Raw genomic sequence first — 72,089 nt, 5'->3', positions numbered from 1 at the left:
AGTAAAGCAACTTGATGTCAAAGTCAAGTGAGTCAATGAGTCCATACTGAGTATCTGTGAGGTCTTCAGCCTGGTGATACAAACTGTAGCTTTCATCCCTACACCAAAGCCCATTAAGCCAGAGACAAAAGAATTCCAGAAATTCATGTCATGGAGCATTTGTGCCGGGAGGATAGCATGGGAGTCAAGAATTCATGAGAACCTTAGCAACTCTCCAGACGACCACTGTACCATACACAGCAACGTACAGGGCACATCAGCCAGTACATCCCAGCATCTGTCAATGGAAGTTAGAGGTTTCTCACCACTGCCTGTAGCTTCACGTCCATAAACTGCGCCAAAGTCTGTCTTATACCCCCTCCCCCTCAGCTATTGCTGCACCTGCATTTAGGGCTATATAAATAGCCATGAGTTCCACGCACTCAGATCATATATAATCTCATGTAACCCTCATAATAACCCTATAAATTAGGTTTTATTTAACCTTGATTAAGGTAAGGAAATTGAGGCTCAGAACAGTTAAGTACTTTGTCTATGGTAACTCCTTGGCTGGTGAGTGGCAGAGCTGGAATTCAAACTTAGGTCTGTTAGATTTTAAAGTATTCCCATCCAGGGGCACCTGGGTGGCTCAGTTGGTTAAGCGTTTGCCTTTGGCTGGGGTCATGATTCTACGGTTCTGGAATCAAGCCCTGTGTCGGGCTCCCTGATCAGTGGGGAGCCTGCTACTCCCTCTCTCTCTTCCTCCGCCACTCACCCTGCTCGTGTTCTCTCGCTCTCTCTGTCAAATAAATAAATAAAATCTTTTTTATAAATAAAGTATTCCCATCCAGACCTTCCGGGGAAGAATCATTGCTATTCATAATGCTAACTCAATCATTGTCACTACCTAATTCAGAAATGTCCAGATTCAATATTGCCTAATACATTTTTATTCTTTAGGAATAAAAGCTATTTACAGCTTTCCCGAGCATTTCCTGCCCCCCCTTTCAAGCCATTCTTGTCATTTCGTTAATATCGCTTATTCTGTCTCTCCATAGTGCTGTTGACTGTAGGTTTGATCTGGGCACAAGGGCTTTTAGGAAAGGGCAGATAATTATGTCCACTTGAATCTGCTAGCAATAAGTACGCCTTCTGATTACTACGCGGCATCTCAGGATGATTGGTTTTGTCTCCAGGGTGACCTAGTTGTCTTGCCCTTTTGCAAAACTCAGGATCTGGAGTCCCAGCCATTTCAGTCTGAATTTGTTTAATGCAGGAACTTCACCAACTCCAGGCTCACGCAAAGGACAATGACAAGATGGGTCCTAGCATCCAGGGGGTGTATGGATCTAGCTGCCACACTGTTTCTGCTTTCTTTTACTTTCCGTTATAATATTTAAGTCAACTGTGTTGACACTCATTCTAGCAGCTTAATTAATGGCTGATTGTGTCCATGTCCTAATATATGAATGTTACCTTGTATGGCAAAGGGGACTTTGTAGTTGTGATTAAATTAAGGATTTTGAGATAGAGAGATTATCCTGGATTGTATGGGTGGGCCCAAAATGTAATTACAAATGTCCTTAGAAGAGGAGGAATGGGGAGATTTGACGGCAGAGGAAAGGGGATGTGACAGAACCAGACAGATTTGAAGATACGATGCTGTCGCCCTTGAAGGTGGAGCAAAGGACCATGAGCCAAGGAATGCAGGGAGTGCCGCTTTAGAAGCTGGAGAAAGCGAGGCAAGGGGTTTTCCCTAAGAGCCTCCAAGAGGGGTGCGGCCTTGTCAACACCCTAACTTCAGTCCGCTTTCAGACTTCTGACCTCCAGAATTGTAAGAAAATGAATGTAAGTGCCGAGTTGTTGATAACAGCCATAGGGAATGAACGCACGCATATTTTGATTTTTAAATAGAATGGGCCCCACGTATTAGAAATGTTATCATTTTTTTTTATCAAGAACTTTTGGCTTCAGAGGGGAGGGGGTGGAGGAATGGGATAGGCCGGTGATGGGTAGTAAGGAGGGCATGTATTGCATGGTGCACTGGGTGTTACACGCAACTAATGAATCATCGAACTTTACATCAAAAACCAGGATGTACTGTATGGTGACTAACATAATAAAAAAATATTAAAAAAAAGATACACATTAAAAAGAAAATAATGTCTATAGAGTACTCCTTTGTGTTGGCATGCCATAATTTAACTTCTGTGTATCAACATTTTGGTTGTTACCTGATTTATTTTGTTGCAAACTATGCTGTAATAAACATCTTTCAACATAAAAGAAAAAAAAAGAACTTTTCAGAAAACAATAACTCCTTTAGAACATTCCATTCAGTTTTGCTAATAAGAGGCTGGAAGCCCAGGAATGGAACTTAAAAAAATATGTGATGCCTCTTTCCAGGAAATGTGTTAGTTAATGTGGGTCACAAACTTGGCTTTTTACAAATTCTTTGCTCATTGGGCATAATATAGCTTGGTTTTGTTTGGCTTTGTTTACAAGAAATAGTAGGGAGAATTCCTGAGTGTCCTTGACTAGATCCCCCCACCGACCTTTTAGCGCTGAGGGTCAGGCAGCAAAATGCAAGTTTATTCCTTTTGCAGATTTCACCTTTTTCTCTTCAGTATACCAGGGTTGCACTAGCTGCTTGTTTCTGGTATCTGTGTGAAATCCTAGGTCTGGCAAAATGCCACGTTGCCCTGCACAAAGGTGAAACCGATGAAAGGTTATCAAAGAATGCCAGATCAGTCTGCAGACTCACCAGAGTCATTTTTGTGTTTACCATGTAAAACAGAATATTAGTGCTCTCTTCCCAGCATCTTCCCTATAGGAATTTATATTCAAAACCTCTTATTTCAATTAGACTTCACAAAAGACGTTTGGGTTCAGCTATTTTCCTTTTCAAATTTCACTCTCAAGAGAGTGCAGCTAATGACAGTGGATTGGTGTGGTGAATATTTGAGAGAGGTTCTTAGGCTCACGACCCACTTCCGCTGCAGCTCGGATTTCTGAATGCTGCTTGGATCTCTGCCAAAGCCCCTTGAAGACACTTCCCACTTAGCTGTGGTGCTTTGAGGGCCCCATGGCACGGGCTCATCTCAGCAAGGCTAATAACTTACCAAAGAATATGCTCAGAAAAAGAGAAACATGAAGATGTTTTCTGGCTTTATGGAAAATGACTTAGAACAAGATGCCACTTTGTTCTCTGGGGCAAGTGTCCCTGGTTGAAAAACACTATTCAGGCAGTCTTCCAGTTTTGACCAGGATCTGCTTCTTGCAAATCAGAAATTAAGGATTGAAAATCCTTTAAAGCTTTTTTCTCAGTAACGACTCGGGGAAGATGTGCTGTTATCTGAAAACTTTCTAACAGAAACAATTGAGTCAAATGGAATTTTGGTCATATTTAGAAGTAAGGATGCTGCTTTAGGGTTCTTATACACTTGGATGCTGTTTTTATTCTGCAAATTGAAAAACAATTACTGACTGTAGAGAGGAAGTTGCATGCCCTAGGTGGCCAGTGAGTCCTTGTCATAATTCATCGTATACACTTCAAATCTCACTGGAAATCTTGGAAACACTACCTAATAACAGGAAGATAAGAGGCTTGGATAGTGGGCAGTGTTTGGAAAAACTTAGGTTACAGGGGCACATGCTTGTGGTTTAGAGGGAAAGATACAACTCAGAGAAGAGACTGAAAAAAGCAAAAGAAAGGGGATAGAAGCATAAGGTCAGAAGAGGCACGAGGGCTCAGGAGAGGCTAACCCCGTGACAGAGGAGGGGCGGTCATGGACTTAGAAGAGAGAAAGGAGAGGTGAGAATAAGTATTGTTTTGTTAAATTTGGGGATGGAAGTTGAGGGATGTCACAATGATTTCAGTGACTAAGGTACATGTTAGAACAGAGTTTGAAGGGCAGAAATGTTCATAAAAATACTTGTGAATAATGTGATAGAAAGTCAACTAAATGAGTGAAAAAACTGTCGAGTAGGATGAAGGCTGGGGTAGAGTTGCCTGTCACAAGTCTAGAACAGAACAATCAGCGAGGCTCTGCTTTCTGAATTCAGGTATCTGTACCCTTGGGTTTGTCAGCAGTGTGCCTGGGACGCACAACACACAGAATACAGCATGTCTTCCTCCAGCGTCAATTTTACTCGAAACATTTGGAATGAAATTTTAATTGCTTAACTATTTTAAAAATAGTTTTAATATAGATTAAATGAAAATCAGGGTAAATAGTTTTGAGGTAAATGAGAAATTCCAAATTAAATGCTTGTGGTAAGCAGCTCTGGATTGCAACCCCCAGCCCTCCCAGGACTCTGCAGGCGGCTGTTCATTTTCTTCCACTGTTAGAGCAATGTCTTCGGAGAAGTTTGAGATGTGAGGGTGCTGACCTATCAGACAGTGTAGACAACAGGAGCAGGAGCAAAGAAAGTAGAGGATAGTTTTCTCCCGGGGATTGGCAAGGGCTGTAGGCTGACAGGGGTAGGGAATCCAAGGTGTTTGTGCAAGGTGCTATGGGCGGCCTTTCACTGCAGAAGATAAAGTGATTCTCATGACCCTCTAGCCTACATGTTCTGTTATCCCTGTTTTAGAGATTTAGAAATTGAACCTCAGAGCGGTAAACAATTTGCCTAAGACACACAGTTGATCAGGAGCAAGGTGAGCTTGGAAAGGCTCTGATGGTTTATGAGACCGTGAGGCAGTGGAGGGATTGCAGATCTTGATGAAGGCAAAGGCAAGGCCAGCGGGGGTAGGGCCTCGGCAACAGAGAGATAGCAGAGGGAGGCACTGTGATTTATTGGTTATGTGATAGCACAGTCATGGCTTAGGATAACAAGATTCTGTAAGCAGCATTCATAAATGTCAAATTGGCCTTATACCTCCATCCAGCTGTTCACAGTAGTTTAACCTCTGCCTCGCATTCTTCTCTCCCAATGACAGAAGCCACGATGAGGCCAAGATTCCCATCCTCTTTCGCCAAGGGATCACAAATTCTACGATTCAAGGAAGTGGAGGAAGCTACTTTGGATTAGTTCTAAGGAGCTCATTTTTTTCCCCCACACTATCTATTTGGAGAAAAGAACAAACTCTAATAAATTGTATCTTCCTGCTTCTCCTTAAATGACATACATACAGTGTGCCGAAGATCCAGGGACTGATAAGAGCTTCTCTTCCTCCCAGTTACACATCATTGAGCTTAGGCTTCTTTGCTACTTTAAAAGACTTTTTCCATGTAAATGTTAAGAGCAAACTTTTCAGTCTCTTGGGGATTTAAAATTATTGTTCTTGTTCATTTAATACTTATTTCTTGATTATTTCCAATATTGGGCTTTCTTTTTTTTTTTTTTTTTGAAAGGCACCAAGAAACTTATTTACAACCCAGGGGTCGTCTTTAGCGGCTACCTGACTTACCTATGCTCATTCCTGAACCCATTTGTTTTCTGATAGATGAGAATTCTAAACTGCTAAGGTCAAATATAGGAGGTGCTTGAAGTAAGCAGGGTTGGTATAGTTTGGAACCTGGTGTTTTGCGAGAAGCATGATCCAGGAGAGTGTACGAGTCAGGCAGAGCTTCTGGGGCTCTAGGTACGAGGTGAAATCGTTATGTACAGCAGAGCTGGGGGGCCACAAGAAAACCCACAAACTAAGAAGGTCAAAGATACGATTGGCGGGCTGTAAAATACATTCATGAGCTGCGTGCCAGATAGGTAGGAATCGGCCAGGGCAACCCCATCCTTACCCAGGATTCCCTTCCTCAGTCCAACCTGTCAGCAGGAGCAGCTGTAGATTGAAAACAGCCATAATAGCCTTGAGCCTCCTAATCCTACCCTCACCCCCCAGCCCCAAAAGGCCACTGTGTCTATGTGTTGAATGATTTTGTCAACAATGTAAAGGACAAGGAGAATGCTAGTTGGTATACATACTTGTCTTTCGTGAGGTTGGGAGATTTCTTTATTAAGAACAAGGTGCAATCTTGATGCTTTGTCTGGGAACAAATATTTCCAGATTCTTTTGACATATTTTGTTCAAACAGCAGAAGCTGATTAGAGTAATGATACTGATTTTTCAGATTAGGCAAGTTAATTGTTAACCGAATACAGAATTGACTAACCCAATACACGTGCATCTGAGTTGACCAAGAGAATCCTACCCCACACAAATCTGTTTCCAAATCAAAAGAATTTTTGATAGCATATCATTTTGTTAAAGGCACATGGACAAGCTTTTAATGGACAAACCTGAAAGCATAAATAAGGCTAAGACACATGAACAATCCATGACTGTATTTTGAATGTCAAGTCAGTAAAAATCTGAATATTATTTAGTCATTCAAAAGCAATAATGCAGAATGTCATGAAAAACATAAATGTTGAATTGATAAAGTACCATCTGACAGACATTTCAGGGGAATGGTAGCAGTATGATTTCAACAACAGAAGCAATAATAAAACCTACAGGGTCCTCCTGTCTTTTCCATTAGACATCTACATGACAAGTCTGACAATGTCGTAACAGGGAATTTGGAGGTTTTATCAGAATGGCTTTCTCCTTCATGGATTCTAAGGAACGAGACAGGTACAAGTGTGTGATTAAGGTAATTACTGAGATTGAATGTCCTCCATAAAGGTATGCAACATTTCAGTGCATGAACTGTGTTTCAAGCACTGGACCAACTCTGAAAAATCTACTTATGCTATTTTTTAATCATTAAATGGAAAGACGGGGTAGGAGGAGAGAGGCAGGGTGAAAATAGCACAAAAAGGCGTATGCGGAGAACAAAGTAGAAAATCAAAAGGTTTCCTAATGCCGGGGCAAATATAAGTATGTTTAGGAGAGGCAATTTAGAAATCATGAATGTAATATGGCCTGGAAATTAGAAATCAGAATTCGCTTTTAAAGCTTTTAACAGAGACCTAAGTGGAATTTAATATTTGAACTTGGGTTCGTACTTTTTCCTAAGCCGAATCAAGAACATCATGTTTTTATTAAAAGAAGAAAACGCCGAGAATGATTTTCACTCGTTGAGGGAGACTTGTTTGAGGAATTATTTTCCTTTATTCCCACACTGTTTTAATGATGGCTGTGTTGCAAATGCTTTTTTAAAAGGTGAATTCACATGGCCTTCGATTTTCTCTGTTCCTTTTGGAGAGAACCACATAGTGGACTACTTAGGGAAAGCAACACTCGATTGAAAGGCAATGGGTAACTGCAAGTCAGGGGTAAGGGAAGCATCCCTGAACCCTTGCAGACCCACCCTGACGGCCTCTGGTGCAGCCTGGTGAAAAGCACAGGCACCAAGAATCGTGGCCGTAGGGTGCCTCTTCAATCAGTCCCTCTTCGGCTCCTGCCCCACTTTAAAGCACAAAGCAATGTATCCCTTGTCCTCACTGAGGAACTGACCTTTACTGTAACAATTTACTCTAAATTTAGACTTCTGCCAACTTTACACTGGAGACCAGGGATTGTGTTATAATAGCAACTATTTAATTTGTGTTAATCTCTGGCCATTCAAAAAGAGAGGTCACCTCCCTCGAGCAATTTGCCATCTGAAAGGAAAAGGGGAAATTTAAAAGGGAAGGGCATTTCAACATTTCTACTAAAGAAATATTTTGAAATGAATTGCATTTACTTGTAATGATAATGAGGAGGAGGAGGAGGAAAAGAAGGAGGTGCTGACCCTGCATTCTTGCTGTGAGCCAGATGCTAGAGAAGGTACTTTCAGGGGTCACGATTTTTAATCTTAAAATAAACCTCATGAGGTTTGTCCTATTGTTTTAATTTGTAGATGGGGAACCTGAGATTTAGGGTTAAATCCGTGCTCAAAGTCACACAGCAGGGGTCAGACTCAGGCCCATGTGCACTTCACCGTTTGTTCCTGCTTCTCACCCTCTGCGGGCTAACAGAAAAGGGAAGCAAGAGTGCTATTGTGATAAATATATCACGGTGTCTAGAAACAGGAAAAAAGTATCTAGAAACAGGAAAAGAGAAAAGAGATGACAGGAAGAAAGGCAGATTGAAGAAAAAATAGAGTTCCCAGAGGAAAAAGAGGACGGGTGTATTGCCAGAAGGGGAAACTGAGGCCACTAGCCTTTGGGCAGTGTGTATATTCTGGGGTGCTGCTGGAACAACAGGGAGGTTGGGGTTCAGATCCTAGTCCCTGTCTTACACGTGTCTCTTCGGTTTGTTTCCTCCTGGGCAGGGAGAGGGGTCTAACGTATGAGCTGAGGGAGGCTCTGGTGGCCATCTGGGGCCGCAAACCCCAGCTTTGTAGCAAGTTCCTTCACCTTCCTCACTAGCGCAGTTTTCTCATTCGTAAGATGGGCATAAAATTCGTGCTTAGTTCACAAGGCCACATGTAAAATGCCCAGAACACACATGGTGTGTGTTCAATAAACATTCACACTAATATATGAAAAATCAGAGCCTCATTAACACTGATCACCACTGAGGAGGATTAGATACTAAGTATAGAGTATCGGTAAGGACTCAATCAACGGTTGTCATTTCTATGCTGAGGTTTAAATCATTTCTTTTCTTTCTGTCTCTCTTTCCTCTGTTTCCTTCCTTCCTTCCTTCCTTCCTTCCTTCCTTCCTTCCTTCCTTCCTTCCTTCCTTCCTTTCTCTCTTATTTTAAGATTTTATTTATTTGACAGAGAGAGAGAGCACAAGCAGGGGGAGTGGCAGGCAGAGGGAGAGGGAGAAGCAGACTCACCACTGAGCAGGGACCCGATTCCAGGACCCTGGGATCATGACCAGAGCCCAAGGCAGACGCTTAACCAACTGGGCCACCCAGTTGCCCTTCTTTTTTCTTTTCTTTTCTTCTCGTTTCCCTTTTCTCTTCTCTTCTTTATTTTTTCTCTCTTTCTCCCTCCCTCCTCTCCTTTCTTCTTTCTTGCTTTTGAGAGCTTTCTATTTCCAACCCTAAATCAATGTTTGCAGCCTTTCTAAATTGAATACTTTTAAAATCTGGCTTTATCAGCATTAATTCTAATCTCCGGACATGTTCTTTCCAAGGCCCTAGCCCTCAGTAAACCAGTTTGACAATTTAGTCTCAAAAATTCAGATCAACACAACTAGCTTGCTCCTACTATAGAACAAATATTGAGGGAAGCAGATTGAAGATCTGAGTTGATTTCTGTAAACCTGTGGTGAATCTAACCACATCTCACACTCGATATTGTATTTGTATTTTATATGCAGTATGTCATAGAAGGGGGCAACTGAGAAAGAGCTCTAACCAAAAGCAGGAAGCAAAATTAGAGAAGAGGGAAGAAGACTCAGAGAGCTGTAAAATGGGTACGCAAGCCAGGATAGGAGTAAATAGGCACATAAGGGAAATAAAAAAGCTATCCTTTGTAAGTCTTATAAATGTGAATATTGGCACGTGATGGCTTGCTTACAGCTGGGTGAGAGCAAACTGTAGTAAGCTCTTGAGATATTTCCAAACATCCAATGTTTGACTTGTAAGAACAAAGTGCTAAGATTTTTCGCTGAGTCATTACTTCTAGAACAGGGCAGGTGAGAATACAAAGACTATGGTAGCGGGCTGCTCTGCTTCTTGGACGGTAATTGCAGTGGGCCATTCTAGTTGCCTGGCACTGAAGGCAGCTTGTTACTATATTTGGGGAAGGTGTGGGGAATGAAATAGTATTAATTACAATTTAGAATAACCATTCTGGTCCTTCAGTCTTTTATAGACACTATTTAATAGGTGTGACAAAATGTGGGATCCTACCACGAAATTTGTATTATAAAAATAAAACTCTTCTGTGTGCATCTAGACTAAGTTAGGCAGAAGTAGAGGGTAGAGGACTAGAGTAATGAGCGGCTCTCCTTCCCTTTAAACCCAAGAGCTACTCCTAGAATTTTCCAGATTCAGCTAAAATATCACTCATTCTTTTTAGTTAAAGGTCAGTGCTATGCTTAGAATAGGAAAACTAGAACTGTTTTATCTTTTATCCGATGAGACAGTTCTGTTTATTAAAATGGAAAATGGTTAGCCCATTAAGATACCACTCCTAATCTAATGACTGAAGAAGTATCTGTCAAAAAATTTAAATCAAAACACAGGGTATGTACAGGGACAGCACTGAGTTTTCAGGGCCTACCTCAGTGGGAAGTTTTTATCTTAGGATTAAATGAATTTGTAGGTCCTTTTGGAGGATTCCCTATGTTCTGAATGCTTTTTAAAGTTACTTCATTCTTAATGTTAACTGTATTTCTGATACTTTGGGGCATAACTCCTACAGATAGTCCAAACAATATAACACTGTAGTACTGAATATAACCACAGGGTGGCAGGATGCTAACACTTTTGACTCAGTATTTCACCAACCCTTGCTTTATCTTTGGAAGTTCTCTTCGCAATCTTTTGTGGAGGATGCGGTGGAAGAGTGTTTAAAAGACTAGCGTGTTCGCTCTGTGTGTGTGTGTGTGTGTGTGTGTATAATTTTACTTAATGTGTGTGTGTGATAAGTGGATAAGTGTGATGTCAATCAAATATTTCATTTGCGGGGTCAACATAAACAATAATTATATTTTTCATAAAATATTTATGCATTTCTGGATCAAATAGACCATCATTCTAAAACTATAACTACTGGCTTATTGCAAATCATTAGTGTGTCAGTTAATTAGTGGAGGATATAACTCATTTCTCAGGTAAGCTAGAAGAAACAATAAACCTATTTCTGGATCCTCAATTTTAGTGCTTCCCTAAGGAAGAGAGTGAGGGTTTGCACTACTTTCATTTCCAAGAGGTGTACAGAAAAAATATGACTGATTCTATGCTCCTGAGTGATTGAGAATCACCATATTGATTTCAGAAATAAGTATCTCAACTGGGCTTTTCAAAGTTCAGGATGAAAAAGCTTAGATAAACTTAAACAGGACATTAGAATATCCGGGGTAAGACTAGCATTAAGTTCGATCAGTTTTTGGAACCATCTCTTTTATACTGAGTTAGAGTTTTTGTATTTTTTTTGTTTTTATACTTAGCACAATCAAATACTTTTGTAATCCTAATTATGATTAAGTACTAGAAAAAAAAAGGTTTAGTTTAGGAAAAAAATTGGAATGAAATGTTAGAGTTGCTTAAATAACCTGGACATGGTAACATTAAAAGACTTTCTTTTTGTCACTGAATTTTCCTAAAGTGAACTTTGAAGTTTTATTTTGAATTTGATTGCTTCCATTTAGTGGTCTTTCTTTACATAAATAAATGTCAGCTTTTAGCTATTTAAATAATTTGCTTTCTCTCTGAAAGACACATTAACTACCTACCATGAATCTAACTTCTTTATTTGTAGGCTTTTAAGTCAGGGAAATTAAGGTGTATTATTACGTCGTAACTCTTCCCAAAAATATTCTCCAAAGCTACCAGAGACAAAACAAAACAAAACAAAATAAGCTTATTAAATTCATGTGAATGAATGAAATCTTGAATTAGTTAACAGGTGTATATTTTTACACTTACTGTACATTTATATTTATGTAATTAAAGTAAAGATTTGATGGTGTCATATATGTGTTATAATATACATATTGAGGGTTGGAAATTTATCATTTATAGTGAATCTAGAGGTTTCTGGTTATGTCTTTTCATATAACAAAGATGACATATATTTCACTCATTTATTCATTTTAAAAAGAAAGTGTCTAAAGGGGAAAAAGACTTCTGGAAATGTTATGTAGCATTTTGAAGACATTACTCTTTAAAAATGAAATGCTCTTCCTTTTGTAATAACTAATAATGAGCTTTGAGCTATGGAGTAAGTTTCATTCTCGTTCCCTTATCACATGACTGGCATGTGCAATGATTTGAAAATATGAAAAGCTTTTTATATTTCCTAATTCTCTCTCTTTAGTTTTGAGTATTTCCTGTGTCTATCCTAGGATACAGAACTACTTCATCAAAGTGGGGAAGAGAGAATGTATCTACCTGTTATACACCCTCAGATACCCTACAATTGTTTCATCAGTCACTCCATACTATGTAATAATATTTTTGCCTGTGTGGTCCGTCTGTCTCCCTTACTTAATTGTAAGTTCCACGAGGCCAAGATTGTATCTGTTTTGGTCACCACCATATCCTCAGTGCCTAGAACAGCACCTGGAATGTAATAAACATCCTGATGCTATCAGTTTGCGACCAGTTAGTATTGCAAGAGACTGATGTAACACAATCAGGACCTAGAGATCTAGGCAGTCTGCATTGTCTGTTCCCTACTTCACTGACTCCATTCAAAAATCTCTTCCAGGTACATCCCTCCATTAGAAGAATAAAGTAGGTTATTGGTCTTTTCATTGGGCAGGAAAGTATTCTCCGGGAAATGAAAATCACTTGATCAGTCCAACTCAGTGCCCATGGTTTGATAACAGCTTGAGGTCATCAGCCTGCTCTGGGACACTTTTCCTTGGAGGAGGCGTAAGGGATATTAGGAAAGTGGAAGGAGAAAAAAAGGAGAAGGTATATGCTTCTGCTTTCATCTTATCTATTCCATTTCCCTTCTCAGTGGATCTCTGGACACTGCCCCTATGAATACCTGACCGTGCACACCCTTGAGCCCTCTCTTTGTTTCACATCCCACATTCAATCCATCAGCAAATTCTGTGGGCACTTCCATTGCTACAATCCTGGTTGAAGCCACCACCATCTCTCGCTTAAATTACTGTAATAACCTCTGATTGATCCTCCTGATTCTGTCATTGGTCTTTTCACTCTATTCTCAACGCACTGGTCAGAGTGATACTTTATTTATTTTTTATTTTAATTTTAAAAAATTTTTTTGTTATGATATGTTAGTCACCATACAGTACATCCTTAGTTTTTGATGTAGTGTTCCATGATTCATTGTTTGTGTATAACACCCAGTGCTCCATGCAATACATAGCCTATCCATCACTGGCCTATACCAATCCCCCACCCCCCTCCCTTCTGAAGCCCTCAGTTTGTTTCCCAGAGTCCATAGTCTCTCGTGGTTCGTTCCCCCTTCTGTTTACCCCCCCTTCATTCTTCCCTTCCTTCTCCTACTGATCTCCCTGCTTATGATCCATAAATGAGTGAAACTGTATGATAATTGTCTTTCTCTGCTTGACTTATTTCACTTAGCGTAACAGAGTGATACTTTAAAACCAAAAACAGATCATGTCAGTTCTCTGCTCAAAAACTTCCGCTGGCTTCCCATTTTACATGAAAAACCAAAATCTTTACAACCGCCTGTAAGACCTGGTCCCGTGCTTCTCTGTCCTCATTGTCTATTGCTCTTCCCCTCAGATAATTCACTTCAGCTAACGGGCCTTCCTGCCACTCCTGAATCCACAAGACTCACTCTTGTCTCAGGGCCTTTGCACTACCTAGGCCTTCAGCCAGGAATAATTTTCTCCCAAGATATCTTCACTCCCTTACCTCGTTTAAGTCCTTGCCTACATATTTCACTCCAGTGAGAGCTTTTCTGAGCACGGGGCTTAAAATCACCACCCTCTGCCCCTCCCGCCCCCAACAGTCCCTATCTTCTTCCCATGCTAATTTCTCCCTAAAGCGTGTAATACCATGCGGTGGCTTATTTGTTTGTTCAGTATCTGCTCTGGAATCTTAACAAGTGAATCCATTCACCAGCCAAGTACTACAGGTGCTTGCCAAGGTCCCTGGGGTAAGAGATTTTGTTTGCCTACGTCATGGCCGGATCTCCACTATCTATTAGAGTACATGGCACATTTAGGTACTAAGTAAACATTGTTGAATAAATTACCCACTGAAGGACAAATTAAAATCGTCTGGTAAAGCTTCATGTATCACTGACTCTGTAGCAGCCGTGGTAGGAAGTCTTCAATTTCTGCTGTGGTCAATGTTTTGAAGGTCAAAAGAAAGATGCTTGTTGCATGAACTTTACCCTCCCCTTGGCTCCAGAAACACCCCCCGCCAAAGCTCTGTGGGGTGGGGTTCCACAGGTCGTGAAGGTGAGAGCATCACCTGGGAATTTGTACCAGGATTTCAGAAGGGAGATCGGGGAGTCATGTGCTTTATAGCAAATGACAAGTAACAGTGTAAGACAGAATGAGTGTATACCTTGGGCATCAGAGGAGAGACAGCATTTCTGGCTGGCGTGGGAACATTAACTCTGGGGGAATGGGACAATTTTGATAGCAGAGAACAGGAAAAGAGAGTTCTCATGAATGTGTGTGCTGGGAGTGAATGGTGTGAGTCACAGGTGGAGTCAGAAAAGTGCATGGTATTTTGAGGGGTAGAGAGCAAACATTTGTTGTCAAGTAACCCTACAAGCATAGTGCAGAGAAAAGGGTTCCAGTCCTAGTTTTGCTAAGTGTCCCAAGTAGCATCTTAACTTGTGTAGAACCCTCGGAATTCTCATTTGGGAACCAGGAGAGGCAAGTGCGCCTTCTAGTCCTTAAAGAGACACAGAAGACACCAGGATCAGATCCTGGAGAATTTCTTTTTTTTTTTTTTTAAAGGTTTTATTTATTTATTCATTCGACAGAGATAGAGACAGCCAGCGAGAGAGGGAACACAGGCAGAGGGAGTGGGAGAGGAAGAAGCAGGCTCATAGCGGAGGAGCCTGATGTGGGGCTCGATCCCACAACGCCGGGATCACGCCCTGAGCCGAAGGCAGACGCTTAACCGCTGTGCCACCCAGGCGCCCCTGATCCTGGAGAATTTCTGACTCTTTCAAATGTTCACGTTCAAGTTCTTCTCCAAATTAGCTTGACTTGGAACCTCAAGAAAGGAACCCACTTGCTAACTAACTACTATACATGAAAGTGATTCAGACAGGAAATCTAAGTGAAAAAGGTAAATAAGTCATCAAGGAAGTGACCCAGGCCTGCGCTGACAGTTGCTGCCCTTCGCTAACAGGGTCATGTGTGGCCGGGGATTAACAGAGAGCCCACGACGCCATGATGCCTGTGACTGGAAGATTTACCTTCAGGAGAAACACACTTATGTTTCTTGCTAAGACAGAAAGCATAATGGCTAGTTCAGGCCCAGGGAAATCAAAGGGGTATTCGGGAGGAAGGAAAAGGTGGCAACATCACCAACTGACCCTTCTAAGCACCACCTATAGTCCTATAGTTACTATAGTTTGTCATGAGAAACAGGTGAAGCCTTTCTTACTTGATGGGGGATGACCTAGAGGGCAAAGGAAAGACCTGGACACCCAGGTGTGCATGACATGTGCAGAAGAAGGTAAGACTGCCAGGGACCAGGAAAGAAAAGACAAACTTAAACCCAACTTCACGACTTAACCACACTGGGTCCCGCTGTTTATAACAGGGATTAGATCATCAGGTCCACACGGGCTTCATTAATTTTTTATAGCTTCCTGGAACACAGTCGGGAAGAAATAAAGATCTTAGCCATGTGGGTGGGAAAGCGCACAGACCACTTGTAGCGTCTGCCTGGAAAGAGGCGAGAGGGAATGTCGATACCTTGCCAGCCCTTGATGGAGCTTTGTTGTCATAAATGAATTTGAAGCCCGATTTTCAAAGTTGGTTTTTTTTTAAACTATTGTACATGGACAACTTATTTTTTCCCTCAGAGATCTCACTGCTCATTGAATCCTAAAGACTCAGCAAAGTAAATACAACGTGCTTGCTTTTGCCCTCTGAATTGATAAGGTCAAAGAAGTAGGAAAGCCTGTAAAAACATCCTGGGTAAAAGAGGGGGGTTTGTGCATAGAGCTGAGTGATGTAATGAGTGAGTTTTTCTTTCAGCACACAAGGGAAACCCACTATTTGGGGGGAATTGCGGTGAGCACATGCCTGGAACCTGAGATGCGCCAATGGGCCAACGCAGGTGAGAACCTTCAGCACCAGCGGTGAATGTGCTGATCCTCTCGTTTCCCTGTGAAGGTCCCCGAATGGAGCCTTCTCTCAAGCCCTCCTGCTCTAGTTTAGAAGTTTCTGCTCAGGCCCCACTCTCCTTTTCGTGGTGCCCCTTCACTTCCTCACTCCACACTCCAGGTCCCAGCACTCTCGGGGGGCCTCTAGGTTACCTAAATGTACTAAATGTTCCATCACCTCCCTCTTCGCTTCCCCAGTGTGCCTTGTCCAATCTGCTCCCCTTCTTGTCAGTACCCTCTTTCTGAGCTACCCACCCAGAGACATCTGATACACATACTCATTCCAAGGCATTAGTAACTGAAAACAGCTAGAAGTGATGTCCCTTCATCCTAACAGGTAAACCAAGAGTTAGTGCCTGGCCCAATGTCCAGTGAAGGAAAGAGGGATATTTGGCTGAGAGAGTGCTGACAAGGCCTCTATTGATGCATAAAACCAGCCCTTCCTACAGTTTGTACTCATGGTTCAGGATCATAAGTTCTTACAGCCCAACATTGATGAGCAAAATGTTCTGTTTTTTTGTTTTTTTGTTTTTTCTTAGAACGATGTGTCAATATAAGGTGGAAGCAGAAACCAAATCTCTTTAATGTTTTTTATTTTCCTTTTTTATATTTTCCTTTGCGGTACAACAGGAAACTTTTGGAAACTACTGGAACATAAATTTTAAAGCTTTTCCTTATGTCTTGGTTCCCTTACTACAGAAAAATTTCAAAACATTTTAGAAAAAAGGCAACTTGCCTGTGAAGAAAGAATTTTAAAAAACTAAAGAAACCACGTTTGAAGGATGAGAAGAGACTACCAGTGGAAGAAATGTGAAGATTTGACTTGGAAAGCAAAGCAAAAAATAGATGTGAACAACTAGAAAATATAAGAATAAAGAAGTTGAACATTAAGGTCCCTCTTTTGTAGAGCTGAAATAAAGTGCTAATCTGGATGTTGGGAAAAGAAGTGAAAGGAAGAAAGGAAAGAAAAGGAAGTTAGAAAAGTCTTAAGGGAAAAAAGACATCAAAATGAAAGTAAGCTATGAATATTCTGAATTTTTATTTTCTTCAAAATTTGTTTTAATATATGATGTCATACTGAGACTTCACTTATTCTATTGCATCATTTTAAATTTCTGTTGAAAATTCAAGCCAGTACGTGCTTAAAACACCCTTCACGAAGAGAAAGCAGCCCTAGGAGAGAAGATGACTAGAAGGGAGACAAATAGAAAATGGGCAATAAAAAAAAGAAAAAAAGATCACAATACCACAATTACAAAGGCTGGTTTGCAAACTCTGAGAGGAAGCCCTGGGTAGTGGCTAATATGTTTGTAGGTACCTAGATCTGGATTTAAATTCTGACTCTGGAGCTTTGATGGTGGACAGACCTTGGCCAGTTTTTTGTATGTATGTATGTATGTATGTATGTATTTAGATATGCTAGTCACCATACAGTACATCATTAGCTTTTGACGTAGTGTTTGGCCAGTTTTGTTAATCACGTCTGGCTGATTCAGCCCCAAACCCTTGCGCCTGCAACAGGGCCTGGCACACAGAAGGAATACACTTAGTGTCTGTTGAATGAATAGTTAAAAGACTCCTCCAACATGAATAATAGTTCTTATCTAACGGAGTTGTGGCAAGATTCAAGTTAGATTGTATCTATTAGCTTATTATTAGAATATTGTCTGTATTGAAAGTGCACTGTATTCTGGATAATGTGGACTTACACACGCAAGGGCCTGCTTTTCACAAGCTCTTGACACATCCTTTGGGATCCAGATTTCTACTTAGGTATATGTGGCCCCAGAGCTTCTGCTGTGCCATCACATTATAGATGGCTCATCTGTGCCCCACAACCTCCACATCCCTGTGCTATACCTTATTATATACTTGCTCCAGAAGACAGTATATAGATAAAGAGTATATAGTTCTACACACAGTGCATGTATTAGGTGAACATATGAGGTATTTGGTAATGATTACTAAATGAATAAATGAGAGGAAGTTAGGCACCATTGCCAAGAATCCCCTTGCGACTCATACCGTCGTCACTGCCACATCATTTTGTTGCCAGATCCGCACAGTGGAGGCAGGTTGCCAGTCACTGGGTTCCTCACTATGCCCCTCCACACTCAAAACACACTTCAATTAATGTCTAAGACCCCAGTTCCCTAGTATCTAGTTATCAGCTCCTGAGATAAAACCAAAGATGGGGAGAATGTGGGGTATGGATAAGGAAAGCTACCTGAATTCAAACAAGTTTGTGGTTAAGGGAAAAGAAGTGAATCACATAAGGAGTAAAATCCTTATAGTTGGAGTGGACATGGAGTTAGCATTGCAACTACAAATCCTCAATCTTCTCTTGATGATCATGGAGGTAACATGGTGGACAGAGACGATGTGGATATCAGCAGCCCACTCCTCTGCCCTTCCCAGGTTATCTATAAAGAGATACTGGATAAAATATGTATAAAAATATTATATCTTAGATAAATTGAAAAGAAAGACTAGGAACTAGTTAGGAGTCTGATACAAAGCAAAAGCTCAGAACCATTAAGATGAACAGAGCTGAAGCCATGTGGTCCTTGGTGGAAAGTGTTCTAGGCTGTTTTTCCATCACCTACAAGGTGATAGGAAGTTGGACTCCTTGAACAGTGGAACCATGACGGAGTTGTCTAATCTATGAATTATGAGCATATTAGCTCTATTCATCATTGGCAGTACTTGGGCACAATTGGATGCCAGATTACTTCACTGGGCTATAATAGATAAGCACCCACCAAAAATATGAACATCAGGTTTATGGCTGGGATGTGAATACCTTCACATGATAGAAACCTCGATGAGACGCTAAAGTTAAAACTGGTATGGAACCAAGGAGACTCATAAAACTTTGGTAGAGACAAATGCCAAACTGCCCTAGGCAGAAAGTCCCTCCACCCCTGTAGCAGCGTAGGAAGCATTTCCACAACTCCCACCAGAAATGAGCTCAAATATAAAAAACACAAGAAATCCCATCATAAATCTAGCACAAAATACCTATGACAATTCACAGAACCTACAGATGGAAGAATTACATGAAAGGGAATTTTCACGTAAATGTTTAAAATAATCAAAGAGATTAAAAATGAATAAAATCTATAAGATAAATTCAGAGCATTGGAGAAAAAGAAATTGGATTTTTAAAAAACAAAATAGTAATTCTAGAAATGGCAAATGTGACAACCGGAATTTAAAATAATAATTAAACAGTAGGCTAGATCCAGTTGAAGGAAGAATTTGTGAATTAGCAATTAGATCTGAGGAAATCACCCAGAATGAAACATAGTGGGGAAAAGGAATGGAAAATATGAAAGTCATAAGCTACAGAGAAAATAATTAAAAGCTTCACCATAAGCATTAGTAGGATTTCCAAAGGTGAATATAAAGAGAATAGGATTTAGGAAATAAAGTGATAATGACTAAAAGCATTCCAAAACTGAAGAAAAATAGATGGGGGTAGAGAAAAGGGGAAAAGGATTCACCCAGGGCTTATTTATTTGAGAGAATCTTGCCTGATTCCATAGAGTGGTTTGGCTGTCCTTGATCTGTGCTCTAATTTCATGTGTGTTTATCATTGCCCCTAATACATTGTATACAATTTGGACTCAGGAATGATGCCTTATTCATTATGTTTATCTACTGCTCAATATTCTTGGCACACAAAAAGTACTTGATGAACATTAATGGAGGAAGTAAAGAAGAAAGAAAGGAAGAAAGGAGGCAAGGCAAAGGAGGGAGTAAGGGACAGAGAGAGGGAAGGAGAGGGAGAGAAAAATTGATCAGCATTAAATACTAAAGAACTCCTTGAAAAGATGTGTGTCAGTGTGTGTGTTCAACACCAGGTGTTGAATAATAAAACTGATTACTTTACATATAAGGCTATTAAGTTTTATAAACATATGTTATTTTTTATTTAAATTCAATTCAGGTAACATATACTGTATTACTAGTTTCAGGGGTAGAATGAGTGGTTCATCAGTTGTATACAACACCCAGTGCTCATTACATCAAGTGCCCTCCTTAATGCCCATCACCCAACTATCCCATCCCCACCCATCTCCCCTCCAGCAACCCTCATTCTGTTTCCTAGAGTTAAGAGTCTCTTATGGTTTGCTCCCCCTCTGTTTTTAATCTTATTTTATTTTTCCTTCCCTTCCCCTATGTTCATCTGCTTTGTCTCTTAAATTCCACATGAGTGAAATCATATGGTATTTGTCTTCTGACTGATTTATTTTGCTTAGCATAATCCCCTCTAGTTTCATCCATGTCGTTGCAAACCACCAGATTTCATTCTTTTTGATGGCTGAGTGATATTCCATTGTATATAAAATATATATATACCACAACTTCTTTATCTATTCACCTGTTAGTGGACATCTGGGCTCTTTCCATATTTTGGCTACTGTGGACATTGCTGCTATAAACATTGGGGGGCAGGTGCTCCTTCAGATCACTACGTTTGTATCCTTCAAATAAATACTTAGTAGTGTAATTGCCGGGTCATAGGGTAGCTCTATTTTTAATATTGTTATATTAAAAACTTCCTTTATTTCCAGAGAAGTGGGAAAACAATTTTCAAAGTTGAAAGTTCATCTTTTCAAGGTTTATCCATGATGAATAGCTATGAGTAACCAGTTGTAAAAAAACAAGTACAAAAGATAACAAGTACAGTGAATGTTTAAGGCTGACTTGGCAACTGACATCTTGCCTGATGTTTGAATGTATCTTACAGATTCAGAGGATTGAAATAGTTTTACTTCCTACCTAAAATTGAGCTGAGCAATATCTGTTTAAAATGTACATATTCTACTCAGAGACGCCTTTTCAGCAGTGGTCGACATAAAAAAATACCAATGTTTGGTTTTAAAAAATTATTTTTAAAACAATTAAAATTCGAAGTTATAAAAATTATGAGAAAATGTGCAAGAATTTCAGTATATTTTATTGGACAAATCTTATCCTCTCAAAATAAATTTTAATAGACTTTCATAGAAGTATTTGAGGAATAAACTTCCACCTACTGAAGACTTCTGTGGTGTGATCTGTAGTGGGCACTTCACACACATTGTCTGCTTTCCTCTTTCCCCCAAATCCTCACTTAGGGGTGAAGAAAATAGGGCAACATAAGCTGTGTCTATTGAGTAAGGTCACACGGTAGAAAAAAACCAAAGTTGACAATGGGCCCAGCTGTCTCCAAATCCCTTACTCTTTCTTCTATCAAGTATAGATGGTTTTGTGGATTACTTGGCTTGTTTATTAACTCTTTATCAAATATATGGTTTGCAAATATTTTTTCACTTTCCATAGATTGTCTTTTCATTTTGTTGATTGTTTCTTCTGCTGTGCAGAAGCTTTTTAGTCTGATATAGTTCCACATGTTTATTTTTATTTTATAGCTCGTGCTTTAAGTGTCACATCCAAAAAATCATTACCAAGACCCATGTCAAGGAGATTTATTCCTATGTTTTCTTCTAGGATTTGTATGATTTTAGGTCTCGCATTTAAGTCTTTAATCCATTTTGAGTTAATTTTTGTGCGTGGTGTAAGATATGGGTTCAGTTTCATTCTTTTATATGTGAATATCCAATTATCTCAGCACTATTTCTTGAAGAGACTGTCTTTTCTTCAGTGAATAGTCTTGGATCGCTTGTCAAATATTAGTTGAGCATATATGCTTGGGTTTATTTCTGGGCTTTCTATTTTATTCCATTGGTTTATTTATCTGCTTTTATGACAATATCATACTGTTTTGATGACTTTTGCTTTAAAATATAGCTTGAAATCAGGAAATGTGATGCATCTTGCTTTGTTCTTCTTTCTCAGGATTTCTTTGGCTATTTGGTGTAATTTGTAGTTCCATATAAATCTTAGGAGTGTTTTTCTGCTTCGGTAAAAAAATGCTATTGGAATTTTGATAGTGATTGCATTGAATATATAGATGTCTTTTGGTAGTATGGACATCTTAATATTAATTCTTCTAATCCATGCATACAGGATACTTTCTATTTATTTGTATCTTCTTGAACTTCTTTCATCAATGTCTTGTAGTTTTCAGAGATCTTTCACCTCCTTAGTTAAATTAATTTCTATGTATTTTATTGTTTTTAATGTTATTGCAAATGGGATAGATTTAGTTCTTTTTCAGAAAATTCACTGTACATAGACATGCTACGGATTTTTGAATGTTGATTTTGTATCCTGCAGCTTCACTGAATTCACTGATTAGATCTAACAGTATTTTTTTTTTTTAAAGTGGGCTCCAACCCACTGTGTAGCCCAATGTGGGGCTTTAACTCATGACCCTGAGATCAAACACTGAGCTGAGGGGCACCTGAGTGGCTCAGTGGGTTAAGTGTCCTACTCTTAGTTTCAGCTCATATCATGATCTCATGGGTCCTGGGATCAAAACCCACATCAGGTTCTGCACTCAGTATGGACTGCTTGAAAGATTCTCTCCTTCTGCCCCTCCCCTACTTGCATGTGCTCTCTGTCTTTCAAATAAATAAATAAATAAATAAATAAATAAATAAATAAATACATCTTTTTTTTAAAAAAAAAGAACTGAGCTTAGATTGAGTCAGATGCTTAACCAACTGAGCCACCCAGATGCCCCTAATAGTAATTTTTTAATTAAGATTTTATTTTTAAGTAATCTCTATACCCAGTGTGGGGCTTAAACCCACAACCCTGAAATCAAAAGCTGCATACTCCACCAACCGAGCCAACCAGGCGCCCCAGATCTAACAGCTTTTTGAGTGAGTCTTTAGGATTTTCTACATATAAAATCATGTCATCTGCAAAAGAGAGACCATTCTACTTATTGTGTTTCAGTTCTGATACCTTTTATTTCTTTTTCTTGACTGCTCTAGCTAGGACTTCTAGTACAATGCTGATAAAAGTGGTGAGAGTGAACACCCTTGTTTTGTTCCTGATCTTAGAGGAAAAGCTTTTATCCTTTTACCATTGAGTATGATGTGAGGTGTGGGTTTGTCATATTTGGCTTTTATTATGTTGGGATGTATTTTTCCATGCCTAATTTGTTAGCAGTTTTTAATCATGAATCGATGTTAAATTTTACAAAATGCTTTTTCTGCATCTATTGAGATGATCATATAATTCTTTTCTTTCATTATATAATTATGACATATCACATAGATTTATTTGGCTATGTTGAACCATCCTTGCTTTGCAGGGATAAATCCCACTGGATCATCGTGAATAATCCATTTTAATGTGCTGCTGGATTTGTTCTGCTAGTATATTACTGATAACTTTTATATCTATATTTATTAGAGAAATTGGCCTGCAGTTTTCTTTTCTAGTAGTTTCCTTTTCTGGTTTTGGCATCAGGATAATACTGGTCTTATAAAATGATTTTGGGAGTGTGTTCCCACCTTTTTGATTTTTTGGAAGAGTTTGAGAGGGATTGGTGTTCATTATTCTTTAAGTGTTTGGTAAAATTCACTTATGAAGCTATTTGGTCCTGGGCTTTCCTTTGTTGGGAGATTTTTGATTACTGATTTAGTCTCCTTACTAGCAACTTGTCTATTCAGATTTTCTATGTTTTCCTGATTCGGTCTTGGTAAGTTGTATGTTTCTAAGAATTATTCCATTTCTTCTAGGTTGGCCTGGTTATTAGTGTATAGCTGTTCAAATACTCTCTTATGATCCTTTAAATTTTTGTAGTATCTGTTACAATGTCTTCTTTTTCAATTATAGTTTTATTGATTTACATCCTTTCTCTTTTCCACTGGTTAGTCTAGCTAAGGGTTTGTCAATTTTGCTTATCTTTTCAAGAGGAAACTCTTAGTTTGGTTAATTTTTTCTATTATTTTTCTGCTCTCTATTTCATTTATTTCTGGTTTAATATTTATTTTTTCTTTTATTCTGCTAACTTTGGGCTTAGTGCATTCTTTTTCTAATTCCTTAAGGCATAGAGTTAAATTGTATATTTGTGAGCTTTCTTGCTTCTTAATGTAGGCATTTATTGCTATAAACTTCCCCCTTAGAACTTCTTTTGATAAATCTCACAAGTTCTGGTATATTGTTTCCATTTTCATTTGTCTCAAGAAATTATTTAATTTCCCCTTAATTTCTTCTTCGATCCATTGGTTGTTTAGGAGAGTGTTAATATTCCATATGTGAATTTTCCAGTTTTCCTCTTGTTATTGACTTCTAGTTTCATGTCATTGTTGACACAGAAGATACTCAGTATGGTTTCAGTTCTCTCGAATTTTCTTTTCTTTTTTTTTTTTTAAAGATTTTATTTATTCATTCGACAGAGATAGAGACAGCCAGTGAGAGAGGGAACACAAGCAGGGGGAGTGGGAGAGGAAGAAGCAGGTTCATACCAGAGGAGCCTGATGTGGGGCTCGATCCCATAACGCCAGGATCACGCCCTGAGCCGAAGGCAGACGCTTAACCGCTGTGCCACCCAGGCGCCCCTCTCTCGAATTTTCTAATACTTGTTTTTTGGCCTAATATATGGTCTATCCTAGAAAACATTTCACATGTGCTTGAGAAGAATGTGTATTCTGTTGGTCTTGGACAGAATGTTCTGGATAGGTCTGTTAGGTCTATTTGATCTATAGTGTTGTTCAAACCTGCTGTTTCCTTGGGTGATTCTCCTCTACATTGTGGGGAGTGGGGCATTAAATTCTCCAACTATAATTATATTATTGTTTATTTCTCCTTTGGCTCCATTAGTTTTTGCTGTATATATTTAGGTGCTCCAATATTGGTTGCATAAATATTTATAACTGTAGTATCTTCCTGATGTATATATATTTAACCCCTTTGTTATATAATGACCTCCTTTGTCTTTTTTTTTTTTTTACCATTTTTAGTTTAAAGCCAATTTTGTCTGATAAAAGTATAGCTAACCCTCCTTTTTTTGTTGTTATTGTTAACATTTGCTTGAAATGTCTTTTTCCACCCCTTCACTCTCAGTCTACGTGTCTTTAAGGCTAAGGCGGTTCTCTTGTAGGCAGCATGTTGTTGGATCTCGTTTTTTGTTTCTTTAACCCACTCAGCCATTCTGTGTCTCTTAACTGGAGAATTTAATCTGTTTACATTTAAAGTAATTACTGAAATGTAAGGACTTATTATTGCTATTTTGTTAATTGTTTTTTTGATTCTTTTGTAGATCCATTGTTCCTTATTTCTTATCCTGCTCTTTTTGTGTGTATGTTTTGATGTCTATTGATATCAGTATGCTTTGACTTCTTTATCTTGTTCTTTTATTTAATCACTACAGGATTTTCCCTTGTGATTATTATGAGGCTTACACAAACTATCTTAAACACCCTATTTTAAACTGATAACAACCTAACTTCAATAGAATTCATATACTTTATAGTTTTATTTCCTCACATTTTAGGTTATTGCTGTTGTAAGACATTTGATTTAAATTGAAATAAAATTCACTTAACAAGTAATGAATCATGGAACTTTACATCAAAAACTAGGCATGTATTGTATGGTGACAAACATAATATAATAAAAATATTATTAAAAAATTCACATAACAAAATTAATTTTAAAGTGTGCAATTCAATAACATTAGTGCATTCATGTATTGTGCAACTATCACCTCTATTAGTTCAAAATTTTCATCATTCCAGAAGGAAACCACATATGCTTTATGCAGTCACTCTCCATTTGCCCTCCCTCAAGCCCCTGGCAACCACTTATCTGCTTTCTGCCTCTATGGATTTACTTGTTCTGGATATTTCATATAAGGGAAATCATACAATATGTGATCTTTTGCACCCAATGATTTTGACCAGGGTCCTCACCTTCCCTGCATCTGATTCCTTAGCCCTGAAGGTAGAAGAAAATAATTTATTTTTAAGTGTTACCCAGTGAGTTTAAGCCTAAATTAGGAACTCTGACTTGACCTCACACCTTGGAGAGTTGGAAGCAGAGCTCTCAGCACCTGTCTTAGAAAGTCATGAAGTCCAGTTGAGTTCATGGTGGTAGTGAGAACATAACTGGAGTTTTTCTCAGGTCTTGGGGAAAACTGTCAGTGATCCAGAAAGATTAGGGACTCAGAGCAAAAGTTATGCCAATAGGAACCACTTCAGTAGGTATCTAGTGTGGTGGACAAGATAGCTTCAGGAGAGATGGAAGCTCTACTTCTATCCCCTGCTCAGCCACCACACATCAGTGAGCTAGTGGGTCCCCCCACTTCTCCTGGTCCTTGATTTCTCATCATTAAGATGAGCAGGTTGAGCTACAACAAGTCCAAAGTCCCTCCCTCTTATAAACTTCTCGGAATCTTCAAGATGGAATGCTGTTAGCAGAAATAAATAAATATCATGATTATGTGGGAATAGACACTGCAGCCTGGAGGCTGATGGTCACAGAAGAAAATTAGGTAATAATCAGAGATAACATTCATTTAGTGTTTTTTATCAGTTATTGTGCTAAAACTTAAATGTATTAATTCATTTCTGTGTCACAACAACCTGTGAGGCAGGTACTATTACTACCCTCTTCATTTTCAGAAACTCAAGACTTAGAGACATTGAGTTTTTAAGACAGCTAGTAAGTGGGGGAGCAGGCATTTCATCTAGAGCTTATTTATTTCGTAACACGAGCCCTGAATCATTATATATTAACATGTAGTAAGCAAAATGATTTTTAATAGCTCATACATCTAGTGTTTTATATGGTAGGGCTATAAGTACATCCACTCTTAGGGAGACCTAAACAGAGACACATTGATAGTTTAATCAGATAGGCCATGTTAGGGTAGCCATGTAAGTGTTCAAGTTCCAGACTTCAAAATTTCAGATGCTGAACCAACAGTATTACAGAGGTTACATTAAAATGTTTTTGGCACTGGTTATAGAACTGGAGATTTTAATTCAATGTGGTAGTATTCCTAAGCCTAACTCTGGAGAGTATCTATCTATCTATCTATCTATCTATCTATCTATCTATCATCTATCATCTATCTACCTACCTACTTATCTATCTAAAACTCTCTCCCTCTCACTTACAACACTGTTTACAAGAAGAGACTGAATCATAGATAGGCACTGTGCACCGGGAGAGATCTTCAAAAAACTACTAAAGATTGATCATAAGTAATTTTGCAAGTATTTGTAGCTTATGAAAAAGGACTAAGTGTATAACTCTATTTGCAGCCTCACAGTGGCTGCTAAATGTAAACTAACTGTTGCTAATGTTAACTAACTATTGCTAGTCAGTTAGTTAGTAGAAAGTTACTGTATCAGAGTCCTGGAGGAAAGAAATGGCACTCTCCAACAAGAAACTTTAGTAAAGGGGCTTTTCAATGGTTAAGGGACTATTTACTGGGTTAAAGGAAACCAATGAGAGGGTGACGAAACACTATAAGGCTAATAACTGCAGGAAACCAGCATCAATCCTAGGAGAAAGAGCAATTAATGGAAACTTGCAAGAGTAACTCTACCTCTGGAGGTCAACTTACAGGACCTCTGGCCTTGTGTAAAGAGAGTCGGCTTACTTACGGTAACTTGTAGGGAAGCCAGAGGATAAATGTGCTGAACTCCCTCCCTCGCACCCTCTGATTCACTGCTCATGCTGTCCATGACAAAATCTAGTTAGAAGAGGACAGGGAATTTGTTGGTACAGTCAAGGAAGGTCAGCTCCCAGGTCGCAGAACAGGATGGAGAGGGTAGAGGATAGATCTGTAGAGGCAAATGGAAATATTCTAGAAATATATATTTTATGTAGTCGCAAGTTCACTTTCATCTTTCTATGCCCATCACATCCCGTAAGACTGTGGAGGAAAGTGGGAAAGGACTTGGCATTCCTTCCCTGATATAAGTCCCTGAGCATCTCTTATGCTAATAAGTCAAACAAGGGACAGATAATTATACATTATATATTTATACAATGGTGCACAACAGATTTCCACTAGAAGAGGATAACTTTGCCTTGTGCTGCTACTAGGTAGTTGATAGGTTAGTTGCACTAGGTGAGTCCTAATTAAGTTCCTCAGACTTCTGTATTTACAATTATATGATCCCGAGGGCTGTCCAAAGACAAAAGCAATAAATGTTGGGGTTTACCTTCTGTGACTGTACTTTACCTATTAATCAGTATCCCTTGGGACTCATTCAAATGTTCTTATGCTATCCCTGGCTGTCCAAGATCCCCCAAGTGTGCACAGTCTAGGTCTGCACTCATAAAATAGTCCAAGATCTAGATATATTCTTATATTTTTTAGTCTCAGTCTTTACTAAAACTTACTTCTCCTGGGTTTTTTTCTTGCATAGCATTTGGATACACAAACTGAGAAACCAACTCAAGAAGAAATATGCTTAATGGTAAATAAAATTTTAACATACTGCCTCACTTATAATAGGAAAGGGATCTTCAATGACTCATTACACAGAAGTTTCTGAAGTAGGGGATTCTTTGCGTACCTATCAAATCATAATGGGAACCATCTTGACCCCTCAGTGGTATAAAGTTAATGTTGTCTATTGTCTTTAAGCTGTTATTCATTTATTCACACACGCATTTACTCAATATCTGCTATGTGCTAGGCATCAAGTTAGTGCTGAGAATGTTGAGAATAAAGTACCCTGGTCACCTATAAGATGCGCACGACTAAGATCCTCTGAAACACGTCAAAGAGATATAGTGAGATGAGGTCTACAAGTGCACAATCTCAGGGCTATTAGAGAGTGGAAGAAACTATTACAAACTGGGAAGCAGAAGGTGATGGAAGGACAGGAAAGTCTTTTGAAAGGCTTTCTTGAGCTAAGCTCTGAGAAACTAGTAGAAAAGAGCTAAATGAAGAATGAAAATTTTCTAGACCCCCAAAATGGTATGACAGCATGAGACATTTGAGAAACAGTAAAATGGAAAGACAGAATGTCGTAAGGAGGAGCAAGAGATGATATTAGGAAACGAGACAAATTCTTAAGGTCATTATAGGTCAAGCATAGGATTTTGGACTTTATACATTATACAATGGACTTTATTTCATCACCTAATAAGGATGAAACCCAAAAGATTATACACAGTACATTTGTATTTTTCTGATAAGAGGTGTGACAGAGACAATGCTATTCACTGTGCCATTTAATTTTCTTTCTAGGCACATTTTCCAGACTCCTGTCATCTATCTGGGGCCATAAGAGTTCTTCTGATCAATGGAATATGTGCAGAAGTAATGTACGCTATCACTCTAAAAGGATCCAGCCTCAAATATCCTGCATCATCTTCCACATTCTCTCAATTCACCTGTCAAGTAATTAAATGTAGGTGATCTAGAAGAGGAGATAGTGGAGCTACATGATGGGGGGATCTTTTGTCATTGCTTGAAGAACTGTCCAGGAGAGCAGCCATTAGACTATGGTGTGAGGAAGGAATAAACTTTGTTGAGGTAAGCTGCTGGGATTTGGTGGTTGTTTTTTAGAGTAGATAACATGAATTACACTGACTAATACAAGAGAGTCCATTGGACCCTCAGCAAGGGAGTAATATAATTAAGTTTATGTTTTAGTAAGATTACTCTAGCAGTGTATGGAGGATAAACTAGAGATGGTATGGAAAACTTGCAAGTGGGGAGACTAGTCATATGATTAGTGCAATAACCCAAGCAGGAAATGAAGATGTCTTGATTTATAGTAATGGTAGCAGAGATGGCAAGAAGATACAATTACAGGATATTAACAGGCTAGAATCACAGTACCCAGGGATTAGTTTCAGGGATCTTAGCCTTGCCTCCACACTAGAATCATCTGAAGAGATTTTAACAAGGCTAATATCCATGCTTCACCTGAGATCAAGTAGGTCAGAATCAACATATTCATAAACTCCCCAGGTTATTCCATTGGGCAGTCAAGGATGAGAACCACTGGTTTACAGCCATGGTCTCAGAATATGGTCCCTGGACCAGAGATTTTGGTGTCACCTGGGAACTTGTTAGACATGCAAATTCTTATGCCCTACCTAGGGTTACCAATCACTTCTGTTTACCTGGGACTGAAGGGTTTACTGAGAAAGGACTTTTAATGTTAAAATTTGATAGTCCTCTATGTCAGAGCTACTAAACTTAAATTCAAGGGGTGAGGCCCAGCAATCTGCATTTATATCATTGATCCATAACATCCTATTTGGCATATAATAAGCTCTTGCCATTTTGTTGAATGAGTAAATGAATGAAGAATCTAAAATATCTTCCCTATACTCTTTGTACAAAGCCAGGGTCTTTCAGCTCAGATCACACTGATCATACTGTTTGGAAGTACTCAGGTTAGCTCTTCAGTTTCAGAAGACTCAGAATTAATTCCTGTTATAAGTGAAATTAATTCTTGGTTTCTAATCAGCAATCTTTTTGGGGCATTGGTTTTGTCTTGTATTTTGCCTAGTGATGATTTTTCTGGGCATTAAGCCCAGTTGGAATTAATTTGTGTTTGTTTTTCCTTGCACAATGCTTCCAATTTAATATAGAAATGGTCAATTTACTTATTATTATTATTACTCACTTCATTTACTAGAATAAAGATGTCCCAAGGTCGAGGCACAGGGTTAAAAGTCAGACCTCTGGGTTTTTCTTCTGCCTCTTACTGAATGACCCCAATACATGTGGATAAACAGTCAGCCAAGTAAACACAAACACACCCTCTACAGCCTCCCCAGAGGGGGATTTAGGGATTAGCCAGTGAAGCCTTGTTTTCACACAGATGGAGAATAACCATACACCATGGTTTGTCAGGAAATATTGTTCTGGCGTAATTATTACTGGCGCCCCCCTTCATTGTTTAGAGTGTCCCCATTTGGAGAATTAATTATGTGGTCACCCAACATATGAGGAATTTGAGAGTTGATATGACCTAAGCCTAAGGCATGCAGTAGGTTAGTGAACAGAACTGGACATAGGGAAAAAAATTTCACCTCTTCATACATTAATCTGCTTTTCCAATAGTTCAGAATGGGATGGTTTCTAGTTTCAGGTTTTATTATAAATATCACTTCAATAATTTGACAAAAATATACATGTCACCTGGAGTCCTAGAGGAGCCTACTAGGATTAGTCTAGCAGAGCACATTGAGTCTAAAGTTTCTGATTATATTTTATTTTACTCCATTTTAATACTATCTATCTATCTATCTATCTATCTATCTATCTATCTATCTATCTATCATCTATCTATCTGTATCTATCATCTATTATCTATCTATATCTATCTATCTATTATCTATCTATCTATCATCTATCTGTATCTATCATCTATTATCTATCTATATCTATCTATCTATCTATCTATCTATCTATCTATCTATTATCTATCTATCTATCTATCATCTATCTGTATCTATCATCTATTATCTATCTATATCTATCTATCTATCTATCTATCTATCTATCTATCTATCTATTATCTATCTATCTATCTATCATCTATCTGTATCTATCATCTATTATCTATCTATATCTATCTATCTATCTATCTATCTATCTATTATCTATCTATCTATCTATCTATCATCTATCTGTATCTATCATCTATTATCTATCTATATCTATCTATCTATCTATCTATCTATCTATTATCTATCTATCTATCTATCTATCATCTATCTGTATCTATCATCTATTATCTATCTATATCTATCTATCTATCTATCTATCTATCTATCTATCTGAGTTTCTGACTTGAAAATCCATCTTACATAAAAAGATCTCATGCCAGCAATAAAGTAGTGGCTAAGCACGCAGATCTGCAACCAGATTCATGCCTGGACCCTAGATTCGTCAGTAGCCAGCTCTGGCTTTAATCTCTCCATCTCTCAGTTTCCTCATTTGTAAAACAAGGATGATGACAGTAACAATATTACCTAACTCTTAGAGATTTTTAAGAACTAAATAATGAATCATGTGTCTATTATATATAAAGCACTTAGACATTGCCTGGCACATGGCAAGCATCATGCGTGTGTTAGCTATGATAATTGCTTTTATCATCATCCCATCTGCTACTAATCCCTCTCCCCTCACTGGCACATCACGGTCCAGCAGGAATAAACCTCGGCCCAGACTTCTATGGCTTTTCAGAACTGTATGTCCTTACGAGTGTGCATGGCAAAGGCAAAAACCACAGCTTATTGACTACTGAATCCCAAGTAACCAGTAAGTAAATGGCAATAAGATAGGTGTTTAATACATGCTTCTTGAATCAAGGAATGAAAGGATGAATAAAATAGTGGACCTATTTGTAATACAGATGTCTCTGCTCCAATTTCCTCTTAGAACTTTATCTGTTGATGTGAGTACATTTAAAATAAATCCCACAAAACCCTGGATCTTTTAGAGAGTTCTTGAAGCAGAATTGGAGGAAGAAATATTCTGAATGAAGAGGCAGTATAGGTACTGACAATAGGGATAGTATTATCCCAGAGGGAATTTTCCTGTTTTTGCGGTGGTCTGTTACACACATATCTCTGGACTTTAAAATTTTAATTTCCTATGTTGCTTGTAATTCTATCAGTTGAACAATAACTTAGATTCGTTAATATCTTCTTTGAAAGTGTGGAAATACCTATAGGGAGGGTATAGTGTTATTAGTAAAAAAGATTCATACATTTTAGCTCATTCCAATTTCATTTTTACTGACACCAGGTAAGATCACTTCCAGCGAATTTAATGAGATTTTGACAGCAGAAGTGAGAAGATAAAAGGAGTAATAAATAACTTTGGAGCAGGGAGTACTTCACGGAAAGAATGAGGCCTGGAAGTATGTCTCAGAAAGATTTAGAGCCTGGGGAACAGGATAGCATGAGATGAGAAAGAGATATAAAAGGAGAAGAATATTAGGGGCGCCTGGGTGGCACAGCGGTTAAGCGTCTGCCTTCGGCTCAGGGCGTGATCCTGGCATTATGGGATCGAGCCCCACATCAGGCTCCTCTGCTATGAGCCTGCTTCTTCCTCTCCCACTCCCCCTGCTTGTGTTCCCTCTCTCGCTGGCTGTCTCTATCTCTGTCAAATAAATAAATAAAAATCTTTTAAAAAAAAAAAAAGGAGAAGAACATTAAAATAATGTTTTGCTGGATTTTTTTTTTTTTTTTACTCCAAAGCCATGCCTAAATACAAGAAAGATAAGAAAACTTCCTTTTTCTGTCTTCTTTTTTCTCATACCTGTATGGACACTGCTCCCCTCACAGAGTTTATGATAGATGTTAGGAATAGCATCAAAACTTATTATAGATATGGGGATAAAGGCAAGAATGAGCCATTTATTTAAAAATTCATCTTTATATAATGAGAGACATATAACCTAAATGATATGGTCAACTTCTCTGTATTAATCAAAAGAGACAGAAGGATATCAAATTCAAAATAACCAATAAGCCATATACTACTAGACCTTAAGCTTCTTGAGCACAGGGGCTGAGCCTTGCTCACCACCGGCTGCCCATAACCCAGCCCCCAGACAACCGCAGAGACTCTATGGAATGAAGGAATGGATGATTTGGGGTTAGAATCAAGTCAGGGACACATTTATTCTCCATTCTTTGCTTTACTCTTCTCTTCCCTTTTTTATCTTTCTCTCAGACTGCCTCTGGGCCCGTTTTGACTTAGCTCTAATGTCTGATGTAAGAATTACTTAAAACTCTTCAAGCCAGTTTACGTCAAGGGCACAGACTACCTGGAATCCAAAAGAGAGGTGAACCAACCAAACAGAAAAGGGTCTTTAAAGGCAGGATCCACTCTAGGGTTGTGCCCTTAAAGACAGCTTCCAATTTTCCCAGCCTGGCCTCTTGGTTCCGATTTTTGAGAGACTTTTATTGGCTCCTGTGCAGTCGATGGGTTGCTTCATTGGGTTAGTGGGCTTGGACTGGTATCCCTCCTCAGCCCAGTTGGTCGTGGGCAGGAAGAGTAGACTCAAGTCCCTTGGGCTGATGAGAGTGTTGTATTAGTTTGCTGGGACTGCTGTAACAAGGCACCACACACTGGGCGGCTCCAACAACAGAAACCGGTATTTTCACATTTCTGAAGGCTAGAGGTCAAAGATCAAGGTGTCATCAGCTTTGGCTCCTTCTGAGGACTTGAGGGAAAGATCGATACCAGGCCTCTCTCCCTGGCTTGTAGATGGCTCTTTTTTCTTTGTGATTCACATTGTCTGCCTTTTGTGTGTGCATGTCTGTATCTCAAGTTTCTCTTCTTCTTAGGACACGGGTCAGATTAGAGCCCACTCTGATAATCTCATTTAACCTTATTTACCTCTGTAAAGATCCTGTCTCTAAATACAATCACATTCTGAGATATTGAAGGATAAAACTTTAACCTATGAATTTTTTTTGGGGGGGGCACACAATTCAGTCCATGACAAGTATATTCTTTTAAATGGCAGCAGAAAAGTGTGAGCATTTCTTGTATTCCTATTACTGAAGACTTCACTCTGATCCATTATCTAGGGATAATAACTCCAGGTGAATGCTCAGATAACAAACAGTAGATGGGATCAAACACAATACTCCTATTATGTCTTATTGGACAAAATTACACTTCCTTTTAAAATAAAAATACTTATTTTCAAAATACCTAGAAAAGAGGGCCATACAATTCTCTTTATTATAATTCTTGACATTTATTAAGAAATCTAAATTACTCCTATCTTGATGTGAGAGGTCATCTACGTCCCAGTTCACTTTCGAGGTATGTGTTACGTATGGGGTATAGTAATTATTCCTGACCTTGGAGTCTGGCGCTTGATGTTTCAGAGCATACTAAACCAAATCAGCATAAAAAGATTCTTATGAAGCATAGCAAATTAAGCTCATGTTCAGTTTTCAATTATTCATCATCCCCAGGGGAGGGGGAGTTGGCGCCCGAGTCAAAACAATGGAAACAAGAGTCTGGATCAGGACGGCACAGAGCTGTGTACCAGGCAGCAGAGACAAGCGGGTAGGACACAATGAATATGCACTTCCCGCAGTCACCGTTGCTGCCTTTAAATCCTACTGGGCGACCGCAGCCCCCGATCAGTGGAGTCACAGGCCTCATAAACTATGCATCTACACAGCAAACAAGGGAGAAATATGAAAAGAGAATGAGGAAAGATAGATGCAAATGAACGCTTTTGGAATGCTGCCTACGTATGAATGGAAGGGTAGGGAAAGAACTTTACGGGAAGCTCACTATCATCAAGGAGAACCCAAAAGCTTACATACTTTCCTCTGTACCCTGGTGCCCTTATTTTTATCTAGAAGCAAGAAAATAATTCCAAGGTAAAGTTTTATATGCATATAAATGTATATATATACATGTGTATGTGCATATATATTACACACACACACACACATATGGATTCACTATTTCTATTTCACATTAACCGCTATTTCGTTTAATCCTACGTTAGGAAAAGAGTGGTGTCTATGTAACAGAGAAATCAGCTTGGCTGGAGCACCAGCAAGTGACGGTACCTGGCATTACTGTTTTTTTAGGGCAACGGTGACACATATGCGCTCACAGAGTTGGCATTGCAAAGTCCACTGCCTCACCTGGCAGGAAACAAATAAATCTGTTAGTGATAAGACTGACCCACAAGCCCTTTCCACTCAAAAATAAAAGGGCAGAACATTTTTTTGCCCTAAAATTTGATAAACTATTTTTATTTCTATTGACTTTAGTAAAAAATTGCTGTGGACTGAATTGTGTGCCCCCCAAATTCATATATTGAAGACCTAACTCCCAATATGATGGTATTTGGAGATGGGGGTCTTCAGGAGATAATTAGATCTAGATGAGGTCATAGGGGTGAGGCCCTCATGATGGGATTAGTACCTTTATAACAAGGGACACCAGACAGCATGCTCTTTCTTTCTACACACACACATAGAGGCATGCATGCCTCCTCCAGGAAAAGCCATGTGAGCACACAGTCAGAAGGAGGACGTCTGCAAGCCGGGAAGACAGCGCCCATCAGAACTTGACCGTGCTGACCCTCTGACCTTGGGTTCCAGTCTCCCCAAAATGTAAGAAAATAATTTTCTGTTTAAGCTACTCAGTCTATGGTATTTGGTTATGGCAGTTGAACAGAATAAGACAAATACATTAAGCATATAGTTTGGAGTTTGAAAATTCAGACGAGAAAAAATTTCAAAAGATCTTGGAATGGAACAGGCACTCTATGTTTTATCAATACACAGGTAATAATACTTCATTTCTTAATGAATGTGTAGGAGGGAGAAAGGAGTTTATTTATTATCTTGAAGTCTGAATGTGTTCCAGAAATATGTATTTTTCCATTAAATTCATAATTACTCTATGAAGTACATTGTCTTTATAGCAGAATGTAAACATAATTGGTTAAGTATGAAAACTTAGTCCTGTTTTGTTCATTTCTTTTTTACTAAGTCCTTCTAGTCCTTAATGAAAAAGCAAAAATTTTTTGGTATTGATTTTCCTTCTAATTAAGGTTAATTAGGAAATAAACAACAAGAAAAGAGTGAGAGATTTTCCTAAGAAGCAGAGTGACTTGGAAGAAGAGAGAAGATAGAAACTCACCCACCCTTTGCCTCCCAGCCCATAAAGAAAGAGGGTCCTCTGGCTGGGGTGGGAGGGAGAGAGGTCTGAGGTACTGGAGCAGGGTGCTTAGAACACTATTCTTTGACAATGTCCCTGTGAGGCTGAAAGATCCCAGAGAAGTGTGGCTTGTTGACGTGGCTAGGGCCAAGAATCGTATCTCCAAAAATTCTCCACATTTGTCAAGACAGCCTTAACATTCCCTTCAGCTGGTCTTAACTTTAAATAGGTTTCTTCTTGACTTTTGGCCTCTAACCTTCCTTTCTTGGAGTAGTTACTTTAGAAAAATTTAAATTTAAAACTCCCTCTGCCCCTTTGAGATGTAAATCATCTGCCAGCCTCTTGCCAGCTTTACAGTCAGGAATTTGTTTCTTAAAGACCTGCCAGCTACCCACGTGAAATGTAATCCTCAAGAAAGATAAGGCACCTATCTCCCAATCTTTGTGAGAGTGTAGGAGCCTCAGATAAGCACCAATTAGCAAACACAGAAGTCCTAATCACACTGATAAATCTCTAGGCTAAAAGCATTCTCCCGTACTTTTCCACTACCTCACCCCACACTTCAAAACTCTGGCTTTTTGTTTCAACTAAGTTGAGTTCAGTCTCTCTTCCCAATTGCAACAGTTCTGAGTGATGTGTTCCTTGCTTGGTTAACTTCTTCTGGTGTAATTTTACTTTGAGAATACCCCAAGGCCAGAAGAAAAGAACAGAGAGAAAGGACAGTGTGGACATGAACAAGAACACGTCAGCAGTGACCTGTGTGGAGACATGACCAATAACCAGAGAGAGCCTCTTCTAACTCTTTGACATCGCATGAAATACAAACTGTGGAACAGCCTGGGGGAACCTACGTGGTTAAATTTCCTACCAGTCCAGCAGAATGGGAGCTCATGGTTAAGATACATAAGATAAAGTGTTCCTCCTCACCTCCACTCATTTGTTGATGCTGTTGCTATGGCCATGGTGCCTGTCAGAAATAGGAAAAGGAGGCTCTGATTCAGGTAATGGATCAAGAGAACTGAGGATAGGGTGGAGCCTGGGACATTTGAAAAGGAGATGCCGAGAGAAGTCAAGGAGGTTAAGTGATAAGCTAGGTGATGAGAAGTAATAGCTTAGGAACATGGAGGAAGAGTTGATAAGAGATTGCAGGTAAAACAGATGTCATAATAGGCCTCCTTGTATTGGGCATAGAACAACAGGGCACAGGGAATCTGGCTTAATTCTGGAAAATGGGATGAATTTGATTTAGAATTATTTTTAACAATACTCCTGTACCGCATCATCATCATCTTAATAATGATGCTAATATCTAACAATTACGACTTTCTATAGTCCAAGCCTGTGATTTACACTTCTAGTTTCATAATAATAAGAACATCAGATAACATAAGACTTAGAGCATTCATGGGACCACTGCTCGCTCAGTAGCTTTGAATCCTCTCTTTCCCTCACCCTTCTCATTGTATATTAGTAATTCCTGAAAATCTCTAAAATAGTGGATTACAGCCACATTTTATTTCCCATCTCTTACAGCCAAGCCACCTTCATCTCTCCCCTAGGCTACAGCAAGTCTTCCCTCTGGTCTCCCTATTTCCACACTTGTCTTTCTATGACCTATTCTCCAGGGAGGAACATAATTCTTTTTTTTTTAATGTATATTAGATCATATTACTCAACTGTTTAAAATCCTCCAGTGGCTTCCCGTCACCCTTAGACTAAAATCACAATTCCTCACTGTGACGTGATCTGCCTTCTGGCCACGTCAACAATCACATTTCAGATTTCTACCTCAGGATAGTCTCATTGGCCCCATCCTCCACACAGAATGCATTTTCTTCAGCCTTTTTTGCCTCCTCACCATTCAGCCCTCAGCTTAAATGTCCTCTCAAGGCCAGCCTTCCCTAACAATCCTAGCCAAAGAACCCAGTCACTCTTTATTTCATTGCTCTTTCATTAATACACTTCTGTCTGAAATTCTTATTATTTGTTTAATTATTTATTTTCTCTCCTCCGCGCCCAAGGAATCCAATGAATACAGGGATTCTCTTTGTCTCTTGTTCACTGATCTATATATCCCCAGGACCAGAGTGGAGCCCAAGCTACTCAACCGAGGCTATTCATTGAGAAAACAAAAGATGTGGAGGTCAAGCAAGGTTTCGAATGACTGCCAAGTTTATGCTATTGAAATTATGCTTTAATCCTTTAAAATAGATCCCTATTTTATATATTTCATTTCCAAATTTTTTGGCACGGGATTCGAGGCTAGCCCTGACCTTGCTCCCACTGATCCACTGAGCTTCATTTCTTAACAATTCTCCCTTGTGTCTCTCCAGCTCCTATATGTTAGCCACATGCACGCAGAACACATACTTCCTCTCAAGGGCCATGCAATTTCTGGTTGGGAGGCCCTCATACTTGTCTTGCCAAAAATACTGTTTTTCTCTTTCTTAACCTCAATACATTTTAAACGTTTTACAATCTCCTCTCAAGTGTCATCTCCAGGAAGCCTTTCCTCACTTCTTTCCTTTTCCCTTTCAAGGTTAGCTGTGAATCTGTAAGCGATGTCCATGTGCCCTCAAACCTTACCGTTACAGCGCAGACCCGCCCAACCCCCCTTTGCCAGAAGCCTTCTCCCTCTCTGCTTGCTCACACAGCAGGTGAACAAGGCTGGGAAATTAATGGTCTAGCCCCACTTGTCGAGGCGTGTGATTCACACTGTTTCCCTGTGTTCCCTGGCAGGTGTAATCCCAGTGGCTCACAGTGGTACCTTGCTTTATCTTGTGTCCTTCCTTTCTCACTTCCCCCACTTCCCTACTGGTGTTTCCTTCACCCCCCCCAAATAAATTATTTCTACTCAAATCCCTGTGTTAGTTTTGTTTCTTGGGGAAATAAGACTAGGAGAGCATCTTATAGCACTCACCACAGTGTATTACAATTATTCGCTTGCTTTTGACCTTGCTAGAGTGCTTTTGAGAGCTGGGATTGCATTTTGTACCTGTATTCTCCGCACTTAGCAGAAAGTATGCACCTAGTAAGCATGCAGTGACTGTCCACCAAATCAGTGAACAGTGCTTATTAGATACCTGCTGAGCTGAACTAGAAAATAGGATTTCTTAATCTAGGGAGGAAGGAGACAGATATTTCTCACATGGCTCAGTTTTGAGGATGCTTTTCAGTTTCTTGCAGTTTCTGCAATATAATTCTGTTAGTAGAGATTTATAGAATAATTTTTTTCCCAACTCTGATTTTGTTCATTCCTTTGTACTGATTATTCATAATATAAAATTTAGCAGCTCTCAGTGTCCTGGGCTGCTCTTCAGAAATGAACAAATACGCTGAGATTAATGTCAGAAAGTCCATTTCCTATAACGTACAGCACAGCCACTGCTCCAGGGTTGTAAATTTTGCATTTCCTTTTAATTCTGGGAAATCATGCCTCTCTTCTTTATTTTAATTTTGGCTATTATAATCTAAATCAATTCAGAAAAAATTCCGTAGAGAAAAACTATATTCTTATTTATGGTAGCAATTTTAGACTTTATTCTTTTTAGATATTACCAGTCACTATGCACAGAGATTAGTTATTGCCAGCATCAACATAGCATCTCTTAAAAAACAAAACAAAAACACATAAAATAAAAAATCCAAGAAAATGGGAGCACCTGGGTGGTTGAGTCGTTTGAGTGTCCAACTATTGATTTCAGCTCAGATTGTGATCTAGGGGTCCTGGGATGCAGACCAGCATTGGGCTCCCACTCTGTGGGGTACCCACTTGTCTCTGCTCCCTCTGCCCAGTCTCTCTCTCTCAAGTAAATAAATAAATCTTTTTTAAAAAACTCAAGAAAATGGTATCCTCAATTGTCCATTGGAGCAGAAATATTTTTTTAAATATACTATTTGTTCTCTTCTGGTGATAAACTCAAATTGCATTCTATAGGGATTAAAACTGGATCTGTGCTATAAGAGATTAGCCTGTTTGATTTCCTCTGTGTTTCAACACTCACCTTCCCTTTCTCTGGTGCTCTGCTCTTCTAGTATTCCAGTATCTTATAATTACATATTTAAAGTATTTTTGAAATTTCCAAATAAAATTTCTCTTCTATATTCCTAACTCCACTCTAGACTTTGCAACTGTTGTTTAGGAAATATTCACTGTCCCCCTTGCCCAGCACAAAGAGTTAACCTTCTTTTTTAAAGATTTTATTTATTTATTTGAGAGAGAGAGAGAGAGAGCACAAGCGGGGAGGAGAGGGAGAAGCAGGCTCTCTGCTCAGCAGGGAGCCCCATGTGGGGCTGGATCCCAGGACCTTGAGATCATGACCTGAGCCAAAGGCAGCCTCCTAACTGACTGAACCACCCAGGTGCCCCAAGAGTAAACATTCTTGTTCCATTGATACTGGGCTTGACTCAGTGCCTTGCATTGGGGTATCCGTGAATGCGATACACCCCTTACCCAGTCAGAGGCTTTGCAGGGGCTCCATGGCTTGGCTCCCTCAGTCTCTTTGACTACTGTCTTTGTCCTGAGAAGGGGAGAAAGTAGTGCCCCAGGGATTGCTGCCCCTTTGACCTGGGTTCTGGAATGGGAGATGAAGGAAGCCAACCTGGACATGTGCTTTAGTCTAAAGTGGAGCTGCCCCAGCCCGCCCACAGATCTGTGAATGAAACATTAGTTTCTGTAGGCAGCCGTGGAAATATTTGGGGGACTGTTTACGATGCAGCATCATCACCCCAAAGCAGACAAATGTAGCAAATATCGATGCAAATCAGTCAAACAGTTAAAATTTTAATACTCCAAGGTTGGATTCGTATTTAGCAAGTGTATTACCTATATTCATGATGAATTGTAGCATTCAAAAATTAATGTCATAAAACAACAATAAACATAAATGCAGCACTTTGAAAAATGCCAGTGAGTTTTCATTTTGTATTTCTTTCTTTCCGAAGTCTGAGCTGTTCTTTGTCTATTTATACATTCTAATACTTCTAAATGGAGCTACATAATTTCCCCCAAAGTATCCCAACTTTTGAAAAAATTAGTTATTTGGTTATTTTTACCAGAGTGCTTATGAGACAAATGTGGGTGTGGTCAAGGCATGTAGACTACATGCTGTGGGAGGGACCAGAAAATTTACCTTTCCTTGTATTCATGGCTTTTGTACTACGACGAACACACTGGAGGTGATGTATAAGCATGTGACTAAATTTAACTGCAATGTCTTGACACTATTCTACTCTGAATACTCTGTTAACCTGCGGGATGGCAAAAACCCCATGGTGGAACAACTTGACTAGAGAGCTTCCAGATAACAGTTCTGTGACTCAGCTGTGCTTTCCTTTTCCAGCCTCGAACATTATTATTAAGGCTTTTATTTATTCATAAAACAAATACATTTTGGTCATCAACCTGGCTTGGGTATCTGTGTTCCTAACCCCAAGAAGTTCATAGGCCAGTCGAATAGAAAATATTAATGTGAATCAGGAGAAAGGTAAGAGATGTTGTGTTGCCTGTCATTGAGGACAGTGTTTTGTTTCCCTCCCATGCCAGGAGAGACAATCAATGGCATGGTAATTATGCTCGCTAGAGGGAAAAAAGAGTTTTCAACACATAGCTTGATTCTGCTCAAGCTAATTCTGATGATAATTTTTCTTGACCGTTCATCGCCATTTTAGCTTCTAGCAATGGTGCCAGTAATGTTCAATCTGCTTGACGAAAGCATATAAAAATGTTCTATTGAATTATGAAATATTAGCACATTTTCCCAAGAAATTCAATTTTGGAATACATGCCTGCCGTGCTTATTTCTCATTGAAGGACATAGCTCTTTGCTTGTCTCTGGCCTTACTTCAATGGGCTTGATCAGGGGAATAATCCTTATAGCTAATTCAAGATCAAATTTTAATGTTTTCCTGCTGACAAAAGGCCTTTAAAGTTGAATTCTAACATTCCTGAAACCCCATGAATTCTAAGAGGGAAGTCCTTATGAGACTTATTCCATTATAGAAATGAGCAGACTCTGGTTTGCTGGCAAAATACACCTACTGCAGGCTTTTTTTTTTTTTTTTTTTTTTTTTAGGTATAATTGACATATGTCCTTGTATTTGTTCCAAGTGTACAACATAGTGATTTGATATTTGTATATATTGCAGAATGATCACCACAGTACGTCTAGTTAATATCTGGCCATTGTCTGTTTTTGTAAGTAAGTTTTATTAGAACATGACTCTATTTATTAGTTTATGTATTGCCTACCACAGAAATGATACGGCCTGCAAACCTAAAATTATTTCCATGTGGCCCATTATAGAAGAATGTTCCAACTCCCATAAGCTATAGCATACTCAGTGACAAGCTATGATTGTTTCGTATTATCTGAAATCTGTGTTAGATATATCCCCTATCCCCACATCTCCTGAATTAGATCTGAATTACCAAGGCTTTAGAAGTAAAATAACACATTTATTTGAAAGGCCTTTTGTTAAGAGATAGAGGACTTTTGTCCTGTTGTTTTTCATCCCCTCAGCAGGCCAGAAAGTGTCAGGTCTTTTATTTCCACTCTGGAAATCTTTTGTCTGTTCCTTTGTTTGTTTATTTAAGGGAGAGAGGGGGTGGCTAGCAGAGGGGCAGGGAGAGGGAAGAGAAAAGAATCTCAAGCCAACTCTGTACTGAGCCTGGAGCCCCAAGAGGGGCTCAGTCTCACCACCCTGAGATTGTGACCTGAGCTGAAACCAAGAGTTGGGCACTTAACTGACAGAGCCACCGGGGTGTCCCTCCACTCTGGAAATTGTGATGGAAAATGTGTGTTTATGTATCAAAGAAAAATGTTAGCATATGTTGGGTGGTAGGAGGATGGAAAAAATTTTTAAATAATGATGAGTCTCTTATATTTCCTTTAAATATTTTCATGACATCCTTTTTAAATGCGGTAAATGTGGATAAACAAGGAAGCAACAGGAAGAATACTGCATTTCTTTTAAAAAAAACGCTACAACTTATTCCTCTTCCTGCACGTTCTGGTTTTAGTGGATTTCTTTTGTGGGTTCCTGATGCCTTCTCTCTGCGTTAACACATGTATTATCTTTACAGGGACAATCGGTAATCGTCCAGGTTATTTATGTGACTCAGTCTGAAAAGAGAGTAAGAGTGTTTTTTGACTCGCTGTTTGCTCATGGTCTTGTATTTATAAGATGCTGTCGTGATTACTTGAAAAATACACAAAGTGAACCACATCTGTTGGTTTTGAGCTGGCACAGCTGGAAGTTCCTTAGTTTCTGTACTAGATTTTTTATATGGGCATGATTTTTAGTTGCCTCTTCTGTCTGTATTTATGCAAATCACAGTGTTATTTATAAGTAAGTAAATAATCATTTCTAAGACAACATCTGCACTACTGTCTGATTATTAAACACCTGCAAAGTCAGCTTGCTCTGAATTGAAGGCCAGATACTGCTTGAATCAGACCACAGCTTGACATAAATTTCAACCATTTGTGTGCTTATTGATCTCAATCTTAATTTGAGCCATTTATTTATTGGTGACTGGTCTTAGATATGCCTTTTATTTAAGAATATTTTTGGATCTTCCAAATATAAAAATCTGATGTGATGAGAACTAAAGAAAGATATAAATTTTAATTCCCGACTCCCATGTCACTTACCAAGTATGTGACCTTGTGACCTTGTGACTTAACTTCTTAGTTCCTTCTTCCTTCATCTGCGAAGTAGGGATCACAGCACTTATCTTGTAGGGATTTTCTGAGGGTTAAATAGGAAAATGTATGTAAGCATCATACATGTGCTGCCTGAAGCATGGTTAGCATGTTCTCTTTCTTTACATTTTTAATACACATTCTGACGCATAACTGTCCTTTCCTCCAGCCCATCCAAAAATACCAGAAAATGGGTTATTTAGAGGCAGAAAGAGGATGCCTGAGGAGGTTCTAAGCTATGCCTAGAACTACTAGAATTAACTATTATTCAAACTCATAATAATTTCTTTTGGGAAACAATGAAAATCAGAAGGAAAATAAGGCTGGAGGTAGAAGTTACACATTTCAGTATTTGAATGTCTTGTAGGTAAAAGGATGGAGCTGTGAATAAATTATTTTTGAAACTACTTATGCCACAAATATGATGCCATACAGTAACATACCATAAATCTAAAGATTGTCAGACATGAAAACATAATTTAAAAATTATATTGATTTTAGTTTTATCTCTGGCATTAATATTTCTGCCAACCAAGTAAGTTGCAAGCATGTTGATAACAGGAAATTGGATTAAAGAGAGTTTATAATACATTAAAAGTTAGTTCAGTTCAGTATCTGTAGGGTTTAATGAGATCAATTTTACTTCATCCATCTCCTGTATTTACTCCTTGAACAACCACTAGCCAATTACACTGAAATCTTTACTGCTGTATTTCTAACTCCTCTATTGATCATTCTTCTATCGGCGGTGCTGCCACATCTATCTCATTTATTAATTTTTTTCCCTCCAGTCAATGCTGACCTCTGTTCATTAGCAGCAACATCTGTGGACCTGAAAGCAAAAAAGCTGGGTTCTCATCTTTTCTTTGCCACCAATTAGTCATATAGCTGAAATCACTGATATTCTCCAAGCCTCCAATTCCCTTTTTTGTTGGGCCCTAAATGAGGGATTCACAGACTTGTGGGTTAGTTGAAGAAATACTGGACCAAAAGTCTGCTGTTGTGAAATGTAGCTTTGTGTGACCTTAGGCAATCTAATTAATCCAGCTGGACTTCAGTTCTCTCCTTTGCAAACTTTCCTGCAAGCATTTCCCATAGTTAGTGGTGCCATGTACATTCCTAACAACTGAGAATGAGGTCTGTAACTGCTCCATGCCAAACAGGCAGACGGCCCTGACTGGCAAAGGGGGTTTCCTGTATTTAAAGGGTTGGACATCACTTGCCGGCCTAGTCTGGGCATCGTTAGCAACATACTTCAGACGATTTTTTAAAGTTATAATTGACACACTATGTTACATTAGTGTCAGGGGTACAACGTACATCATGTTATGCTCACCACACATGTAGCTACCTTCTGTCACCAGATAACGCTATGACAATATCATTGACTATATCCCCTATGCTGTGCCTGTTATTCCATGACATACATTCCATAACCGGAAGCCTGTATCTCTCACTCCCTTTCACCCATATAAACATCTCTACATTTTTCCTAACATATATTATTTTTAAATTGTTCTATTAGCAAATACTATTAATTTTCCCTATCACCTAGTTCTATTGTTTTATTAATTAATTAATTTAGAGAGGGCGGGGTACAGGGAGAGGGAAAGAGAGAATTCTAAGCAGGCTCCATGCCCGGTGTGGACCCCAACACAGGGCTCCATCTCACAACCCTGAGATCATGACCTGAGCCAAAATCAAGAGTCAGACGCTTGACTAACTGAGCCGCCCAGGCACCCCGCTATTGTTTATGTTTTTATTTTGTTTTATTTGAGTGTAGATGACACACACTGTTACATTAGTTGCAGGTGTACAACATAGTGAATGGACAAGCCTCTACTTACTCTCTGCTCACCACAATTGTAGCTGCCATCTGTCCCCATATAATGCTACCACAATATTGTTGACTATATTCCTTGTGCTGTGCCTTCTGTTCCCACGACTTACTCATTCCATAACTGGAGGCTGTGTCTCCCACACCTTTCACCCATTTTGCCCAACCCCCACATCCTTCCTCTCTTGCAAACATTAGTTTGTTCTCTCTATTTACAGGTATGATTCTGCTTTTTGTTTATTTATTTTTTTAAGATTCCACTTATGAGTGAAATCACGTAGTATTTGTCTCTCTCAGTCTGACTTATTTCACTTAGCATAATACCTTCTAGGTCTATCCATGTTGTCACAAATGTCATGATCTCATCTTTCTCATGGCTGTATAATATTCCATTGTATATATGTCACATCATTGTTATAGTGGCAAAATAAGAAATTGACAATAGTTAAACCACACTCTGAAATGAGAGTTATATGCATTCACTATACAAGGAACAAAAAAATATTCATATCTAAGCAAGTGATTACAAATACATTTAATGAGATTGTCATAAAATTCTTGACCTCCTCTTTAAGGAAGTGTGTTTGCTATTGGGTATGGATCTTTACTCATTGATCCATTTTCCTCCCTCTGCCACACTGCCCTTTCCCCCATCAGTCCATGTTGCAGTGCTTCTTCCCATTGTGCTAAATTTCTAAATATCACTTGTAGAGGAGTTCTTGGTTTCTCTGTTGGTAATCGCTCCCTGGTTAGATTTTAGTAAGAAATTGTTTACCAAATGACTGATTAAAGATGTTTGCTTTTGCCTATATTCTGTAAAAGATTTTATATTTCTGAGAATCCTGGCTGACGTTTTTCTGTTATGCCTCATGTATCTCTACCAAATTACGACAGGATTGGGGGAGAATGCCGTGACACACTCCATTTGGTTGCAAGAGAACTTATAGGTGAAAACCCATCTGCAGTCACTCCTTCATTGGTAGAGTAATGACCTCATGGTCATCCTTAGGAGATATTCCTCCCTGATTGTAGTAGCCTGAGGCTTTCTCTATTTATTCTCACATTATATCTGCTGGTGTAATTTAGTTTCCATAAATGTTGGTCAGTTCTACTTCTTGGGCAGAGGTTAAGTCCACATCCCCAGCCAACTCCCATACTGGCCTCTTACACTCTGGGTTGGTATACATCTGCCAACTTATACCTATAGCTATACACCTAATTGCCCCAGGGGCAAGTACCAGACAAGCAGGGACAGCCCCTGCGCCCCAGATCCTACTGAAATTACCTAAACTAGCCAACCCAAAACCTACTTATTGTGCTTAACTTGTTTCTTCCCACAGAAACCACAATAAAGGTGGCATATAGTTCCCCTCTCTGTCTCTGCCTCTTGACCGAACCTCAGTGGTCTTGCATGGTGTGTTGTGTTCTCCCCCAGGGAACTGTGAGTGTAACAAAACTGTAAGACATTTTCTGGTTTCTCTCTCGAGCTGCATCTGGCCTCACCATACTTCATCCAAGGTAATATGGTTAAAACAATAGGTCATACATATTTCAAGTTTTCTCAAAGATTATAGTTCTTATCAGTAACCCCAATAAATACTGAGAAAGGGAAGAAAAAGGAAATGATGCAAGAGCAAGGAAATTTGCCATTTCTTAACAGATCCTCAGAAGTTTCCAGGTAAATATCTGAAACGATTTTTTGTAAATACAATTCATGCTGGAGCAGACTACTAAAGATTACATTGGATTCACTGGACATTTTTCAAATGGTTTGTTTTTATTTCATCATTTCTAGCATTTGAAGATTCATTCTGTTGACATTATTTAAGGTCCCTAAGCTTATTCACTACCAACTATTCTTTTGAAAAACCACACCAAGGTATAAAATATCTAAACCTTCATTAAATTCTAGAGATGAGATGATTAGTTTTGGTTACTTTGAACTCACCCGGGTTCCCAGCTTAGGAGCCTGTGGCTGTTATCTTGTAACTCATTTCAGAGAGCTGGTGAGTGCACTTCAACCCTGGTGTTTGTGTAGCCTTTCAAGGACCTGATCATTTTCTCTAATGTTGTTATAATCTGAAGTAGAATTGGGTACACTTTTTCTGTAAATATGTCATATGCACTAGGTGTTATCTAAACGCAAGAATGAGGTAATGTTGGGAAAATTAAAAAGAAGAAAAAAAGGAGGCAAGAAATAGGAAGAAGGAATTCGTGTTTGTTGCATTGTATTTTTAATAGTTTCACCTGGCTATATAATTCTGATTACATAAAAATGGCACTTAATTAGTCTCGAGCTGTATCTACACGTACACTTGAAATAAAAATAAGAATTCAAATACATTTTTTGACTTATTTACCTCATTCTGTGTCTTCTCCCCTTAGCTTTTCCCCCAAGAGATTTGGTTCTATTCTCCATTTTCCTTCACTTATATATCTAGCAACTGTTATATAATTTTTAAAACAAGTTAATGAGGGATAAATAGTGTCCCTAAACTTACTACTGACCAATATTACATTAAAAAAACTATCCCCCAGAGGAAAAACTTTGCTTTAAAATCTCTGTAATACAATCGATAATTTAGAGCTACCATAAATAAAGCACTTTTGAATGTATTCAAGACAAATCTTGTCACTGTAGTCTATGAGCACCTGATGGGCCATTCATCAATAATTAATCCAAAAAAAAGCTTCCCAGTTGGTGAATTCAAACTGAATTTTTCTCTCTAATTAGTGTACTGTAGAAATGGGTATTTCCTACTCTCATTGTATATTCTTGAATATGCATAAAAAGATACTAATGAAAATTGCTTAGATGGCTTAACAATACTGAATGGTGCTAATTGGACTAAATTTTACATGCCTGGATTCATTTAATAAAATCTTTCCTGTGCATATAAAATGAGAGTCAGTTTCCAAAGCCCATATCTACTGCATAACTCATACCTCAGGAATCTTGCTTTAAGTAGTGGGTCATGTTAGCAAGAGCAAAAAAGACCACTTATTAGTCAACAGATTTTATGACGGGCTTTTTTACTTTCTTTGAATCTCACAGGTCCATCCAATGGACAGTGTCTTGTATTTCTCCTTTTGGGTCCATGGGTGGAGACGCAGCCTGGGACAAGATCTGGAGAAGTAGCTCGCTCTCATCTTCTGACTCTCCATCACTGCTTCCATCTCCTAGCTCTGTGAGGTTAGCCTTCTTTGCTTCACATCCACAGTTTCTGTGATTGCGTTTCAAAGGTTCTGTCACACATGGAGACCAGCTTCTACAAGTTTGAATCTGATCCAGTTTTATTAAGTGTCCAGCTGTGGGTCAACGTACCATTTCTAAGGAGAATGAGTCATAGGGTGTCAACTTGCTGCTGGGTCATATCTGGAGGTCCGGTGTGGGCGTAAGCTCCCGGAGATAGAGGTGCAAAGCAAATTGAGTGACAGCTTAAAGTTGCCCACAGTAAAATATCCATGTCTCATTTCCCAGCACTCTGCCTGGAGCACTTATTTCCAGGTGAAGACCAGGCGGTAGCTCTAAAACAGATACCGTATTTAGACATGATTATAAACATCAGATATTTCGTTCCAGAGCTGGTTTCTGTTGAGAGAAAGCAGCCTATCTACTTTTCTGTTATACTAAGTACCAATTAAGTTATGCATCATCTGACTATTGGCCATCCCTTTCCAAAACCAGTTCCTATAGGATCCATAGTGTTGGGCTGTCTGTAATTTCTTAGATCGTTCCTAGGACAAGTGTTTGTCTTAAAACTTGAAAACTGCAGAAAAGAAACTGACTGGATTGTACCTGGCTGGATCTTATCTTTTGATATTTTTAAATATCAGGAGGAAAACATTTTGTTTCCACATACCAGCAAAACCTTTGGCGCACTAATCTGTACCTTCATCTAGAGTACAGCCAAATAAACGTTGTGATTATGTCATAAAATTTTTAGATACGGAGAAGGCATTTTTGATTTCTCAGAGAATTTTGGAGTGGGTCAGTAAGCACAGAGCAAGTGGTCAATTTTTTTCCAGAACAAATTGACTGAAGGTACCTGGAGTTATCCTGTGATCCCACCTCAAAACTTCAGGAAAATATAATAGGCCCCATAGCACAGTTATTTAAATTCTTAACATACAAAGAACCTAGCAATTTCTCTTTGTACCATTACCAGCACCTCACACATGTTGCAGGAAAGCACAGGGGCTCAGAGCTTGGACTTGGCATCATGTAGACCTGAGCTGGAGTCCTGGCTCCATCTCTTTCTGTTCATCATCCACACTCTTTTTTTTTTTTTTTTAAAGATTTTATTTATTTATTCAACAGAGATAGAGACAGCCAGCGAGAGAGGGAACACAAGCAGGGGGAGTGGGAGAGGAAGAAGCAGGCTCATAGCGAAAGAGCCTGATGTGGGGCTCGATCCCAGGTCGCCGGGATCACGCCCTGAGCTGAAGGCAGATGCTTAACCGCTGTGCCACCCAGGCGCCCCACATCATCCACACTCTTAATCGCTTGGTGGCCAGTCCCATGCTGGCCAATAACTTGGGCTCTCTGAACCTCAGTCTTCTCATCTCTAAATTGTAAAAGGTTTACTCTGTGGATTATATTAATGTTGATAAAGGACTTATTATGGGATCTTGGTTTGGATTAACACTCAACAGGAAAGACTAACATTTACTGAGTACTTCCGATAGGCCAGACACCATTCTGTGCACCTTACATACTCATCTAACCCTCACAACAATCCTAGGAGGGAGGTACCACTATTATTTCTCTTTTTAAAGACTAGGAAATTGAGGCACAGAGAGGTGCAGGATAACCTGGCAGTGACAGAGCCAGGATTTGAACCCGGGCAGACTGGCCAACATCTGTGATCTTAACATGATGCCAGGCAACCTTCTCAGTGAATGTTAGCTATTACTGTTCTTGTTGCTGCTTTTGCCTGAAAATCAGAGCACAAAGTAGCATGCACTCACACACTAACGCAGAGTTAACTAATTTGGGAAAGAGGGCAAACCAAGGGCAACAAGTTTGATGTATCCAGAAAAGGGCATCTTACATTAATGTGTCTGTGAGGATATTTAATGTGATATAGGATGAACTTTCCTCTAGTCTTCATTCTGCTTTTAAAATATCCTAGGGGAGCTCCTAGGTGGTTCAGTCAGTTAAGCATGTGACTCTTGACTTTGGCTCAGATGACGATCTCAGGATTATGAGATTGAGTCCCCAAACTGAGTGCAGAGTCTGCTGGAGATTCTCTCTCCCTCTTCCTCTGCCCCTCCCCCTGCTCACACACTTTCTCTCTCTCCCAGATAAATAAATAAAATCTTAAAAAAAAAAAATCCTAGAACCTTCAGAACCTTTGATTGTTCAAAGTGCCCAAGATGGCTGTGCTCCTCAACTGTCTCTTGCTCCTTAATTCCTTCTAATTTCTTTTTTTTTTTTTTAAGATTTTATTTATTTATTTGACAGAGAGAGAGAGACAGCCAGCGAGAGAGGGAACACAAGCAGGGGGAGTGGAAGAGGAAGAAGCAGGCTCCTAGTGGAGGAGCCTGATGTGGGGCTCGATCTCAGAACGCTGCATCACTCCCTGAGCCAAAGGCAGATGCTTAACGACTGGGCCGAGGCGCCCCAATTCCTTCTAATTTCTCTTCATCATCCACACTCTTAATCTCTGGCTGACATACATAACAACCACATGCTAGAATGAAATATAGCTAGTTAACTAGTTAACCCACTAAGGTAGATTACCTGATAGACGCCTGAAGAACTGACATTTTGAAATAAGAGCTCATTAGTATAAATGAGGTTCTAAACCCACACACTGTGTTAAAGAGATGAATTTCCGGTAGCACAGGGGTTGGGGTTGGGAGGAGGGTTTGGGCAGGGTGGGGGAGAAAATGATTTCCTGACAGTTAAAATCACACTCCAGAGTTTTATCCCGCTCTTAAGTTATCCCGATCATAAGGTTATTCCCGGATAATTAGATAGTCTCTGCACCATGAATTGTATTGCTCTTTAAACATCATTGTGAGTAGTTTTCATTTGACCAACTGACGAGATGCATTTGGCTTTTCTCATTGAGATCATAATGTTTTCAAGTGAGTTCTTTTCCGTGAGAATTAACACTGTAAAGTCATATTAGGAGGATGTGGTGAGGCATAGGAGTTATCGCTAACCTCTCAGTCCACGTCAGTTTACAGGAAACTGAATAATAACATAATCAGGGGAGGAGCTTAATTAAACCAGAACTTAAACCCTGTTTTAGGCAAAGAGGCAATTTTTATAATTGCGTATTTAAACAAATAGTACTTAAAAATCTATGTTTCCCATCTTAGCATTATGGCTTACAAGGTGTACAGTTGTGGACTTATATTAAATATCGATACCTTTAGGAATTGATGTTAATACTTTAATTGACGCTAAGAACCATGTTAGGCAATATTTACAAGATTTGTGAGATAAAGCATGCAGGCATTGATACTAAATCTATTTTTCAAAATGAGAAAAGTGGGGCTCAGAGACATGAAGTGGTTTTTGCAGGGCCTTAGTTGGTCCGTGGTGGAATCAGGAATTGAACTCAAGTCCTCTGACAAGAAAGATGGAGCTCTTCGCACGGTATCTTATGAAGTACAGGCCAAATTGTCTTGGTATGTCTCCTACCTCCTGTCACTTCTCTGCTCATGTAGTAATTGCTCTCCCTGTGTATATGCTTCAGATCATCACGCCATGTATATTTCCATTGTCCTTTCTTGCCGCATTCTTTCCGCCTCTTTGTTGTACAAGAGCACCACACTGGAATTCAAAGCACACACCATCATTCTTCTCTCCTCTAAGCTTTTGTTCACAACATATTCCCTACTTGGAATATCTTCATAGGCCTGACCACCTGCCTTCTCCTCTCCCCTTTGGGAGAGGTGGATTCTATCCATCTTTTAAGGTCAACCTCAGTTGCCCCCTCCTTCGGGAAATCTTACCTGATTTCCTGCGGATATGCTAAAAATAATTATGCTTATTTATTTAATAAAATGCATGCACTATGATATTAATATATTGTGTAACACCACAAAGTGGAAATTATAAAGGGATGAAATAAAGGAATAGAAGTCGAATTTCCTCTATTTTCTTTCCATACCCTACTGAACCGTCATGTGTATTCCACTTGGGAGACCACTGGTGTGTAGCCATGGTTCTCCAGAAAGACTCACCAGGAGTTCCTGTGAAAATGCATTTTCACAGGCTCGCCTTCAGGCGATGAAGTTGGTGGAGACTAAATGGGTCTAGGAATCTGTCATCTTTATTTTATTATTATTTTTAAAATATTTTATTTAGGGGCGCCTGGGTGGCACAGCGGTTGAGCGTCTGCCTTCGGCTCAGGGCGTGATCCCAGCAATCTGGGATCGAGCCCCACATCAGGCTCTTCTGCTGGGAGCCTGCTTCTTCCTCTCCCACTCCCCCTGCTTGTGTTCCCTCTCTCGCTGGCTGTCTCTATCTCTGTCGAATAAATAAATAAAATCTAAAAAAATATATATATTTTATTTATTTGAGAGAGAGAGTGCACAGGTGCAGGAGCACACCATGGGGGGTGGGGGGTGTGCAGTGGGTGTGGGGAGGGCCAGAGAAAGAGGGATAAGCAGACTCCCTGCTGAGCTGAGCAGGGAGCTTGATATGGGGCTCCATCCTAGGACCTGAGATCATGACTTGAGCAAAGGCAGACACTTAACTGACTGAGTCACCCAGGCACCCTAAACAAGGACTCATTTTTATGTAGACCATTAACAATATTTAACCAATTTCTTATTAAGTTAAAATCTGATTTATAGCAATGGTTGACAGTACTTTAAAAACAAAAGTTTTCTAAAAATAACTGAGGAATATTATATGAATATTATACTCCTAGCTGCCTCTGTTTCACATAGATACAATATGAAGATGGGAAAAAATATGACTATGACAGACCAGGAAACTCTTCCGCTTCAGAGTTTGTTTATGGATTAAAGAAGTAGAAGGTAGATCATCCCCCCTTCTGATTCTCCTCAACAGCAGCTCTTAGGTTTGCATGGAGTCTGCCAGAGGCCCCTATACCTCGGTCAGACAATATCAAACACCAAAGAGCAAAGAAGTGATTTATGGCATTCTGTGGGTACCTGGGTAGAGAAGTGGTAAGAGGAAATGAGAATCATGTGACATAGGCTTGTAAGGATGTTTGAGCTGATAGTATATTGGTAGGAATCAGGGAAATAGAAGCTTAATGTTAGTCAGTTATAAACATCTTAGGATTTTTTAAAATGAAAATTGTACCAAGCAAGTGTTAAATGGATCATGGAGTAACATAAGGGAAATCTAAGTCATATTAAAGCATTGGAGTTTTCTTCCACATGTGCTGATTTCATCTAGAAAGCAGTCCATTTCATCTAGAAATGGACCCTCGGCTCTTTGGGCAACTAATAAACCAACTGATACTTATTTCGTAAGTACCTCTATATGTAAAGTACTGATTACGTTGAATATGATATTCAAATTTACAATCTATTAAAAAGCAGACAGTTCAGCTACCCAAAAGGCAAACCATCTCGATTCTTCCTTTTTAAATTATTTCAACTAACAGGGAAAAAGAATACATTAGAAATTGGTGGGAACGATTCATTTAATTTTGGCTCGGAATTGTCTACTTTGGATTTTACCTTTTTGCTCTTTTGGCTCATTTGAAGTCCAGAGTCACAGTGCTGTAAATCTCTATTCCTGGTCCACGGTTAACAATACTTGTTAAGACAGCAATCAGACAACAAAAAGGGATCAAAGGTATCCAAATTGGCAGAGAAGAAGTCAAAATGTCTCTCTTCGCAGATGACATGATACTCTACATGGAAAACCCAAAAGAAGCCACTCCCAAACTATTAGAAGTTATAGAGCAATTCAGTAATGTGGCGGGATACAAAATCAATGCTCAGAAATCAGTTGCATTTCTATACACGAATAACGAGACTGAAGAAAGAGAAATTAGGGAATCCATCCCATTTACAATAGCACCAAAAACCATACGTTACCTTGGAATTAACTTAACCAGAGACGTAAAGGACCTATATTCTAGAAACTATAAATCACTCTTGAAAGACATTGAGGAAGACATAAAAAGATGGAAAAATATTCCATGCTCATGGATTGGAAGAATTAACATAGTTAAAATGTCCATGCTACCCAGAGCAATCTACACTTTCAATGCTATCCCGATCAAAATACCGAGGACATTTTTCAAAGAACTGGAACAAACGGTCCTTAAATTTGTATGGAACCAGAAAAGGCCCCGAATCGCCAAGGAACTGTTGAAAAGGAAAAACAAAGCTGGGGGCATCACAATGCCGGATTTCGAGCTGTACTACAAAGCTGTGATCACAAAGACAGCATGGTACTGGCACAAAAACAGACACATAGACCAATGGAACAGAATAGAGAGCCCAGAAATGGACCCTCGGCTCTTTGGGCAACTAATATTTGATAAAGCAGGAAAAAACATCCGGTGGAAAAAAGACAGTCTCTTCAATAAATGGTGCTGGGAAAATTGGACAGCTACATGCAAAAGAATGAAACTTGACCACTCTCTCACACCATACACAAAAATAAACTCCAAATGGATGAAAGACCTCGATGTGAGACAGGAATCCATCAAAATTCTAGAGGAGAACATAGGCAGCAACCTCTACGACATCGGCCAAAGCAACCTTTTTCATGACACATCCCCAAAGGCAAGAGAAACAAAAGATAAAATGAATTTATGGGACTTCATCAAGATTAAAAGTTTCTGCACAGCCAAGGAAACAGTCAAAAAAACTAAGAGGCAGCCCACGGAATGGGAGAATATATTTGCAAATGACACTACAGATAAAGGACTGGTATCCAAGATCTACAAAGAACTTCTCAAACTCAATACACGAGAAACAAATAAACAAATCAAAAAATGGGCAGAAGATATGAACAGACACTTTTCCAATGAAGACATACAAATGGCTAACAGACACATGAAAAAATGTTCAAAATCATTAGCCATCAAGGAAATTCAAATCAAAACCACACTGAGATACCACCTTACGCCAGTTAGAATGGCAAAAATAGACAAGGCAAGAAACAACAATTGTTGGAGAGGATGTGGAGAAAGGGGATCCCTCCTACATTGTTGGTGGGAATGCAAGTTGGTACAGCCACTCTGGAAAACAGTGTGGAGGTCCCTTAAAAAGTTAAAAATTGAGCTACCCTATGATCCAGCCGTTGCACTACTGGGTGTTTACCCCAAAGATACAGACGTAGTGAAGAGAAGGGCCATATGCACCCCAGTGTTCATAGCAGCAATGTCCACAATAGCTAAATCGTGGAAGGAGCCGAGATGCCCTTCAACAGATGACTGGATTAAGAAGTTGTGGTCCATATATACAATGGAATATTACTCAGCTATCAGAAAGAACGAATTTTCAACATTTGCTGCAACATGGACGGCACTGGAGGAGATAATGTTAAGTGAAATAAGTCAAGCAGAGAAAGAGAACTATCATATGATTTCTCTCATCTATGGAACATAAGAACTAGAATGATCGGTAGGGGAAGAAAGGGATAAAGAAAGGGGGGGTAATCAGAAGGGGGAATGAAACATGAGAGACTATGGACTATGAGAAACAAACTGAGGGCCTCGGGGGGGGTGGTGGGGGAATGGGATAGACCGGTGATGGGTAGTAAGGAGGGCACGTATTGCATGGTGCACTGGGTGTTATACACAACTAATGAATCATCGAGCTTTACATCGGAAACCGGGGATGTACTGTATGGTGACTAACATAATATAATAAAAAATCATTAAATTAAAAAAAAAAACCCAATACTTGTTAAGAGAAAGAAAGCTCTTTAATTTGTTTCCATCAAACACATGTATTTAATCAGGTATCTAAACCCTGAAAGTTTATCTATTCTAAAAGCTATTTTTTTTAACTTTGCACATCTCCCTTCCATTTCACCAGTCTTTATTTTTATTTTTAAAGATTTTCTTTATTCATTTGAGAGAGAGACACAGAGAGAGAGAAACAGAGAGAGCACAAGTAAGGGGGAGGCATGGAGAGGAGCAGACTCCCTGCTGAGCAGCGAGCCCGATGCAGGGCTTGATCCCAGGATCCTGGGATCATGATCTGAGCCGAAGGCATACACTTAACTAACTTAGGCACCCAGGCGCCCCACCAGTCTTTATTAAGTATAAAGTATTTTGTACAAAATGAGAAACATCTTGGTCAAAACCTAATTTATTTGATCTGTATAGACAGCTGGACCAGAACATCTGGCTCAGAGAAGGACTATTTCATCACTCTTAAGTATGGGAGCATGGACTCAAAGCTTAGTGTGGTACTACAGAGATCGTCCCAAAGTCAAGAAACAGGGCACACAAAACAAACGCAAGATGAAGGGGTTATTGTCTCGGTGGAAGGGCCTCAGTCAAGGGCTTCCTCAGACAGCTGCCCTTTCAGCGAACTCAGATATAACCCTCAGTCACATTCCGAAGGTTTTTCCCTTGGTGGATTCTGTCTGCCTTCATCCCTCAGTCTCTGCCTTAGCTGCTTTTCTTTGCTACTGAAATCAATTTGTCCGTGATCATCCAGATTATGAATGGGTACAAGGCATCTGCAACACACATTGATGGAGGGCCTAGAGCATGCCAGGCATATTTTCAGATGCTGGGGATACGGCTGGGGAGCAGTACAAAGTCCTTGCCCTCAAGGGGCTAACATTCTCTTGGGAGAGAGGGATAATGTAGCATGTGATACATTGATGAATGCTATACGTAAAATAGAAACTGGAGTTAGGAGACAGACAACAGAATGGTGGTTATTATTTTAGCTGGGTGGCTAGGAAGTACCTTTCTGAGGAGGTGATATTTTAGCATAATCCTGAATAAAATGCGGGAGCAAGTCATGTGTATAGTTAGGGGAAGAGAATTCCAGGCAAAGGGACCACCAAGGACCTAGGAACTAAGGTGTGAATTTGCTTGGATGGAATAAAGAGTGGAGGCCAAGAATCAGATCACGTGGGGTCTTGTAGGGTGTGATAAGGAATTTGGGCCTGATTCTAAATGGGAAAGGGAACATGTGACAAGATCTGATTTATATTTTAACTATTTCTCTTAAGATCCTCACTTTACCTAATATTATAGCCACAATTTATTGAAAAATTATGTCATGGGAGCCACTGTTTAGGCCTACATAATATTTCACTTAATCCTAACACATAAAACAGTATTTTATCCATCTTATTGATGGGGAAATGGAAGTATAAAGGGTCTAATTAATGAGTTGTCTCTGCTAATAATTGATGGAACTGGGATCCAAGCCCAGGACTGTCTGGTTCTGAGGTCCACACTCATCCCACCCTGTTGCTACTTCTCCTTTTCCATGAGAAATCTTACAGAGACCAAAGAACTGAAATTAAAGACATATATTCAATAAGTCAGGGATGATTTGGGTATTGATCTGAGTATTCATGGCACAGGTTGGAAGGATTCCTTGTTCCTGAACCTTTGGTCTCCTATACCAGCCTCGAACAGTTTGTTTCAAGAATGTTACATGGGAAAAAATAACTTTCTACCTTATTTTGGGGTCTCTGATTCTAAATAATAAAGAGTATAAATATCTTGAGAACAAAGCTTCCATCATACACTGTTCTTTACATTGTAGGTGGTAAGTATTTTCTTAAAGTATTTGAGCACATTTGTCGAAGTCATACATGTACATAGATTTACCTGTCAAATAATACTGTAAGGCTCGTCATGGAAACAGCTGTCCTATATTTCCATCTTCTCACTCACCTGCTCCCATTTGCCAAAGGCAAACCCTTTTAACCTTTTCAACCGTTTTTCTCTGGATTTTGTCTCCATGTTTCTAAACAATATGTTTACACTTTGTTTTTTGATTTTTCAGTTTTTGATAGTATCTACTAATTTCCAGTTTTGAAAAATGAGGATTTAGTTCTCTTATTTATTTTATTTGTAGTTTCAAGTTTTTATTTAAATTCCAGTTGGATAACATACAGTGTAATATTAGTTTTCAGGTGTAGAATTTAGTAATTCATCACTTACGTATGACACCTAGTGCTCCTCACAGCAAGTGCCCTCCTTAATAGCCATCACTGATTTAGTCCATTCCCCACCCACCTCTCCCTAGCATCTCTCAGTTTGCTCTCTATAGTCAAGAGTCTCTATAGTCAAGAGCCATTCCCCCACAATGTTCATCTGTTTCGTTTCTTATATTCCACATGAGTGAAATCACATGGTATTTGTCTTTCTCTGACTGATTTATTTTAGTTAGCTTAATACACTCTAGCTCCATCCATGTTGTTGTAAATGGCAAGATTTCATTCTTTTTGTTGGCTGAATAATATTCCATTGTATATATATAACACATCCTTATCCATTCATTAGTCGATGGACATTTGGGCTCTTTCCATAATTTGGCTATTGATAATGCTGCTATAAACATCAGGGTGTATGTATTCCTTTGAATCAGAATTTTTTTAAAAAAGATTTTATTTATTTATTTGACAGAGAGAGAGACAGCCAGTGAGAGAGGACACACAAGCAGGGGGAGTGGGAGGGGAAGAAGCAGGCTCCCAGTGGAGGAGCCTGATGTGGGGCTTGATCCCAGAATGCCCGGGATCATGCCCTGAGCTGAAGGCAGACGCTTAACGACTGAGCCACCCAGGCGCTTTGGGCAAATACCTAGTAGTGTAACTGCTGTACCATAGGGTAGTCCTATTTTTTATTTTTTAAGGAGACTCCATCCTATTTTCCAGAGTGGCTCCACTCTCGGAATGCACTAGTTTGCATTCCTACAAAGGAATTCAAGTGTTTAAGAGAGTTCCTCTTTCTCCACATCCTCCTCAGTTATCTGTTGTTTCCTGTGTTGTTAATTTTAGCCATTCTGACATGTGTGAGGTGGTCCCTCATTGCGGTTTTGATCTGTACTTCCGTGATGATAACTGATGCTGAGCATCTTTTCATGTGTCCGTTAGCTATTTATATGTCTTTTTTGGAAAAAATGTCTATTCCTGTCTTCTGCCCTACGCTTAACTGGATTTTTATTTATTTAAATTGTTTTTGGATATTGAGTTTGATAAGTTCTTTATAGATTTCAGATATTAATCCTTTATCAGATGTCATTTGCAAATGTCTTCTCCCATTCCAAAGTTGCCTTTCAGTTTTGTTGATTTTTTTCCTTCACTGAACAGAAGCTTTTTATCTTGATAAAGTCCCAATAGTTCATTTTTGCTTTTGCTTCCCTTGCCTTAGGAGACATACCTAGTCATAGACATACGGCTGATGTCAGAGGTGTTCTTTTCTAAGATTTTGATGGCTTCCTGTGTTCTCCTTTAAGATTTTGAGGTTTCCTGTCTCACATTTAGTTCTTTCATCCATTTTGAGTTTATTTTTGCATATGGTGTAAGAAAGTGGTCTTCTGCATGTAGCAGTCCAATTTCCCCAATACCATTTGTTGAAGAGACTGTCTTATTTCCATTGGATATTCTTCCCTGCTTCATTGAAGATTAGTTGACCATGTAGTTGTGGGTCCATTTCTGCACTTTCTATTTGGTTCCATTGATCTATGTGTCTGTTGTTGTGCCAGTTCTTTTAAACACAGTTCCAACACACACACACACACACACACACACACACACACACAACTTGCACACACACATAAATACACAGATGTCTTTCTCCTCATCACTTCAATATATTTATGTTGCTATTGTGGTTTAACTCAACATTCAGTGTTCACATTATTTTATAAATTATGTTTTTCTATAGTCACAATAACACTGCCCATTCCATATACAAATCCATCTACTTGTCATCATTTACATGGCTATAGCCCTGGCCCAAGACACCCTCCCCTCTTGCTAAATTACCGCAGTAGCGTACTAAATAGTCTTCCTGCTGCTGCCCTTGTCCACCTGCAGACCGTGCTCAACAGAGCTGTCAGAGTGCGCTTCAACACTCTTAAGTCAGATCCTTGAAGTTCTCTGCTCCACAGCCAATGGCTTGCCATCCATTTAAAGTAAAATTCAAACCCCTTGCAATGATCTTTCAGATCCCAAGTAAAGAACTGCCCCCCCCTCATCTTGTCATTTTCTGTCATTCTCACCATTCTTTTCTAACCCCACTGGCCTGCTTGCCACCTCTCAAAAATGCCAGATGTGCTCTGCCTTGAGTCCTTATGCTTATTCCTTTCCTGGAAGACTTACTTCAGCTATCACATGGCTCAATCCCTCAGTTCCTTCTAGTCTCAGTGCAAATGGTATGTCCTGTGTAAAATACACCCCATGGTGCTCCTCTTCCTTACTTAATATTTCACTGAACTATGATATATTTACCTGATTTTTGTTTATTGTCTGTATGCGCACATGTTTGTAATTTCTGTGAAGACAACAGTATTGTCTAGTTAATCTACTGTTCTATTTCCAGGGCCTAAACAATGCCTGGCACATAATAGATTCTAATGACAGATTTGTAGAGTGAATGAATGAATGGTTCATATTTGAGCCATGTAATACACTACTGTTCATTTCATTTCTTATGCAACTGTTTGTCTGCCCTGGCATTAACACTGCTTTTGTTTGCTGGATTGTTTGGTTTCTGCATAGAAACCACTTAATCAATTTATGCTAAATTATGCTGAGATAAAAAATCACCCCCAAATCCTAGATGCTTATGACAACAAAGGTTTATTTCTTACTCTGTTCTTTTCAACTTCAGTTGGCTCTCAGTCTCCTCCAGGCTCCTTTTTTCTAGGTTCTGGGATGAAGGACCAGTCCTTATCGGGAACCTGCTGGGACATAGGAAAGGGAATGGAATAACCACAAGATGGTTCTTAAAACTTCCACACGGAAGTGGCCGTGCTACTTTTGCTCTCATTTCATTGGCCAGAGCAGATCACACAGCCATCTCTGACTTCAGTAATGCAGGAAATATACTACTTTCATGGAGAAAAGTGTCAGGGAAAAAGAGCAAATGTTTTTGAGTAAATAATGCTATCTATTACGGTATTGTTATTTCTTTCACTAACTCTCTTGGAGAATGACAACACTCCTTTCAATACTATTAAACACATTTCTTTTGGAGGCATCTCCATGAAGCATCTTTCCTCCAATGTAGATGTCTTGTTCTTTTGTCCTGTTGGGGTTCCTAACAGTTCACTATCACCTAGGAATTTTCTCTCTCCTCTTCCTTAACTTAACCCCTAGTTCCTAGTTTTTCTCCCTCTTGGTGTCCTCAAAATCTTGGTGAAAGAAGATCTCCAGTCATGTCCTCAACTGTAAGTTTTTGGCACCATTCATTTTTAGTCAGTCGTTGTTTTATGTTCATATTTGATTATTTGTATCTCTAGGTTATAAATCATTTTATCTAAGAATATTGTCTAAGAATTTTACATTCTAGGTTGTAAATGATTTTGCCTGAGCATTTTGAAGGCATTACTCTGTCTACTTCTAGTATCCAAGGCTGTGCACCTGAGGCCATTCTGATACAAATGTTTGGAATGCTGTTCTCTCATTCCAGCCCCGCAAGCTTTTAGGATTTTCTTTATCCTTGCTGTTCGGAAAGGTTACAATAATGTACTATAGTTTCCTTCAGGAGTTAGAATCAAATATTCTATTGATAATTTTTATTAATCTCAGTGGTAGCTATCATCAGCATCATCTGGATGGGAAGCACACTGAGTCAGGTTCGTAGAAACTAAGCAGGTTGCCGAAAGCCCCACATGTATTTTAACAAAGGTTTATATGACTTTAAAGTGCAAGCTTTCCCACTTCATCTTGCCACCCAATAAATGGTGATTTTTTTTTTTATCATGTTCTTGATCATACCTGTGAAATTGGTTCTTGATCAACCCCGGGAAATTATTTTTTTAAAGATTTTATCATTTTGAGAGAGAGAGAAAGACGGAGAGCCCTGTGTGAGTGAGGGGAGGAGCAGAGGCGGGGAGGGGAGAGAATCCAAGCAGACGCCATGCTGAGCACGGAGGCTGATGCCAGCTAGATCCCAGGACCCTGAGATCAGGACCCGAGCTGAAAAGCTTAACTGACTGAGCCACTCAGGCGCCCCAACCCTGAGAAATTATAGTGTTAAACTCTCTCTATTCAGTTTTCTCATTCACATAGTGGAGAAGATCATTAGGATCATTACACTTCTACATTTCTATTGAACTCTTTCTCAGAGCTCCTTCACCTATATTACCTAACTTGATTTAAATGGATACAGTGGGAATTTAATATGCAATACTAACCGAGTACAATCAAATTCATATCTGTGTAAATTAAATAAAAGATAACATAGCTTAATTAAATGTTAATTTAATCCAAAATTATGTTTTCATCTCTAATCCTGATGGCTCATAGGTCAAGACCTTGTACTATTTTAAGAAACTCATCTAAAACCAGGCTGAAAGTAAAGAACTCTGATTGTGCTAGAAAGGCCTGGAATGTGGCAGAAAATTGTCAGAATATAATACTCAGTGTAATCTTTTCTTTGACGGTAGGTTTTACACATTTTATAGATAATCCCCTGATATTGTCCTCTAAGAGATTTATTTCAAAACTCCATGTTCATTCATTAATATGTGTCATTGAGGAAGGAGCACATAATCCCAAAGCTCATGTGAAATGTACCACTATTCTTTGCACATTTTGCAGCCATGGTAACGGGCATGAGAGGCAGTAATGTTGTATTTCATGTACTTGACCTATAGTCCTCTTTCTGTTTGGATGGGTGCTTGTGCTCTCAATATCAAAAATGTCTACTGGAAGGAATGAGAAGCACTCTCATCCTCTTGTATAATGAAATAAATAACTAGAGTAAATATTGCTAATGAAAACAGATCATTTACTGCTTTAAGTAAGTTTACAATAGGAAGTCAAAATAATCAATGTGGCAATCAAATGTGGTCTTCAAAGCAGTAGTATCAGGATGACCTGGGAGCTTGCTAAAAATGGAAAGTCATGGCTGGACTCCTGACCTCCTGAATCAGGAGCTATGGGGGTGGGGGGTCCAGCACTCTAATATGACAAGCCTTCCACCAGGCTGATGCTAATGCACGGAAAATTGAGACCTGTGCTATTATGACAAACAGAAAAATAACAGTCATGCAGAGATCATAATATATTCAAATTAATTTTGAGCAGTATTCTATAGTACAATCATAAGATAATTGGACCTGAATGGAATTCAAGTATACATTTGGTCCCAGACTTTGTGTGAAGTCAGGTGATACCTAAACAAAAGAGAATGTTTCCATTCTTTTTCCAAGGTACAGGGATGGAGAGTCATCTGTTGCTCTCATTTCCACTTTATACTACTAGATATTGTGAGGATTAGAAAAATCTGGTAGGATCCAATTATAGCTCAAAGAATGGCATGCATGAGATAAAAACCAGACGGGAGACAACCAAGGTGCTAATTATGAATTGTGTTTTATGAAATGAGACTCAGTAACCTCCCCCTCATGTCTGACTATAGTTTTTTTTTAATTTATAATGATTTTTATTATATTATGTTAGTCACCATACAGTACATCCCCGGTTTCTGATGTAAGGCTCGATGATTCATTAGTTGCGTATAACACCCAGTGCACCATGCAATACGTGCCCTCCTTACTACCCATCACTGGTCTATCCCATTCCCCCACCCCCCTCCCCTCTGAGGCCCTCAGTTTGTTTCTCATAGTCCATAGTCTCTCATGTTTCATTCCCCCTTCTGATTACCCCCCTTTCTTTATCCCTTTCTTCCCCTACTGATCTTCCTAGTTCTTATGTTCCATAGATGAGAGAAATCATATGATAGTTCTCTTTCTCTGCTTGACTTATTTCACTTAGCATTATCTCCTCCAGTGCCGTCCATGTTGCAGCAAATGTTGAGAACTCGTTCTTTCTGATAGCTGAGTAATATTCCATTGTATATATGGACCACAACTTCTTAATCCAGTCATCTGTTGAAGGGCATCTCGGCTCCTTCCACGATTTAGCTATTGTGGACATTGCTGCTATGAACACTGGGGTGCATATGGCCCTTCTCTTCACTACGTCTGTATCTTTGGGGTAAACACCCAGTCTGACTATAGTTTTTATTCTCTGCAAGAACAGTTAGTAGCCTCATTTTGGAAATGTTCTAAATGGACATAGGTTGATTGTCCTTATTTTAATGATTGGCAAAATGAAATACTAGTGCTCCCGAACTAAATTTCCAGAGAGCTGATGCAAACTACACATCATATCAGACTTATTTAATGTATTTGTTTATTTATTTTTTAAAGATTTTATTTATTTATTTGAGAGAGGGAGAGAATGAGAGAGCACGAGCAGGGGGAGAGGGAGAAGCAGGCTTCCTGCTCAGCAAGAAGTCCAAACCGGGCTCGATCCCAGGACCCTGGGGTCATGACCTGAGCCAAAAGCAGATGCTTAACTGCCTGACCCAGCCAGGCACCCTTAATGTGTTTGCTTAAATTAAAACATAAAATATGTTCTTTATTACATCTTTGGAAAATAGAGAAAAGTAAATGGAAAATAAGTTACTTGTAAAGCCCCCGAATTAACCAGTGTTAAAGCTTCCCATATAGTCTTCTCGTCTTTCATCTATGCATTGTATGGCACTTGTAATTTTGTACTTTGGCTTAATTAACCCAGCTTATGTATCAGAAATATTTTGTGTCATTAAGAAATCTTCATAATCATTGTTTAATATAATCACATAATATACCAACATATAAATAGATCATGATTTATCTATGTCTTTAAATTTGGGAATTAGAACTATTTCCATTCTTTCCTTTTTTTGCTATTAAACATAACTCTTTAATAAACATCTTTGCACATAAGGCTATGTCTAAACTTCTAGTCATTTCCACTGAGTATTTTCCAAAAACTGGAATTATTAGGCCCAAGACCATGAGTATTTTAAATCACTTGATACTTTTTTGCCAGTTTTCCCCCAACAATGTTGTATTAGTTTTCTCTACCCACCAGCAGATCCCAAGGGCTGTCTCAATTCACCTTCACTAGCAAGGTCTTCATTTTGTTTTAATTACAAGTCAAATATGTTATTTCTTTGCTACATTAATTTGCATTTATTTCATTACTAATTAAGTAGAACATATATTCCAATGTTCATTCACTATTTGTATCTGCTCTTTTAAGAATTCCTTGCTCATACTCTCTATCCTGTTAGGGACTTAGTGATTTTCTGATTTTGTGAACTTTTTTCAAGGATTTTTCTCCATTAAGAGTATTGAGACTTGAATCTACATTAATAAAAAATGGGAGCAGTCAAATAGAACCCTGGGCAAAATTCAACATAAAGTCTTGTTTATAATTAGCATCTTCCCCAGAGTACTCATTGGACAACCCACTCAGCCTTTTGTGCTCAACTTGAAACAACTGGTCGCCTACAAGGCCCCATCTCCTGTAACCTCTTACCACCCTCCTGAATCTATCAACTGTGCTTCTCTCTAGTCTAAGCCATCATCATCTATCACCTGGATTATTGCAAGCATCTCCTGATTCCTGGAATTATATATGGCTCCAAAAAAAAGTTTTTTTTTAAATCTGGCACCAATTTATGAAAGTCTGAATATGTCTCCTCCCCCTGCTTAGGCTTAAAACCTGGAGGTAGAGTCAGTAACTACCTATGGGTTGACTTGGTGTCTACCTTCTGTCTTTAGTACATGGCCTGTGTCTCTTTTCTCAAACTTCATGCAGCACCAGATGTCCCCTTCCTCTCTGTGCTCCACCCACACAGTCTGAGTTTGAGTTTCTTTGAGTTCCTCTAAGTCACCATGTGTCTTGACTGCAGGATTTTTGCCCTTGCTCTTTCCTCTTCCAGGAACATTTATTCATGCCTCCCCTTCCACCCCACCCTTTACCTAGTTAACTTGTGGTCTTTGGGATTCAGCTCAAATTTCTAATTAGAATTTCCCACAGTGCTCTACCCCCAAACATCTAGATTAGGTTCCTTCGATATGTGCCTTCAGATATTTGTGATCCACTCCATTATAGGACTTTTCTTATTGTTATTATACATTAATTGCTATGAATTTGATTAATGCCTGTCTTCCTCACTATAGGGGCCAAATTTTTGTCTTCCTGACAAGAGGTAGTTTTACAACTTGGAGCTAGGTGTCAACTGAAGAGAAACGCCTACCCTCCCAAAGACTGGGAGACAGGGGTGCTATCTTCCTTGATAATTACATTTCAAAGGGATGCCTTTTTGAGAAAGACATTCCTGTCTTGCCAAATTGGCAAGAGGCTTTTAAAAGATTTACATCTCAAAGGGACAGAGAAAGAATTCACAAGTCTTCTAAAGTAAATACTGGATGAAAAGAAAGGTCAGAGGTATAGTCAAGAAGTCTGCCTAAATTGAGAGTGGCTGAGGGGAGCAGGAAGGCTGTTTGAACATCCCCAAGAGCAAGTTCCCTACCTTCTGCTCAGGGCGCTTGCAGAAGACCACGGCTGCTGAAAGGGATACTCTTTACTTTTATCCCCTCAATGACTTACAGCTGATATGTATGTGTATCATACTACCTGGAATATTTCAGGGCTTAATAAACATTTGGTGACTTATTCTTCTCCAAGCCTCTTCCAATTTCTCCATTATCATCTAGAGAAGAAAACACAACCTGAGTATTGTAATGTCTTCTCTTTTTAATTAGTAAAAGGATTAGTTCCTGGTTCTCATGTTTCACAAGTCTAATGTATCCGTCTCTCTAATCTCCTGGGGTGTCAGGGATGGGTTTATTCTGTCTCTTCATCCTTCTTAACTCAATCTAAACACACTCTTCTTTCTCTTCTCCTCATTGCTTTTTGTTAGTGTTCCTCCTCTTTCTCCCCCCCCCCCACTTCTCTTAAACTTTCTTGTTAGGCTTCATCTAGTGAGACCTCTGGAGCGTCTCATCAGAGTAAGATGAGCCCAGGAAGTCCCAGTAGACTTTAAGAAATTTCCAAAGATGAGAGAGAGGACAGAAGGAGGGAGTGAGAGATGATGAAAGAGACAGAGACAGAGAGAGAGAGAGGACAGATTATAATACACAATTTAAACCATTTTCATAAATAATTGAGAAGCAATTGACACCCGTTGTGTTGGAGATAATGATGGCAGCCTATTTTTAATTTTCACTATGATGATTAATTTGGATTGACCCGTTTATCTGTTCATTTGATTTTTAATTCAGACTCCAGCTTATTACTATTGTGCAATTACTTTTATTATCTGGCAATAATATACCAATATGCAATAATATCCTTGCCTGAGACAATATCCCCATTTCTGAATCCCCTAACATTTCAGCTTTAATTCTTTTATTAAGCCTACAACTCACTCTTTTTTATAATAGTTATCTCAATATGCATTTTCTCTCTTCTGTTAGATTCTATGAAGATAGGACCTTTATTTAACATACCTTTAAATAAAGCTACATAAATCACCAATAGCACTTCATTTACTCAGTAAATTCCACAATCTCAGGAAACAGAATAACATCAGGTAGGATCTGTTTCCTGATCCCAAACCAACCCATTAAATGTATTTTCATCCATGTCCTTCCTTCTCTGCTTTCTGATCTCAGTGGAATGGCTGCCATTTCCCTATCCCAGGCTAATTGTGCTCCCCCTGCCTGCCCTGCTTTGAGATTTTCTGCCTCTCCAAAAGGTAGATGTCTCTTCATAATGTATTCCTTCCCTCTCTTTTGTATTTTTACCTTCATCTATTTATTGGCTTATTAAATATATAAAATACTCAACTCTCTCCTAACTTAATTAATTAATTAATTGATTTGGGAGAGAGAGAGAGAGAGTGCACATATGTGAGTGGGGGCGGGGGAAGGGCAGAGGGAGAATCTTTTTTTTTTTTGAAGTGTAAAACTACAAAGCTTTTTTTATTTTTTAAATTTTTTATTATGTTCAGTTCGTCACTGTATAGTATATCATTAGTTTTTGATGTAGTGTTCAATGGTTCATTAGTTATGTATAACACTCAGTGCTCATCACAACAGGTGCCCTCCTTAATACCCATCACCCTGTTACTGCCTCCCACCACCCCCTCCCCTCTGAAACCCCCAGTCTGTTTCCCTGCATCTACAATGTCTCATGGTTCGTCTCCCTCTCTGATTTCTCCCCCTTCAGATTTCCCTCCCTCCCCTATGGTCCTCCATGCTATTGCTTATGTTCCACATCTGAGTGAAACTGTATGATAAATGTCTTTCTCTGCTTGACTTACTTCACTTAGTATAATCCTGGGAGAGAGAGAATCTTAAGCAGGCTCCACACTCAGCACAGAGCCCAACGTGGGGCTCGATCTCACGACCCTGAGATCATGGCCTGAGCCAAAATCAAGAGTCTAAGCTTTAGCGACAGAGCCACCCAGGCACCCCTCTCATAACTTTAAGGGGGAAGATAAGGAGAGGGAAGAGGAAGGTGGAAAGAGGAAGGGCCAGGAGCAGAAGGTCTCTACTCCTTAGTACCTTGTGCCCACAAAGCCTTTTGGTTCTTAAACACAATATCCTTTGCCTTCAGGTTCTTTCTTTTCTGACTATACTCCCTTACCAACCTCCTGATTTGCTGTTATTCATTCCTGGAAACTCAGACTAAGCCATTTCTTCCAACAAGTCTTCCTTGATACTTCCAGGCTGAGTTAGGTATCCCTCCACTGTGTCCACATAATAATTTCCATAAGATACTTTTATTGCTGCTTTGCTTGTCTGTCTCCTGAACTAGACAATGAGTAACTTGATGACAAAATTATATCCTTCAGTACTGTCTCCTTATATACATGAACAAATGATAAGCACTTAATACACATTTGTTTGTGGCATGGGTAGTATTATTCCCCCATGGTTTGACTTTGAAATAATGTAGTATTTCATTTTAATAAAAAGGATATGACTAAACACTACAAGAGTTCATTTCTAGGTTCCATTTAGAAAACATCAACTTTTTCTAAAAAGATGTTTTATAACATGTTTATGTTAACAAAAATGTAATGTTTCCCTTGTGAAATATTCACATATACAGAAATGTCTTCCATATCTCTGTCCTAATTCATTTCCACTCTCCAAAAGAAACCATTGCTAACAATCTTTCTGGGCAGACATACACACGTCGCGCTTTAGTTATACAATGGAATATTACTCAGCCATCAAAAAGAATGATTTCACATTTGCAGCAACATGGACGGGACTGGAGGAGATAATGCTAAGCGAAATAAGTCAAGCAGAGAAAGACAATTATCATATGGTTTCTCTCATCTATGGAACATAAGAAATAGGAAGATCAGTAGGAGAAGAAAGGGAAGAAGGAAGGGGGGTAAACAGAAGGGGGAATGAACCATGAGAGACTATGGACTCTGGGAAACAAACTGAGGGCTTCAGAGGGGAGGGGAGTGGGGGATTGGGATAGGCTGGTGATGGGTATTAAGGACGGCATGTATTGCATGGTGCACTGGGTGTTATATGCAAGTAATGAATCATGGAACTTTACATCAAAAGCTAGGGATGTACTGTATGCTGACTAACATAACATAATAAAAATTATTATTAAAAAAATAAATATGATGGAGGCCAGTTTGGAGTATTTATTTTTTCTTAACAAACAGTATTTTCTTTAAAAAATACTATTGCCTGAAAATACTGTCCCTGTTGCACCCCTCCTACTGCATCTTCAATCACTGCCTAAACTACTAGCAGTGAGGGCAGTCCTCACATATCAGGGTGATGCTCACATTTTCCTGGCATGACTGTACCACACAAAAACACAGGGTAAAATAAGTAGGACAGGATATCAAAGAGGTGGATTAGAGCAGGGTTTCCCAACCTCAGCACCAATGATATTTTGGGCCAGATAATTCCTCATCGTGGAGGCTTTCCCATGAGTTGTAGGATATTAGCAGCATCCTTGGCCTTTACTCACTAGATGCCAGTGATATCCCCAGTTGTAATAACCAAAAATTTCTCTAGATATTGGCAAATACCCCTTGGGAGGCAGACTCACCCTTGCCTGAGAACCACCAACCAGAGTAGTGGTTATCATTGCCTAACACAACTCAAAATGTGGGAAGTCAGGTGCTTCTTGCTTTTTGGGTATGTCAGGGGTTGTTTATGATCTGGTTCTTGACCATAACTACAACCATATGAAGAGAGATGGAGAATATATATAGTTATTCTATATGACATATATATTATATATTACTAATATATGTAATCTCAGATAGCAAGTGAATGACAGTAAAGATTTATAGTGATAGCATTGAAATTATGATTAAATTTTAAAGGACTCATTTGCAAATTTTAGTACTTTAACTGTTACTGTAATGCTTCATTATTGGCTATGAATTACCAGTGTGTTGTGACATCTAGTTTGAAAACCATTAATCTAAAAGAAGTAGAAGTTGTCTTCATACAGCCCTTATTACTGGAAATAAAATAAACAGCTACAATGATGCAGAAGCCAAAGTTTCTGGAAAAATATAAAAACTTATTTTATTCAGTAAAACCTGAATATCACCTAAGGGAAAATGGGTTTCTATATTGAAAGAGTGAGGTTGGATGAACACAATTATTTCTTACATTTTTTTTTTCCTAATACTCTTGTGATGCTGAGTTTGTTTAACTCAGAATGATGTCAGATATTTCTTTTTATAACCTATAAATTGATCTTTAAATGTTTTTCTATATTTGACAAAATCACAATGAGGACAACAAGAGTTGAATCGAAAATATTTCTAGTCATAGGACGACTTCCAAACTATATATCTATATGACTCAGAAAAAAAGAGCCAGGACAAAGCAAAAATTTGTATCTCAACTTCCTTTCTTTGAAGCAAGTATGTTGTTTTAGACACCAGAAATTAGCAACAGATTCTCAACAAATATCAATTGAAAAGTAGGATTCATAAATTTAATTAACACCTTAGTTAACAGCAACTTCTATTCAATATGAAAAAATAAAATAAAAAATAATTTTTAAAGTTGGCATAAATAAGGATTTCTAATTTCAATCAATAAAAGGGATATATGTGATTTTTTCATGTTTTAACTTATTTTTGTAAAAGCTAAATTTTGCAAAGTTGTTTTTTATTCTATTTTATATTAGACTTAGTGG

This window comes from Ursus maritimus, unplaced genomic scaffold (assembly GCF_017311325.1).
Source record: "Ursus maritimus isolate PB19 unplaced genomic scaffold, ASM1731132v1 scaffold_9, whole genome shotgun sequence".
NCBI classification, from domain to species: domain Eukaryota; kingdom Metazoa; phylum Chordata; class Mammalia; order Carnivora; family Ursidae; genus Ursus; species Ursus maritimus.
Note: the sequence above shows the minus strand (reverse complement) of the source record.